At 44.2% G+C, this 72,089-nt stretch overlaps 1 protein-coding gene across 1 annotated transcript; it reads left to right on the forward strand.

The window, feature by feature from the left end:
- Nucleotides 1–13,630: 13,630 nt before the first annotated feature.
- LOC147663303 (lens fiber membrane intrinsic protein-like) lies at nt 13,631–59,432 on the forward strand. The gene is made up of 4 exons (XM_086950544.1): nt 13,631–13,834; nt 34,744–34,893; nt 37,523–37,645; nt 58,915–59,432. The coding sequence occupies exons 1-4, from the start codon at nt 13,672–13,674 to the stop codon at nt 59,022–59,024; spliced, it is 546 nt and encodes a 181-aa protein (XP_086806670.1). The 5' UTR covers nt 13,631–13,671; the 3' UTR covers nt 59,025–59,432.
- The last annotated feature ends 12,657 nt before the right edge of the window (nt 59,433–72,089 follow it).

The raw sequence follows: 72,089 nt of genomic DNA on the forward strand, positions 1-72,089 counted from the left end.
CGCTGGATTGAAGCACAGGGAATTTGAGGCCGGGCAGAAACCTGAGTGCAGATCGAAGGCCATCTATTTGATATGGATGGTTTCATTCAGTTCCTTGAGAGCAGACAGCAGACTCCCAGAGGAAGAAAGATTTCACTACACACAAATTAGACATTGGGTTATGAATCAAGGAATTAGAGAAGCAGCACAAAGACATCTAACCATGTTTGAGAAATGGGTTTTTAGTAGAACCTCAGATAAGCGATTAGTCGCGGATGTATGACGATACCACGCGTACTTTTACAACGCGTACCGTTACCACGCTACTTTTACCACGCAAGTCGTTACAACGACTTGCGTGTAGGGGCGCTGGATAGTAAATTATTTAATTTACTATTCCAACTCCAGTCCCCGTGGACTATAGGGAAAGGAGTTGGATAGTAAATTAAAGTATTTACTATCCTGGAGCGCCCCCCAGCGCATTTCGTTGTAACGACCTGCGTGGTAAAAGTAGCGTGGTAACGGTACCGCGTTGTAAAAAATGCGTGGTAACCGTTTGTAATGGCTGGATTTTCTGTTTAGATGGGATCAGCCCCCAGGGGCCCCTGTGACCCAGCCAAAACGTACTCACCTTCCCTTCTTAGATAGTATTCACAATGAGTAGATATGCAGGTAAATATACAGGTTGCACCTAAGAATGGGGAATGACAATATACATATATGGATTTTCTACAATATCTTATTCACATCAGTTGGCCTCGCGGTCACCCCGACCCAGACCGTTCTACCCTAGGGCAGATCTGACACACAATCCGGTGTGTCTACACACGGGCCTGCAGAACCCAATGCTCCCTTTTCCAAATTGTTCGCGATCCTGCGAAACTACACGTCAGTGTCCTTCCTAACGCTCTCACTTAGTTAAGCCACAATCTGGTGGATTTACACGTCGGTGTCCTTCCCGACGCTCTCATTAACGCCGCATATCAACGACGACCACATTCCTATGAACCATTATTGGGACGATATCTCAGCAATCTACTTGGGACAAAACTAAAATAATAACTTTGAATATGGGTCCAAATTGTATAGTGTACTTCTTGCTTGTGACATCAAAGGTCCACTCACTCCCTCTTTATTCATTTACCATTTGTCTGATCGGGATTTCTCATCCGTTCACCTAAATAGTGCTTGACTAGGAGTATCATTTACCAAGATTGAACATAAGCACCAGGTACACGATAATTCTATATGAATTAGGATATTTATTAACAATAGACATAAATCACATTACTATGCAACAGTACATTTGCAAAGGGAATAAAAGATAAAGGTTAGAGTGCACATACTATAAGAATCGGTCGGACATCACCTGGTTAATGGGAAATCGGGACTCGGCAGTCATCTAGGCTCCTGTCTCGTCTCTGGGTCCTGGCTCGCCTTGCAGTCACCCTCAGCCGTCACAAGTACACGTCTGCACCGCTAGGCTCAACCTCGTCTGCTCTCCCTCAGGACCTCGGAACCTTGCTGTTTATTAACTACCGTCTCTCTCTCTCTGTATCAGTGCGCTCCGCGCCACTTCTCGTTCAGTCTATCTCAGAGAGTTTCGGTCTTAAATCTTTCTCCGACTTCAAAGATGGCGACTTGTCCACCATGAAAATGAATAATGGCAGAGATGCTAACGGCTAGATGCCGCCTACGGACTGAGTGACTAAAAGACTAACACCTTCGCTAATATCAAAGCCCGTTCCTTCATGGAAATTCACGGCCAGTAACCTGCCGCCCACCAAATTCTTGTACCTCCCCGTACCAAGGACACTTTCCCAGCCGGCCGGCCTGAAGTTGTGTCTTCGGAGTGGAGAAAAATACATTCCTTCGATAAGGGTCAGCCTGAACCGGTTCTCTCCAAGCGAACAACAGCTTGAAACTAAAACATCACACTTGACCTAGAAAGCCTTCTCGAGCTACCAGGCAGAAAGCAAAATGGAGTCTGTCTCGTTTAAGGCCTACGGAGCCCATAATATGCATAGCTCCATGAAAAACAGATCGGCATGTTAGCAAATGAATAAATCATGACTAATACTTATATATCTAACCCCTCACTTAAATTCATAAGCCTTACTCTAAGGGAAGTAACACGCAAATGCCTTTATATATATATGACAGGGTCCCTGTCTATCGGCCTAATCCCTATGCTATGGGGGTGATAGGCTGGAGTCACTCTCCATCATTCTCCTTCTCCAGAGAGCTGGCAAAAAGACAGCCATAACATTACACCCCTTGACTCCAGTCTATTAACCACAAACTAAATGGAACTAACGTCAGTAGACAAATAATATGAAACAAAACTAACTGATCTACGAGCCTTAGTAATTCTAAAAAATTGTAGCAGGGAAGGGATACACTGAATAAAGCAACAAATTGCTATAAGGATGCAGACAGCAACAATAACCCCTCCCAAAATTTGTCGTAAAAAATGCATGTCAGGGAGCCAGTTAAAAAGCCAGTCAAAGAAACCCTGATCTATATGTTCTCTAATTTCTGCAGTCAAGTCGTGGAGTTTATTAATATGGGATTGGATATCTTTAGAATGGTCAGACAAATTAAAACAGCACAGACCTTCAAATTCAGAGCATTCATGCCCGTGTTTTAACAACAAATAATCAATTGCAGCACGATTTGGAAAATAGCTCTACGTTCACCTTGGGAATCTAATAATAAATCTGATAAAACAGTAGATGTTTGGTTGATCGATTTGACCATCCAGCAGGCCATTTTGCCGATTGTTTTGGCATTATAAACGGCCAATGCCGGAACACCAATAATAGAAAAAGCTAAACCAAGATATTCTGATCTAGAAAAAAGATGAACAGAGGAATCACAGTCTTCATGTAATGACATAGAGTCTCGAACAATACGGGAATGTGAAGGAGGATGTGAAGAAAACATTAGCAAACTTAATCTAGTGATGGCACATGGGCCACCAGAAATATTCGCAGGAATATAGGGCCAAGAGGAATTCCCGCAAGAAAAGAGCCATCCAGCTGGTAACAACATTGAACGATAATGGCTAGTGGCTACAACCAAACTTTTACAAGTCATATTGTTCTTCACTGAAAGGCATGAATTAGGAAGTCTCTTTGAGCACAGCAAACGTTGATGAAATGAAAAAGTAGTAGCGGCTTGGAGTTTCAACCGCAGACATTCAGAGATGGCCTTAGGATTACAGGTCATCATGAAACAAAGATCACCAGGGGTAATATTAAAAGTAGTAATTCTGGAATTAATAGGGACATCCAGGTCTGGAAGAAGAGTACATGAGGGACAAAATTCATGGGCCAAGAAGTCGCCCAGAATAACATTAGGTCGGGCATTGGATACATTGAATACATGATGCAAAGTTTCAGTAGATGCAGGGACAGCAACCAAACAGGTCGATAAAATGTCAGTGACAGACTTCATGGGGGTAAGGCAAAAATGCGGAGAGTTCGTCACTCGCTTCGCGAGTGTAATCCAAAAATTGGAAGATCTCTGCCACGCAGATCGCGCGGCTCTTATTATCCCATCACTCGGCATCGGTGGATCCTCTCCTCTCCCGGCGTAGCAAGCCAAAAGGAGTCCAACGCCGACACATCCTGCAGCAGCAGTCCAAAGAATGATCTGAAAGAATACAAACACAGGCCTTAATCATTCTCGTAAATAACATTTATCAGCTGGGACAGCTTCCCAGCCATCTTTCCCTGGCTTCATCACCAAAACGGTGTTGTCATGACCGGTCGCAATAATATCAGCCTGTTCAGGAGGATTTTTAGGCGATTGCACCCATATTTTAGCTCCAGGAAGATCAGACGATCCGAAGCCTTTTTGTCCTCGCACAGTTAGCAACGTTGGGGCAGAGCCTTTCTTGATCTCACCACTGAAGACAGGCATAATCAGTAACTGAGCAACACGGTCAGACTTTTTGATCAGTAAATCAGTCTCACTGCTATTAAGCAAGAGAACCTTAATCTCTCCCTGATAATCACTGTCAATCACTCCTCCGAGTACTTGTACACCTTTCAGGGCCAGGCCAGATCTAGGGGCAATTAATCCAAAACTACCGGCAGGTATAGAGACACCCATGCCAGTTTCAACAATGATTCGATCTTTTCCTGGGAAGTGTGCATCATTTAATGCATGCAGGTCGAGACCTGCGGAACCTGGGGTCGCTCTACATGGAGCCAAAGCACCGGGGGTAATCTCCCAATATGTGACAGTAGTCGCAACAGAATTGGGTTTCGCATCAACATGTGGAGGAAACAAACGCATCAAAGGAGATTCAGCATGTAACAAAGGACGATTGTTTAATATTAGTAAAGCTTGAAGTAGGACATCTCTCCACTGGCTGTAACGATCATCAGTCAACTTGCGCAACTGTTCTTTCAACAAGCCATTCATTCTCTCAATCAGTCCTGAAGCTTGTGGATAATATGGAATATGAAACACCCAATCTATATTATTCTCTATACAGAATTCCTGCACCAATCTTCCACGAAAGTGGGATGCATTGTCTGATTGAATTTGGAATGGGACACCATAGTACAGAATAATTAACTCCAGGGTTTTAATTGTATTCACTTGGGTAGCATTCTTGCAAGGGAAAGCGACCAAAAGGCCACTATAAGTATCAACCACTGTACAAATGTATTGACAATTTCTGCTCATGGGGAGCGGACCAATATAATCAATCTGCCAAATTTGGGCGGGCAATTTACCTCGATGTAAGTGGCCTCGAACAATTTGAGGCACCTCTTTCTTTCTAGAATGCTGGCAAATGGGACAATGTAGAATGGCATCTTTAATTAAAGAAAAGGGAATATGAATTCCTCTATCAGCAGCCCACCTGTTAGTGGCTTTCTCTCCAAAATGTCCTGCTTTTTGATGGGCCCATTTCGCCAATCCCGCCAAATCAGAATCTTGCATGTCAACCACTGCCTCAGAAATTTTAGACTGTTCATCTGCAATATTATGGAAAAATTTGTCAAGGGAGTCGATTGGAGTATGAGCATCCACGTGAAAGATTGTTACAGTACTCTGCGGAAGCAGTTCCCAAATATCTTGCCACAATTCTTTACCCCACAGCTCTTTAGAATGCAATTCCCAATTATGCGAGTGCCATGTAGGCAGCCACACCGCTAGTCCATTTGCAGTGGACCAAGAATCAGTGAAAATATGACATGTACCTGGTAACTCCTGTTTCAAAACTTGGTAAACTGCATAGAGTTCAGCATATTGACTACTCTTACCGTCTCCAGTTGTGCTTAATAATTTCTGTGTAATTGGGTTATAGGAGACAACCTTCCAATGTCTCTTGTCACCAATGAACTTCGCAGAACCATCCGTAAACCACACATGTTTTCTATCCTCCGCGGACAGATCATCAAATGATTTACCCCACTTCACGGGAGACTCCTGCACTACGGGAACCGAACACTCACTTTCAGCCTCATTGGAGGGCGCCTGCGCCACTCGCTCATGTAAAACCGCCACACCTTTCGGACCCACACGTGCCCTGTCCTGAATGTACCATTTCCATTTAATCACACTAGCCTCCTGAGCATGTCCAATTCGATGGGACTTCGGTGAACTCAAAACCCACTGCATGATGGGAATTTCAGGCCTCAAAATCACAGCATGGCCTAAAGTCAATTGCTCGGTATCCACCAGAGCCCAATAACAAGCAAGCAACTGTTTTTCAAAAGGTGAGTAACGCTCACCAGCCTCTGGCAACTTTTTGGTCCAAAAACCTAATGGCACTTTTTGTCTGCCCTGCTTTTGCCATAAACTCCAATTGGCATACAGACCTTCCACGGACACATTCAAATCAACATCACTGTCACTCACAGGCCACAAATCCAAAGCATACTGAATAGCTTCTTTAGCCAAATTAAAAGCAGTCTGTTGAGGTTCACCCCATTCAAACGCATTCTTTTTACGAGTGACTCGATACAGTGGAGCCAATATCTGACTCAAATGGGGAATATGCTGACGCCAAAATCCAAACAATCCGATAAAGGATTGCGCCTCTTTCCTATTTCTGGGAACGGCAAAATCAAGTATTTTTCGTTTAACCTGTGGAATCACCTCTCTGTGACCCTCATGCCAATTAATTCCTAGGAATTTTACAGCTTGGGATGGAGTTTGTAATTTGTCAGGATTAATTTCCCAACCGTTTGCTCGCAAACAGTCAATAATCTGATCTAAATGAGACTGTACCTGGTCTTGCGTTTCACCTTGAATCAAAATGTCGTCAATATAATGACAAATCTGAACTTGTGGAATCGAGGGCACTTCAGACAAATGTTCCGCCACCAGCCGGTGACAGATCGTAGGGCTATGTACATAGCCTTGAGGAAGACTCCGGAACGTCATTTGACGTCCATTCCATGTAAAACTGAATTGTTCCTGGCATTCGGGGGCAATAGGAATCGAAAAGAATGCATTAGCAATATCAATAGAAGCATACCACGTACCTGGATGCTTTTGAATTCTCTCAATCAATGTAACAATGTCAGGCACTGCAACAGTCAATTTAGGTGTATGTTTGTTCAATTCTCGATAATCAACAGTCATGCGCCAAGAGTTGTCACTTTTGCGCACGGGCCAAACAGGATTATTCCAAGCAGATGTGACCGGAGTAATGACTCCCGCGTCAACCAAATCCTGAATCGTAGCTGTAATTTCTTCATGACCACCTGGGATGCGATATTGTTTCTGAGAAATCACTTTCGTAGCCAAAGGGATTTTAATAGGTGGCATGCGTAAACGGCCAACCCGTACGGGTCTGGTCGAAATGTACTGTCTAGTACCAAATTGATAGTAACCATCATCCAAATGCAAAGTCATACCTTTCAAAATGTCAATTCCAATAATGTATTCCAAAAGTGGCACAACCAACACAGAGTATTCTCTACGAGGAATCCTACCAATTTTAATTTCAAGTGCAGTTTGAACTGCGGGTGTTTCTTTACCACCCAGACCGGTAATTGTGAAAGACTGTCCATGAAATTTTCTTGACTTACCATGAATTAAAGTGGCCTCCGCCCCAGTATCAACCAACGCTCGGGCCCTTTGGATATTACGATGTTTCCAAAAAATCTCAATATCTACATAAGGTCTGTAATCTCTGTGGGCCCACCTGCGTACCGGAGCTTGACCTATTTCCTAGTCATTTTTCCTGCGTTCCGTCAACCAAGACAGATCAGGGTAAATGTTTTCAGTTTTCTTTGGTATCAAAATTTCTTGTTCATATCCGTCTCCAGTACGAAACGGGTTAGTATCAGGTTCAAAAAGTTGTGAGTTACGGTCAGAAAGTCTGTTACGATCCTCCCTCCTTCGTACATCAGGGGAATAACTCCTTGCATCTCTACGTCTGCTAGAACCACGATCATCTCTTCCCCTCTCACGATCATCCTCTCTCCCCCTCCCATCACTACGACGGGGGGAACCACCACGTTCCTGGCGCCGATCATCACGGCGATCAGAATTCACACGACGTCTCTCATCACCACTGTCATCCGAACCACGATCATACTCATTCTTTCGCACACGACGGGCACCTTCCTTTCGATCCAAACCACGCTTACGAAACATATCCCAAAGGATATTATTAGGTTCACCATCGATCTCTTCCCTTTTGACACCATCAGCAATGAGAGCAAGAAACATGTCACGTCTAGAGAACTTATAGTCCCCACCAGTACGACCCTCAGGTCGGGATTGTCTTTCAGGTTTAAACCATTCACCCAGCTCACCAAGCTGACGAACAGACTCAAGCACAGCAGACAAAGGATTGCCAGTTTGGTTAATCAATAATGTCATCATGACCTGCTTGTAGGCAACAGGAGAAGTACGTATAATGCGGTTACGCACAGAAGATGTTAAAAGACCATCCAATAACCTGTCAGCAGTACTAAGGAAGATACACGTTTTCATGACTTCTTCTTTTAAACGTTGCGACGCATCGCGCAGAGTGTACCACGGCTTTTCATCAGAGGGCCAATCAGACTCTGTTGGATATTTATGATTACAGCCATCAGACGCAAGCTGGAGCAAAGAAGTTTGGGCATTACCATTATAATTCCGAAAATGGTCCTGAATAGTAGAATCAGAACTCAAAGAGCAAAATCGTAAGCAATCAACAGCATCGAGCATAATACCGGAAGCGCCAAGCTCATAAAGGCGCACCATCCAGGTAAGCAAGGTCTCACCAGGCCGTTGTTTAAATCGTTGCAGGATGTCACTGATCTCCTGCTGAGTAAAATCTTCAATACAGTCAAGAGCGATACCACCCGGATTACCAGGGGCTTGTTGTAATTTCCGTCGAAAGATCGGGTGAGCAGAAACTGCGGGAAGAGCTTCCGAGGAAGCCCGCATCTTAGATTTAACAGAACAATCAGGGCAAGCTACGTCATCCGCACGGGAAGAACGAGCACGGTCAGAATCAGGAGTCAAATCAATACATGAAGCAGATTTACAATCACGTCCGGAGCGAGAAGACTCGCGCTTGTCACCCTCCTCTGCCGAGGAGTCAGAAGTATGGGAATCCCAGATATTACCGTCCCACTCATCGGGGTTCCAATCCATTCCAGCTTTCGCTACAACCATACGCACTTTGCGTGAAGATACACGTCCACGACGATGTTTATATTTATATCGTGCAATACGGACCGCAGCTCTTTCGGCAATGGTCTGATATGTTTCAAGTTTATCGGCAAGCAATTTATTTTGACAACGCAACAAAGTGTGCGCATTCTGCAACTCAACACACTGTCCTTCCGAATCTTTAAACTGTTTCTGTAGTTGAACAAACCTCTCATGCAATATTCTGTATGCATTAAGAACAATCCACCCTCTGCGTCCTAAAATAGGAAGCTCATCACCCTTCACTACTGGCGCTTTCTGTAGGCATGACACCACATCGGCAGGCTCCGCCTGCTCCAAGCATGAAGACCAATTTTCACTCAAACCAGTAGAATCAGCCCACTCACGGGCCAAGGCCTCGTAAGGCGTAGACTCCCAGCCGGGAATCTGGATCGGTAATTTAAAAACCGACGATGATTTTTTCGCAAACATAATGACACGCAAAAAATTATATACACAATAATAAACAAAATTTTATACGTACAAGCCGAGCGCAAACCAACGATATTAAAACAACACAATGCACACAGGCTTCGTAAACAGTTCGTGACGCCAGATGTAATGGCTGGATTTTCTGTTTAGATGGGATCAGCCCCCAGGGGCCCCTGTGACCCAGCCAAAACGTACTCACCTTCCCTTCTTAGATCGTATTCACAATGAGTAGATATGCAGGTAAATATACAGGTTGCACCTAAGAATGGGGAATGACAATATACATATATGGATTTTCTACAATATCTTATTCACATCAGTTGGCCTCGCGGTCACCCCGACCCAGACCGTTCTACCCTAGGGCAGATCTGACACACAATCCGGTGTGTCTACACACGGGCCTGCAGAACCCAATGCTCCCTTTTCCAAATTGTTCGCGATCCTGCGAAACTACACGTCAGTGTCCTTCCTAACGCTCTCACTTAGTTAAGCCACAATCTGGTGGATTTACACGTCGGTGTCCTTCCCGACGCTCTCATTAACGCCGCATATCAACGACGACCACATTCCTATGAACCATTATTGGGACGATATCTCAGCAATCTACTTGGGACAAAACTAAAATAATAACTTTGAATATGGGTCCAAATTGTATAGTGTACTTCTTGCTTGTGACATCAAAGGTCCACTCACTCCCTCTTTATTCATTTACCATTTGTCTGATCGGGATTTCTCATCCGTTCACCTAAATAGTGCTTGACTAGGAGTATCATTTACCAAGATTGAACATAAGCACCAGGTACACGATAATTCTATATGAATTAGGATATTTATTAACAATAGACATAAATCACATTACTATGCAACAGTACATTTGCAAAGGGAATAAAAGATAAAGGTTAGAGTGCACATACTATAAGAATCGGTCGGACATCACCTGGTTAATGGGAAATCGGGACTCGGCAGTCATCTAGGCTCCTGTCTCGTCTCTGGGTCCTGGCTCGCCTTGCAGTCACCCTCAGCCGTCACAAGTACACGTCTGCACCGCTAGGCTCAACCTCGTCTGCTCTCCCTCAGGACCTCGGAACCTTGCTGTTTATTAACTACCGTCTCTCTCTCTCTGTATCAGTGCGCTCCGCGCCACTTCTCGTTCAGTCTATCTCAGAGAGTTTCGGTCTTAAATCTTTCTCCGACTTCAAAGATGGCGACTTGTCCACCATGAAAATGAATAATGGCAGAGATGCTAACGGCTAGATGCCGCCTACGGACTGACTGACTAAAAGACTAACACCTTCGCTAATATCAAAGCCCGTTCCTTCATGGAAATTCACGGCCAGTAACCTGCCGCCCACCAAATTCTTGTACCTCCCCGTACCAAGGACACTTTCCCAGCCGGCCGGCCTGAAGTTGTGTCTTCGGAGTGGAGAAAAATACATTCCTTCGATAAGGGTCAGCCTGAACCGGTTCTCTCCAAGCAAACAACAGCTTGAAACTAAAACATCACACTTGACCTAGAAAGCCTTCTCGAGCTACCAGGCAGAAAGCAAAATGGAGTCTGTCTCGTTTAAGGCCTACGGAGCCCATAATATGCATAGCTCCATGAAAAACAGATCGGCATGTTAGCAAATGAATAAATCATGACTAATACTTATATATCTAACCCCTCACTTAAATTCATAAGCCTTACTCTAAGGGAAGTAACACGCAAATGCCTTTATATATATATGACAGGGTCCCTGTCTATCGGCCTAATCCCTATGCTATGGGGGTGATAGGCTGGAGTCACTCTCCATCATTCTCCTTCTCCAGAGAGCTGGCAAAAAGACAGCCATAACACCGTTGTATACCTTAGTCACGGATTTGTACAAAATTTTAATGGGCCCAGAGGTGGAGACAAAATCAGAAGCTGAACAATGCTGGGAGCGGGAGCTGGGTTGAGAATTGACCCAGAAGGAGTTGAGAGGAATGAATTACAGAGCTCGACGATCAGCCTTCAACACTTCAAGCATCGAAACAGCAGTGAAAATAGTTTCTTGTTTGTATCTAACCCCAACTCATTTACATAAAATAGACCCCGCACAGGATAGAAAGTGTTGGAGATGTTTCATAGAGGAGGGCACACATACTTTGGGACTGCCCAAAATTGGCACACTTCTGGGAGGGAATTCTGACAGAAATAGACACACACTTCTCTACCCCGCTTCTGAGATTCCCTTATATTATCCTAGGCCTCCCCAATCCACTCACCTACCCACTCAAGTCACAAAGACGCAGGCAGATAACCCTAGCACTTCGAGCAGCACACGAAGCTATACTAGCGTTCTGGGGCTCTGATAAAATTCTGACTAGACTTAACTGGCTACACCGGATCTGGGGTCTATTGGGTATGGAACGCCTTTCATCAGCTGCTAGGTCGGAGGGAGACACTTTCCGGGAAATTTGGCCTCCATTCCTTACATTTCCCTAGCAAGAATTCACTGAACTCACCTGCCCTTGATACCTCAGATTATCACGATTAACAGAAGCCCCCCCACCCAACCGTCAACCAATCATTTAAGGGCTTATAAAGCGCGCTACTCACCCGTGAGGGTCCCAAGGCGCTGGAGAGGGGATGGGCACCTCCGGTTCAGTTGAAGAGCCAGGTCGTGAGGTTCTTCCTGAAGGTGTGCAGGTTCGGGGAGCGTCTGATGTTTGCTGGGAGACCGCTCCAGGTCTTGGCTGTGATGTAGGAGAAGGCTTGCCCGTCGGCTCGGTTTCTGCAGATGCGCGGGGTCTCTGCCAGCACAGGGTCTCTGCCAGGGCGAGGTCGGCGGAATTTAGGTTTCTTTTGGGTACGTGGAAGGAGACTCTCTCATGGAGGTATTTGGGTCCGATGTTGTGAAGGGCTTTGTAAGCATGGGTGAGAAGTTTGAACGTCACTCTCTTCTTGACGGGGACCCAGTGGAGGTCTTGTTGGTGTTGGGCCATGTGTTCCTGTCAAGGTGTCTGTAGGATGAGTCTTGCAGTGGCGTTCTGGATGGTTTGAGGCTTTTGCAGCAGGGTTCTATTAATTCCAGCGCAGAGGCCGTTGCTGTAGTCCAGTCTGCTGGTTATGAGTGCGTGGGTGAAGGTCTTTCTGCATTTGGGGGTTATCCATTTGAAGGTCTTCCAGAGTATGCAAATGTGAAGGCAGTTGAAGCTGGTGGAGGCACGGAGTTGATCTGGCAGGTCATGGTGAGGGAGGAGTCTAGGATGATGTTGAGGTTCTTTGCGTAGTCTGTAGGGATGGGTGGGCTCCCGAGGGTGGGGGACCACCAGGTGTTGGCCCAGGCTGAGTTGGAGGGTCCTAGGATGAGGACTTCGGTCTTCTCCGAGTTGAGCTTCAAGCAGCTATCTTTCATCGATCACGTGACGTCCTTCATTCCTTCCTGGCAGACACATCCGAAGACCCAGGAAGCAAGAAAGGTTCGTAAATAGATCAGGCAATAGGACAGGCAGCAGCCGAGAGGGGGAGGGAGAGGGAGGCGGTAGTTGGGGATTCCTTTTGCGTTAATTTCTCCTTTCTGTTATATGATAAAAAGTTGCATCAAAACTGACGAGGCCGAATGTTGACGCTGAGTTGGATAAGAGAAATTTGCTATATCTTCACTGCAACAAAATAGTTTAAACATAAATTGTTGTTGAACCTAAAAAACTGTTGCACAAGAGCTGCACAACTGCAAATGTACTAAATAATCTGCAAAAACCCCAATAAAAATGTGTTTAAAGAAAAAAAAAATGGTCTGGTTTATGACTATAGTTCCAAGCTATTTCACTCTTAAGGGCCCTTGTTCTCTCCCTCTCTTGTTCCCTCCTTTCCGAGCTCTTGTAATAGTCAGTCATTTGAGAAGACATTAGATCAGCATGTTACACACAACACCCGGAATAACGTAGCATAATATATGTCTTGTGGTATGTGTGCATGGGTGAGTGCATGGCAGGTAGTTTGTATGGGCTCTTGTAGGTCTGTATAGAGGGTTTGTCTATGCCACTGCTGGTCTGTGTGTACATGAATAAAAGTAGGTATGTAGGTCACTTATTCTCATGTGTCATCTACGTCAATCTGAACATGTTGTGTGGCCGTATAAATGTGCGCATGTGCTGCACAAAAGTCAAACCAGATGCTTTGTCAATGCTTGTTACTATACGCTTCTCACTATACCATTGTGAGAGCACCAAAGAGATATGAGTTGTCATGGAAAGATACTATTTATTCACTATGATTACTGATTTCAAATCAGATCAACACCATTAATACATTATTTTGGTAAAAGGTAGACTTTCTCATAATAATAAGTTAAGTTGGGCACCATGAACTCTTCATAGTATTTTACAGTCTACTAAATTGTGGAATATAACTACTTAAACCGAAACAAATTCGGGTCTAACTCTAAGTTAGGCGACCTGGGCTCTGGAAGTAGTTCCTCACAGATAATCCTGCCAAAGAACATTCCCAGTTTAATCCTTTGCAGCACCAGGAGCGCTCCCTACATGTCTTTAATAATCCATATGTTTTTTACAGGTGGCCAGTGAAGGGAACACGGTGAACGTCATTCCTTGACGATGATTGCTCTGAAAGTGTGCGGGTTACTCCTCAGCCTCTTCAGCACCATTGTTCTCATCGTCTCCATAGCGACGAATCAATGGACCGTCACTCCAGATGTTTATTTTGGTCTTTGGGTCGTTTGTAGTGGTTCATTTTGTACATCCATTCCTAGTGTTTCAGGTGAGTCACAACTTGTACCGAGTATAATCAGAGATCTCAACCCTGTCTCAAGGGTGGGCAGAGATACTGAGGGATTATTCACCAGAAGAGATTAGAATTGAAATCTAACCAAATCATTACTTTTTCAGAGCAAGTGTGTTCTTGTAATTATATTCACATCAAATATTAGGCTTAATCAGTTTTCCAGTTTGTATGCAATGTTTTTATTTCAAGAATTTTTCATTGAGAATTACTTTTAGACAGCAGTGTGAAAACATAGGGCCCGATTCACAGAACTAACTTAAGACAAAATCCTAAACTTACTATCATTTTGGTATTCACAAAAGGCACTTACTCATTTTGGTATTCACAGAAGACACTTACTCATTTCGGTATTCACAGAAGTTAGGAGTCCTAACTTTAGGACTCCTAAATGCCTTCTATGAATACCAAAAGTCTTAAAATTAGGATTTTTCTCACCTGCACAGGGCCACTAAACCTCAGGGGCCGCCACGCCAATATATATCCTTAATATAATAATCCTCTGAGGATGGATACATATTTGCATGGCGATCCCTTGCAGGGATTTGGCGGGCTCCGGCTCTGTTTATTTAATTTCTTTTATAGCGCCAGAATCGACCCCGGTCAGGGTATCTCCGCGCTTTGACCGCAAAAGGTGGTGAAAAACAGGATCATTGCAGATGAACTGAGATTACAGACGAGGGACAGCAGTTAGTTATACCTCCATGAACAGATTAGTTTTTAGCATTTTTCTAAATGATAAGTGATTGGAGATCTGTCTGAGGCTAAGGGGCACATTGTTCCACAAAGTCGGCCCCCCTGAAGAGAGGGCTCGGCCACCTTGTCTGGTCTTTTTAATAAAAGGTGGTTTAAGCAGGAATTGGTTGCTTGACAGCAGATCTCGGTCCGGTTTGTAAGGCTGTAGTTTTTGGGTTAAGTAGTTGGGGCCGTTTCCGAACAGGCATTTGTGGACAGTACAGCAGATCTTAAATTTAACACGTTGGCGTATTGGGAGCCAGTGTAGTTCTCTCAACAGGGGTCTAGAAGATGTTCTTGAGGGAGCATTCAGAATCAGTCTGGCCGCCGTATTCGGAACTACCTGTAGTCGATTGATGGCGTCCTCATTAGCTTGTATCAGAAGCCCATTGCAATAGTCTAATCGACTTATTACAAGGGCCTGTACAAGGGTCTTTCTGTAGGTGTCCGGTAAAAGAGGGAAAACTCGCCTAAGTAGGCCAATGGTGTGAAAACAGGCTCCTGCAATCACATTTGCGTTTTCTTTTAGGGTTAAGTTTTGGTCCAGTTTCACACCCAGATTTTTGACGGTTGGTTTTGGGGAGGGTACAGGTCCCAAGTCCTGGGGCCACCAGTCGGGAGACCAGAGTATGCTAGCTTTCCCAAAGAGCATCACTTCTGTCTTCCCGACATTACACTGGAGGTAATTGGAGGCCATCCAGTTTGAGACAGCCCTCATACCTTGAGCAAAATTTTCCCTAACATTAGAGTTGAGGGCATGGAAAGGGTAGAGGAGTTGAGTGTCGTCGGCGTAAGACACTGGTGTGAATCCGTACTTCCTCACAATCTCAGCAAGGGGGGCCACATACACATTAAATAATGTGGGGCTTAGGCATGAGCCCTGTGGCACCCCCTTTGTGAGCGCCCTAGAGATGGAATGGTAGGGGCCCAGGCTGACAGATTATGAGCGGCCAGAGAGGAAGCTTTCCAACCATGCAAGCGCCTGACCTCTAATGCCCACTCCTTGCAGTCGGCTCAGCAGGATTTTATGCGACACAGTATCAAAAGCGGCTGACAGGTCTAACAGCACCAGAATCATCGAGCCTCCTCTATCCTGTGACATCTTGATGTTATCGGTCACGGAGAGGAGTGCTGATTCGGTGCTGTAGTTGGGCCTGAACCCGGATTGAGATTGGTCCAGGCCCCCTGTCGCTTCTATGAAACTGGAAATCTGGGTGTTAACAAATTTCTCAGCCAACTTGCTCAGGAGGGGCAAAAGAGAGATTGGGCGGAGGTTGGAGAGTTCCGTCCAGGGAGAGGTGGTATTTTTACGTATCGGATTCACAACTGCCTCTTTCCACTGTTGCGGGAGTTTACCTTCTTTAAAGGAGAGATTGAGGATTTTTGTGATGATTGGGCATAATGATCTGCTCAGGTTGTTAGTTAGTCTAGCAGGGAGAAGATCATGAGGGGAGCCAGATTTTATGTTGCTCAATATTGATAGAATATCACTCTCTGCGACTTCTGGAATGACTTTGAAGATCTCTGTGGGAATTTCTTTACATAAGGTACTAAGGTCTTCCGAGTTATTGGGGTGTTTGGCCAGGATTTTATTGTAGATGGTGTCGATTTTATCCTCAAAAAATTGAGAGATATTATTACACAACTCTTGAGAGAAAGTGTCAGGACTTTCGCAAGCCAAAGGGTTGGTAAAAGTCTTGAGGATTTTATATAATTCTCTAGTAGAGTTGCCGGCTTCATCAAGCTGAGACAGCAAGCAGGTTTTTCTTGCCTTTTTAATGTTTTTGTAGTAGGTAGATATTGCCTGCTGATAAAGTTCCTTGCTGGCGAGAGAATGATTCTTTCTCCATTGTTTTTCCAGCTTTCTGCATTTTTGTTTCTCTATTTTTAGTGATTCGGAGTACCATGTTTCTTTTTTGGTGGTCGAGGGTTTTTTGACAATCTTTTGTGGAGCTAAAGAGTTTATGGTATCCAGAAGGGTGTTGTTTAGTTTGGATAGAGCCGATTCAGTGTTATCAGAGTCAGAAATAATTGGCTCTCTCCAGACTTGCTCAAAAGAGTCCGGGGTGATTGTATGCCATGATCTCCTTTTAATGCTCAAAGTAGTAGGGGGATCAGAAGGTTTAGCAAGTTGTAAAAAGGAAAATTCCAGCATGCTATGATCGGACCAGTTGATAGATTTGGGGGGGTGGCAGTGTATTGAGGGATGGTTGGTAAATATTAAATCCAGAGTATGGCCTTTTCTATGAGTGGGGCCACAGTTTCTTAAATGAAGACCTAAAAGAGCAAGGTCGGCTAGGAGGAGTTTGGTGTCAGGGTCTTCAGCTACGTCCGCATGAAAATTAAAATCTCCGAGTACGATAAAGTTTTCTTTTGCTCTCAAGTGTGGGGCTAGTATTTCGGTTAAGGCTAGTGAAAAGCCAGCATTTGGGCCCGGAGGTCGGTATACTAGGGCACCTCTCCAGTGGTCCTTAGTTCTGGTATTAATTTTGAAAATCATTATTTCCATAGTAGGCAAAATGGTTTGTTCCAGCACTGTAATATGGAGTTTTTCTTTGTAAATAATGGCGGTTCCTCCGCCAGTTTTTACTGGGCGGTCCTGTCTTAAACTTTTATATCCTTGAGGGATACCCAGAGTTATGGATGGGACAGTATGGGGCTTCAACCAAGTTTCCGTAAGGAAACATACTTCTGGTTTGAGACTCTGGATAGTATCCCAGATCTCGACATGGTGTCGGGGAAGTGATCGAACATTTAAAAGAAAGCTTTTCCAGCCTTTCGTTTTAGTGCTAGTATCAGTGGCCCTTGTGAAACCAGTAATAATGGAGTCAGAAGTAGCTTGGAATCTGCATTGAGGACAAGAAAACGGGCCTTCGGGAAATGGCCAGTTATCGCAAGCACACCTCGGTTGTCCCTGAGGTCGGAGAGCTAGTAGGGATTGTGGGGTGTACTTGAGGCGTGTGTCCTTTGTAGAGGCCATAGTTGGTAATGGAAAATAGGGTAGAGTGAATAGCCCCTGGCCCCCTCCTGTCGCGGACGGGCGCAGACGGGCTTCTCTCTGGCGCGTCTCAGGCGCTTCGCTGCGCGCGACCGCTGCGCGTTCACTGTGACGAGGGGGCTAAATACCCCTCAGCATGCAGCAACTAGAGCGCTAACCGCTCGCTGTAGGCGGAAGTGACCTGGCTCTGCCTGACCCGCCCTCCGCTCAACGGCCCTGGTTGCCGAGTCGGACCGGGGCGGGCAGGACGATTGATCGAGCACAGGCTGGCTTAGATGGTAAGTTTAGTTATTTTGGCCTGCAAATGTTGCCCTGGGGCGTGTAGCGCTATTATAATACAAAATAGACTACAAGGGCTGCAACTAAATCGGCGCTATTAAATCAGCAATTCACTTTTAAAATCAGTTTAAAATCGTTCCTTTGCAAGCACAGTCAGTTGTTGATCACCAGAGGCGTCAGCGGGTCGGGGAGACACTGCCACCGTCCACCCTACTGTGATACGCCGCCTGCTCCTCGCTGCCTAAATACCCCTCAGCATGCAGCAACTAGAGCGCTAACCGCTCGCTGTAGGCGGAAGTGACCTGGCTCTGCCTGACCCGCCCTCCGCTCAACGGCACTGGTTGCCGAGTCGGACCGGGGCGGGCAGGACGATTGATCGAGCACAGGCTGGCTTAGATGGTAAGTTTAGTTATTTTGGCCTGCAAATGTTGCCCTGGGGCGTGTAGCGCTATTATAATACAAAATAGACTACAAGGGCTCCAACTAAATCGGCGCTATTAAATCAGCAATTCACTTTTAAAATCAGTTTAAAATCGTTCCTTTGCAAGCACAGTCAGTTGTTCATCACCTGAGGCGTCAGCGGGTCGGGGAGACACTGCCACCGTCCTCCCTACCGAACTTCCAAACACCCTAACCCCCCCCCCCCACTTCACTGGCCTCTGCGCTCTGCCCCGCCTGGACCACCTCTTCCGGGGCCTCCTACCTACGTTCCCTGACCCGGGCCGCCATGAGCCTAGAGCCGCCCCTGCTATTATATTCTGTAAAAAAAGAAGACCAAAACGAAAAAAATCCAATAATTAAAAGTCAAGATATGAATTTTAAAAGAATAAGTGAACAATAGCACTTAGAAGCAAATAGCGTTTTTGGGGTTACTTGAGGTCGTGCTGGACTGGAGCAAAGTCAAAACCCGGGCGACTGCAATGGTGCACCAGCTGACTACAGGACCCACTGAAGCCCCATTGAACAAGGTACCTTTCCTGGTTGCAACATTGCATCAGCCAGGGGACTTGTGAGATTCATCAGTTTCAACCCCACAGGTCGAAGATGTATTGATTCTTCTCTACACAGTGATGGCAATGCATCAATCCTGCTGGCGAGATACCAGGCTGAGATGTGTCGGTTCCGTAGAGTGATGTCCTGTGTTTCTTCACAGAGTTGAGGGATGCCGCAATCTCTCTGAGCTGCTGCAGTGGTGATGCATCGTTCAGATGCACTGGCCTCTCAAGGCACTGCGTTGGTTGCAAAAGCAAAGCATCAATTTTACTCCTGCAATCGGGGTGATGCGCCGGTTCTGCTACACACAGACAGGAGATGTGTCAATGTCCGTTTCAAGTATCTCCCAGTGAACCAGGCACATGAGCAGGGATAGAGACTTTGATATCACTGAATCTCTAGAAACAGGAGGCAAGCCAACAAGCACTTGGAGCACACTTGCAGAAAAAGGCATAGTCCAACTCTCCTTCAGCAGAATCAGAGAGCAGCAGAGCAACACAGGTCAGCTGTCCAGCAATGAGTCCTTTATGCAGCACGGCAGTCCTTCTGACAAAATGCAAAGGTGTCTTATCTTGGTAGGGATAGAGACCCAGTACTTATACCCAAATTCGACTTTGAAGTGGGGGTGACTTTTAAGCTGGTTTTGAAGTGCACAGGTTTCCCTTTCACCCCAGCCGTGGCTCCATACTATCAGTAAGGGGTAATCAGCCCTTTATGTGGGAAACAGGACTGTACATATTCAGGTGTAAGTGTCAGCTCCCCCTCTCTCTTCCTGCCCAGGAAGCGCTATCAGAATGCAGATAAATTCTGTCACACTGACCCTTCCTGTGTATGTGTGTGGCTGTCTAGAGGGAATGCACAAAGTGTACCTGTCACCCTCCCAAGACACGTAGAGACATGCTGCCATGCACACAGAACAGTAACAGCAGAGAAATCCCACTTTCTAAAAGTTCCATGTTTAAAATAGTAATGGTAAAGCCAACATTACCATTAAAGAGGATTTATTATTACAATTCCAAATATATAAAACATAAATCAGCTACTCCTTTATAATCAGGAATTACAGCTTTAAAGTGGTTTAAGGAATTCCCAATGCTAGACATATAGAGTAGTAGGCCTCACAGTAGTGAAAATAAAGTATTGAAAGTAAAGTTACCTGATTGTCACTACTAGGATATGTAAATCCTAAAGTACATGTCCTACCTTTTAGTTACACAGCACCTGCACTTGGGGCTACTTAGGGCTTGCCGTAGTGGTGCTGTAGGTGTAATAAACAGGGAGTTTAAGACTTGGCAAGTGTTCTTAAATGGCAAGTCAAAGTAGCAGTAAACTGCACACACAGGCCCTTCAATGGCAGACCTGAAACAGGTTTGAAAGGCTACTTGTATGGGTGGCACAACCAGTGCTGCAGGCCCACTATTAACATTTAGATAACAGGCCTTGGGTATATTGTATACCACTTTACAAGGGACTGACAAGTAAACTAAATATGTCTATTGAGTATACAAGTCAAGTCAAGTCAGAGAATTTATATAGCGCACTACATACCCAGAGGGTCTCAAGGCGCTAAGGAGGGGGAGGAGGATTACTTGTCAAATATCCACGTTTTAAGTTGCTTTCTGAAAGCTAGGTGGTTCTGGGTAAGGCGAAGGTGAGTGGGGAGTGAGTTCCATGTTTTAGCAGCCAGGTAAGAGAAGGATCTGCCTCCCATGGTGGTCTTGTTGATGCGGGGTACAGTGGCGAGGGCTTGGCTGGAGGAACGTAGTTGGCGGGAGGGGGTGTAGAAGGACAGTCTTGAGTTGAGGCATTCTGGTCCGATGTCGTAGAGTGATTTGTGTGTGTGGGTTAGCAGTCGGAAAGTGATTCTCTTATTGACGGGTAGCCAGTGGAGGTCTTTCAGGTGACCAGAGATGTGTTTGTTGCGTGGGATGTCTAATATGATTCTGGCTGAGGCGTTTTGGATTCGTTGGAGTTTCTTTTGGAGTTTAGCGGTAGTGCCTGCGTAGAGGGTGTTTCCGTAGTCCAGTTGGCTCGTGACCAGAGCATGGGTGACTGTTTTCCTGGTTTCGGTGGGGATCCATCAAAATGTTTTTTTGAGCATGCGAAGAATGTTGAAGCAAGATGAGGATACGGCGCTGACTTGTCTGTTCATTGAAAGTGAAGAATCCAGGATAACGCCTAGGTTCCGTGCGTGGTCTGTCGGGATGGGTGCTTTTCCAAGGGCTTCCGGCCACCAAGAGTCGTCCCATGCAGAGGGGGATGTACCTAGGATGAGGACTTCTGTTTTATCTGAGTTCAGTTTCAGACGGCTGTGTTTCATCCATTCAGCAACTTCTTTCATTCCTTCGTGTAGGTTAGTTTTGGCGGTGCTGGGGTCCTTGGTGAGAGAAAGGATCAGTTGAGTGTCATCCGCGTAAGAGATGATGTTGAGGTTGTGTTGGCGGGCGATGGTCGCGAGGGGGCTCATGTATACGTTGAAGAGGGTGGGGCTGAGAGAGGATCCTTGTGGTACGCCACAGATGACTTCGGTGGCCTCGGACTTGAATGGTGGAAGGCGGACTCTCTGGGTTCTTCCGGTGAGGAACGAGGTGATCCATTCAAGTGCTTTTCCATGTATTCCGATGTTGGTGAGGCGTTGTAAAAGGGTGCTGTGGCAGACTGTGTCGAATGCTGCAGAGAGGTCGAGGAGGATGAGGGCGACTGTGTCTCCATTGTCCAGTAGAGTTCGAATGTCGTCTGTTGCTGCGATGAGGGCGGTCTCAGTGCTGTGTTTTGCTCGGAAGCCAGATTGCTCGGAGTCGAGGGATTTGTTGGCTTCGAGGAAAGTGGCGAGCTGGTTGTTGACAGCTTTCTCGATTACTTTGGCCGGGAATGGAAGGAGCGAGATGGGGCGGTAATTTTTGAGTTCGGTGGGGTCCGCTGTGGGTTTTTTCAGAAGGGCGGTGAGTTCAGCGTGTTTCCAGTTTTCCGGAAAGGTGGCGGAGTTGAAGGAGCAGTTGATGACGTCTCGGAGGTGCGGTGCTATGACGGAGTCTGCTTTGTTGAAGATGTGGTGAGGGCATGGGTCTGTGGGGGATCCTGAGTGGATGGAGTTCATTAGGCGGATGGTGTCCTCAGTGGAGATTGGGTTCCAGTCGTTAAGGGTGTTCGCGGGGGGAGAGTGTTCAGCATGTGGTTGGGTGGGTTGGGCACCGGGTTGGTTGTCGAAGCTGTTGTGGATGTCTGCAATCTTGTTGTGGAAGAATGAGGCTAGGGAGTCGCAGAGGGCTTGAGAGGGGGTGATGTCGTTGGAGTTGGCCGAGGGATTGGAAAACTCCTTGACGATGTTGAAAAGTTCCTTGCTGTTGTGGGCGTTGTTGTCAAGTCGATCCTTGAATGCTGTTTTCTTGGCCTTTCGGATTAGTTGGTGGTGAGTGCGGGTGGCGTTTTTGAAGGCGTCCTTGGTGCTGGTGGTTGGGTCTTTTTTCCACGCTTTTTCAAGGGTGCGGCAGAGTTTCTTGGACTTCTTAAGATCATCGTTGAACCATGAGGCCTTCTTGTTGCCAGGTTTGCTTTGACGTTTTTTCAGTGGTGCTAAGGTGTCGGCGGTGTTGGATAACCATAGGGTGAAGTTGGCGGCGGCTAGGTTTGGGTCCGAGGAGTGGGCTGGGGTGTTTAGAAGGAGCGATGAGGAGATATGGTCGGTGGTGATTTTGTTCCAGTTTCTTTGCAGAGTTGGTTGGAGGTGGTTGGTGGGTTTGGGCTTGTTGTAGGTGAAGTGAACGCAGCTGTGGTCAGTCCAGAGGAGATCCGTAGTGTGGCTGAAGGAGACATGATTGCTGGAGGTGAAGATGGGGTCGAGTGTGTGACCTGCGATGTGGGTGGGGGAAGTGACCAGTTGTTTAAGTCCGAGGTTGGCGAGGTTGTCCAGGAGGGTGGTGGTGTTGCGGTCGTTGATCTTTTCAAGGTGAAAGTTGAGGTCTCCCAGAAGGATGTATTCTTTGGAGGGGAGTGCGTGTGGAGTGATGAAGTCCGTGATGTCTTCACTGAATTTTGCGCGGGGTCCTGGTGGTCTGTAGAGGAGGGTGCCTCTGAGTGTGGTTTTGGGGTCGATGTGGATCTGGAAGTGAAGGTGTTCGGAGTTGGCGAGGTTTGCGTCAGAGCTGGTTGAGATGCGGATTGATTTCTTATGGACGATAGCGATTCCTCCTCCTATGTGGCTGGTACGGTCTTTGCGAGTGATCTTATAGTCTTCAGGGATGGCAATGGTGATGTCTGGTGCGGAGGAAGCATTCATCCATGTTTCCGTTAGGAAGGCGATGTCTGGAGAAATGGTGTCTAGTAGATTCCATAGGTCAATGGCGTGCCTGTGGACTGAACGGGTGTTGAGAAGGATGCATTGTAGGTGGTTGGGGTCGGGAGTCAGTGGTGTGGTCGTAGCGGAGATGTTGTCGGTGCCGCTGAATTTGCAGGAGTAGCAGGAGAAAGGTCCATGGGTTTGTCCAGGGGCGGCTTGGACGCAGTTGGGGGCGCGACCGGGGTTAAGGGCTAGGAGGGTGGCGGCATCGTAGGTAATGCGGGAGGGCTGGGCAGCGCGAGGGGCAGGGGGTCTGGCACTGGGCGCGGTCCAGGCGCGGACGGGCGTAGACACCAATGTCACCATGGTTAGGAGAAAAGCACATACACTTCAGCACTGGTCAGCCGAGGTGATGGCCTAGAATCCTAAGGCCAACGAAAAGAAGTCCAGAAAAATAGTAGGAAAATTCAGAGAGGGCCATTTTTCAACAAGTCCTCTGCTGCACAGACTGTTCTTGGGCATCCTGCTGATTTTGAGAGTTTTCTTTCATTTTGGAACTGTATAGGCATCAGGTGACGATCATCCTTGCCACATCCTTCTGTTGTTTTGTCTCTGAGGCCTGCCATCTATCACTCATACTCTTTGACTGTTCTTCAGAATGATTGTTTATTATTGAAACATGTTTCTTTACATATTGAGCTTTTGGGCGGGATCCTGGGTACAGAGATTTGTTTCACTTTTAGTTTTTGTAGGAAAGGTAGCAATATCTTGTACATTTTGAGAGGTTCGAGAAACAAAACACTGGAGTTGCCTGAGTTAAACATGTCAATTTATTTTAACATAAAACGTGTCACAAATCTTGTACCAGCAGATAGAATGCTGCCTTTGTTCTGATTTGAAAGAAGATTTTGTAATAATGAGACATTTGGAAATTGGGCAATTTTTGGGAGACTTTCCACCTTTTTAATAAGTTTTAAATACAATTTCTCAACTTTCTCATATTATAGACATTTGTCAGAATTGTGGAAAAGTCATAGAGATACACAATAAAATAAGGGCAACTACTGGTTTTAAAACTTTGCCTTCAAACTATTACTGCATAGTGCTCCTTAAAGCCAATGTTTGTAATTTTATTTTTTACTTTCTCCTAATTTACATCTCATGTAATTTCCCAAGAAAAAAGAATTCCTAGTATTTAACCCAAAACTATGTAATGCTCACTTTAAAAGACTTGATTGCACATACTTCCACACCCACCTAAATATATAGAGCTGAAATTAGACATTTAATGGCACTTGTAGTTAACAGAGACTGTTAGTTCCTAAATATAGGTGGGTAGTATCACTTACTTTGTCAACAAATAAAGAAGTTTATTGAAATCTGTAATTTTGACTCATTATTTTAAACACTCTTTGGCAAATTAAATTATCCTAGGGAAAAGAAGTGCAAATCATTTGAATTAAAAAGGTGTGTAGGTATATACAGTGGCATAGCACGATCAGGTGGTACCAAGTGCGGAACATTTCTTGTCACCACCCCCGCCCCCGCACATTGAATTTTGCATATTTTAATTTTATTATATAGTGTTGTGAGCCCCAAAAATTTATTTTTATTTTAAAAACACATATTTGTGCTATTTTGTCACCGCTCAGTGATGAAACCCAGTGCAGCCCTCACCCACCGCACCCCCCTTCCTATTCCCCTGTGTTTGTGTTAAAGTCACAGCCCCTCAGTTTGGTGAAGGTCATTGTAACAGTTGCCTCAGACTAGTGAGGAACCTCTAGTAATGACTTGTGGAACTGCAGGTTTCTGAAACAATTCTAATGCTTTTGCATCTTACTTGAAAGGGACCTCTAGTAATACCTAGAGTGCAGCGTGACTTGACAGATTGCAGAGTTCTCGCTCTCTTTCTTTCTTTATTTTGGATAAAAACAACACATAATTACAGGAATTAAAATTTCATGATAAAAGACGTAGAATATAAAAGAGGGAAGTTATTCTATTAAGGTTGGAAATTATGAAATACACTCCATAAATAAATATAACCTTCTACATCTAAATTATGTCCCAGGGGAGGTTCTTTTCCCATCATAATGATAAGATAATTCCATTCTTTTAAGGTCAGTTCTTGGTTACCCCCCCTCTTTTTTATGCTTTGATGTGTAATAATGTAGCTCTTCAATGTCACCATTGTGTTTGTCCAAAAAATGTATTGCTATGGGGTAGGTATAGTCACAATTTTGTATGGCCTGTAAATGTTGTAGGACCCTAAGTTTCACTTTATTATTGGCACTCCAAACATAGTTCATGTGCATTTCAAAATATAAACTACATATTGTTTCACACGTGATGTGTTCCCTTATTTTCTTTTTTTTACCCATCATATGAGTTTAAATGCTTGCATGCCTTGAATTTAGTACATTTTGAGGAGCCATTTATACTAGAGCTAAGATATTTTACTGGGCATTCAGCCTGACCACCCACTCGGATGACCCAACAACAACCATGGAACATTTCCACTTGGTCTAGATCAACCCCAACACCACCCTCCGCAGCACCCTCATCTGCAGACCTCCTGGCCCCAGCCCGCCTTTCAGTGACAGCTTCATCGACTTCTTCGCACTCCAGTCTCTTGCATCTACTAATTACATTTTACTCCGCAACACTCAACTTCCACCTGGACAACCCCAATAACCAGAACGCTGCAGCCCTTCTGGAGAACCTCACCAATATCAGACTCAAGCAGCTAGTCACTTCTCTGATCCACACAGCAGGATATATGCTTGGCCCCATCTTCCCTGTCAGCGAAAACATCACCTACAGGCTACAGCCGTACCTCCTGACTCCTCTGGACTGACCACGACTGCGTTCACTTCTCCTTCACCAAACCTAGTGGACACAACCAACCACACCGCTGACATCCAAAGGCACCAATACATCAGCATACCACCTCCACCAATGGATCCCCAATTGTTCTGATGCCTCTCAAGAAAGTGACTGGCAAGCAACACTCCAAGAAAGCCAGTTGGTTCACTGCCACCCTTACCGCATCCAGACGCAACTGTAGATGGCTCAAGAAGAGTTGGAGGAACAACAAAACCCCAGAAGCCCACGGAGCCTTCAAAACCACCATCACCGCACACCAGATCCTCATCAATACCACAAAGAAAATGACCATGCAAGAAAGAATCAATGCCAATGCACACAACAGCAAAGAACTCTTCGCCATCATAAAGGAGTTCGCCAAACCCAGCTGCGAGACCACAGATGTCACACCCTCCCAAGACCTTGGCAACAAACTCAGCACTATCTTTCATCACAAGATCTAGCAGATCTGCAACAGCTTTGACACCCAAAACCCACCCATCACTCCTGCCAGCACCACGCGTGACGACGATGGCCCCAACAGATCCTGCTCAACTGGCCCCGCTCACCACAGACGACTCCCTCAAAACCATCATGAGCATTCACTCTGGAGCACCCTTAGACTCCCGCCTGCACTACATCTTCCACAGAGCCACCATCACCCCTGAACTACGCTGCATCATCAACTGCTCCATCGAGACCACCACCTTCCCTGACAATTGGAAACACGGCAATATCAGCCCCATGCTGAGAATCCATCCACTGAACGGACAGACCTCAAGATTGCAAAACTCTCCGAGTTCATAGAAGCCGACCACGTCCTGGACTCCTCTCAATCCAGCTTCCGAAGCAACCACATTGCTAAGATAGCCCTCCTCGCCACCACCGATGACATCTGAGCCCTCCTCGACCAGGGAGAAACAGCAGCCCTCATCCTCCTGGATCTCATGTCGGCCTTTGACACATCTCCCACCACACCGTACGCACGAGACTCCACGATGCCGGCATCCATAACAAAACCCAGGACTGGATCTGTTTCTTCCTCTCTGGTAGAACACAGAGAGTCAGACTACCACCGGAGATCGAATGGTCAGTCCTCCATGGCTCTTCCCTGAGCCACACCCTCATCAACGTCTACATGGCCCCACTCGCGGCCATAGTTAGGCACCATGGACTCAACATTGTCTCCTATGATGACATCACCCAGCTGATCCTCTCCCTCACAAAGGAGCCCACAATGGCTAGAAACCACTTCCACAATGGGATGAAGGTCGTCGCCACCTGGATAAGAGACAGCTGCCTCAAGCTGTACTCCGACAAGACCGAAGTCCTTGTCCTCATTGCTTGGTGGCCCACCACGTTAGGAACCCTTCATACATCCACAGACCACAGTACAAACTCTGCATCATACTGGACTCCTCCCTTACTATGAACCCCCAGATCAACGCCATCTCTATGGCAATGCACATTATGCAGGCCTCATCCAGAAACTCCTCAGGAAACTACTGAATGTTCAAAACGCCTCACCAAACTGGTCCTCAACAACCCCTGCCACAGCCACATCGCTGAATACCTACGAGAACTCAACTGGCTCCCAGTCAACCAAGAGTGACCTTCAAGCTCCTCACACACAACTGCAAAGCCCTCCACAATGCCAGACCAGCGTACCTGAACCACCTATTCTCATTCCAAGTTCCTACCAGACACGTCCGTTCTGCCCAACTGGCCCTTGCCACCGTCCCTCGGATCCGTGAGACCAGGACCAGAAGAAGATCCTTTTTCTACATCACCGCCAAAACCTGGAACACCCTGCCTCTCCACCTGAGGCTGTCACCGTCGCTGACCCAATTCAGGAAGGATCTCAAGACCCGGCTATTCGACTGAACGTCAGCATTCAGTGGGACCTGCAGCCCCCACCTCAACCTCCACCCCCTGCCAGCCCCTTCAGACCCTCACAGGTGAATAGTCACAATTAACAAATGCTGATTGATTGATTGATTGATAGATGACTTTTTGTTAAGAGATTTCCAAAGATTCACCTTCCTATGTGGTACACTAGGGTGGTCTCTGAGCATATCCCTCAGGGTTTTATCAAGTTGCACAATTTTCCATTTTATTTCTAGTATTTGATTTAATTCTCATTGTTTACAGTTGTAATCTATGATTATGAAGATGTTATTGTCCACCAATGTTTCCTTTCTGTGAGCAATTTGAAGTTCTTCTCTTTTCTGACTATTGCTCTATGTTCTGCATTCATAAGCACTTCAGGTGGGTCTCCTCAAGTCAGAAACATCATTTGCATTTCTTGTATCTGTTCCTCAAAATTACCGTTCTCTCCGAGCAGTCACTTCTGGATCTTAACATTTCTCCAAAAGGGATACTCCATTAAAACATCTTTAGGTGTGCACTGTGAAGGATACTATTGCATTATGTCGCTTTTCGATGGGCTTTGTTTCACGTCTTTGATAAAATATCTCAACATTAAAAAAGGTTACCTGTTGTGAACTGACAGCATGAATGGAGTTCAGATTATAAGCATTCTGATTCAAAGATAAAAATTAATTGCTCCAAATTATTCCTGTGTCCTTCCAAGATTAGGAAGAGGTCCTCGATAAACCTTGTCCATAATCCTACACGATCTAACATGTTCTGATTTTTATCAGTCCATATTGTTCCTGCTTTCCAGTAGCCCAGAAGCAGATTTGGATAAGTATGGGCAAAAGATGTCTCCATAGCTGTTCCTCACTTTCGTAGTTAGTGGGTTCCATCAAAGATAAATCCATTATGGGTAAAGCAGAAACTAAGCATTTCAATCAACATTTTTGAGTGCTCAATATAAGTCATTGTTCACGCTCTGAGAAAATATTAGCATGCTGTTAAACCATCCTCATGTCTGATTGAGGTGTAAAGTGAAAAGACATCTCTCAATGCCATAATATAGATATCTTACTATTTAATATCCCGTATTTTTGCAAGGCAGTCTATAGAATCCCATAGGGCACCCAGAGAATGGGGGGGTTGGGGTTCCCTAGGCCAAAACGGCCCCGGAAAGCCACATGGCCCCCTCCTGTATTAATAAACAAAAAAATAAAAGATCAGGTCCTGGGGAATGGGGTTCACAGGGTTGAAATTGGCCCAGGTAGTCCTCTTCCTCCATTTGGTAATGGCCAGGCCCGGGGAATGGATTCCTGAGATGTCGTAGGGGGACTGCACCCTTTTGTTAACCACTCTGCTAAAGGGCCTCCTGCCATACTACTAGTTGGGGGATGAAGTCCCCTTGGCTGCTGAGGGTCAATGGGACCAAGAACTCCTAGTGTTGCGATATGTAAGTACTCCACAGCCATATTGCTGAGATTGTTACAGGCCCCTCCCTCTTTCTTAACCACTCTGCACAGGGGCCTCTTGGTGTACTACTGGTTGAGGGATACATTCTCCTTGTCTGATGAGGGTTTCAGGGGGCCAAGAACCCCTATGTTTGCGACATGTAAGTCTCCTATTGCTGGGCTGCTGAGACGTCGTCGGAGGCCCCTTTCTCAACCATTCTGCACATGGGCCTCCTGACATACTTCTGGTTGGGGGATGAACTCCTCCTGGCTGCTGAGGATCATTGGGAACCTAGAACCCCTTTCGTTAAGACAAGTAAGTACGCCCCCACAGCCGGGTTTCTGAGATGTAGTCAGAGGCCCGACCCTTTCTCAACCACTCTGCACAAGGGCCTCCTGGCACACTACAGTTTGGGGGATAAAGTCCTCTTGACTGCTGAGGGTCGTTAGGGGCCAAGAATCCCTATTGGTGGGATATGTAAGTCCCCCACAGCGGGATTGCTGAGACGGCATCAGAGGCATTACCCCCTATCTCAACCACCCTGCTCAGGGTCCTTCTGGTGTCCTACAGGTTGAGGGATGAACTCCCCTTGGCTGCTGAGGGACGTTGGGGGCCATGAACCCCATATTGTTGTGATAAGTAAGTCCCCTACAACCGGATTGCTGAGCCTTCATCAGAGGCCCCACCCCCTTTCTCAATCACTCTGCACCAAAGCCTACTGGCATACTACTGGTTGGGGGAGGAAATATCCTTCGCTGATGAGGGTCATTGGGGGCCAAGAACCCCAATTGTTGATATAAGTAAGTCCTCCACAGCAGGACTGCTGAAACGTCATCGGAGGTCCCACCCCCTTTTTCAACCACTCTACATAGGGTCCTCCTGGTGCATTACGGATTGGGGGATACATTCCCTTTGGCTGCTGAGAGTCATTAGGGGTCAAGAACCCCTATTGTTGTGACAAGTAAGTCCTCCACAACGGGATTGCTGGTAGGTCATTGGAGGTCCCGCCCCCTTTCTCAGCCACTCTGTAAAGGGGCCTGTTGGTGCATTACTGGGATGAACTCTCCGTAGCTGCTGAGGGTTGCTCAGCTGCTTGCAAGCACCCATCAAGTCTCATCGCACTGCCCGTGCACATGAAATGACATGTTCTCCATGAAACGCAGAGTTGGAGAATCCCGCAAACTTCATTAGCGGACCAGAATTTTACACCCAGGTGTTGAAAAAGCCAATGGTTACAGGGACATTATTGTTAGGCAATTGAATTTAAAAACCTTAGAAATTCACTAAAAATTCCAAGGTGTATATTTACAACAAAATGGTGCAGCGCTGCAAGCAATGTAGCTGTGTAGCACTGCGTCATTTAAAAAACAAAAGAAAACGGCACACCTCTGTGTTTTTACTTTCATCTGTGCTGAAAAAGTTGCCTTGCGCCAACGCAGACATCCTTGCGCCATGGTGCAAGGGTGCCTGCATTGCAGTATCACCCCCCCATCAGCAGGACCAGCTTCAATCCAGTGGCACAGCAAGCAAGGGGCCCACGTCTGGGCATACCCATGGCTACTTAGGGCAGACATCGTAAACACAACAAGATGGTGGACAGAGTACTGAAACTTTTCAACCACTCACTCCTAATCAAGAGATCTGGGTTTAATCCATCATTCTTTTGCTCACTAGGCTACCGCAGTTTGGAACCGGCCATATGCAAATCAGTCTTGACCCTGTTCCTTATGTGAACAGTCCAGCCCGAACTGCCTGACCTGGCAGTTCGGGTTGAACTATTCCTATGGGGAGCAGGCTCGAGACTGACTTGCATATGGCTGGGTTTAAACTGGAATATCATGGGGAGCAAATAAAATGAGAAAATATGGATTTAGGCCCAGATCTCTGTACTGGGGTGAATGTTTGACATTGTTCAGGATTCTGTCCATCAATTGTTCTTTTTGTATTTGTCACCCTGAGTGGGACGGTTATGCCCAGATGTGGGTCCCATGATCTTCATGCGACTGGAGTCAAGCTAGCCTGTTGAGGAGAAGGTAGATTTCAGTAGATCAAAGCAGCAGGCTGGACTCACATGGCGAGGTCTTGGTAAAGCTGTTGACAATAGCAGGAAAAAGAGCAGAGAAGGAGGAGCCGGATTTCCACGCCAAAATGGTTGTTGTGGTCGATTGGGAACTGGTCGCTGTCAAGCCGGGTGAAGGTTTTTACTTTTGGACGTAAACAGGCTTTCGACAGTTGAAAACCTCTAGTGGGATGAAGCTTCAGGCTGTAGCTGAAGAGGACTCCACGAGGACGGATAGCATTGTTGAGCGATCCCACTGACTGTGATTTCCCACTTAAAGAAGAACGTAGCAGGAGCTGCTGCAAAGACAGGTTGACTTTACAAATTATTTTCCCCCTCACCTCCCCTGACGCTGTCACCAACTTCCAGGCGGTCATGACACACATCCAACACTGGATGAACCAAAATCAATTAAAGCTCAATCCTGGCAAAACTGATCTTCTCCTCCCTGGGAGAAGTGCCCCCCATTGGGGCCCTCAGTACTGGCCAACTGAGCTTGGGTCACCTTCCTCTCCCGCTGGCTGTGTAAAGAGTCTCGGGGTCATTATTGACTCTGAGCTCACTCTCAAGGCCCAGGTGAGTGCTGTAACATCCTCCTGTATGTTCCTGCTATACAGGATACGGAAAGTTGCCCATCTTCTGACTTCCGAAGCCCTGCTACAAGTTTTAATAGCTTTGGTGATGTCCCGTTTGGACTTCTCTAACGCCCTATACCATGGCCTCCCCAAATCCCAGCTGGCTAGGCTACAGATCATCCAGAACCAGGCTGCCAGACTGGCATTTAAAATCCCTAGATGGCAGTCGGCCAAACCTCTATTACATCAACTACACTGGCTACCAGTCAGTGAAAGAATAGCCTTCAAGGTCTGTTGCCTGGTCTTCAAAGCCTTAACTGGTCCCTTCCCTGCTTTCCTGAAGTCCCTGATCACCCCTTACCGTCCTCCCCGCACCTTGAGGTCCACCCACCTTCAGCTTCTAGTTATCCCCCGGTTTAAACTCACTAAATCTGGCGGCCGCAGCTTCTCTCACCTGGCTCCCAAGCTATGGAATTCTCTTCCACTCTCACTCAAGACCTCTTGCTCCCTCCTGTCTTTTAGGAAATCTTTAAAAACTCTGCTCTTTTCACATCCCCGCTCAATAAATTTCCCTTAACATTAACATTAACTTGTGATGCACCAGGGGCAGATTAGCTGGCATGTAGGCTCCTGGCCTTCCGTCGTGTCTCAGGACAGTTTTTGGTGAAAATCTTTCTAAGTTTACGTTTTTTAGGGTTTGACAGGAGCAGCACCCTTAACATCACTTCCAAAAGTTCAGAAACTGAAGGCACCACTTGGGGGGCTAGGAGTCGCTCCATCAGAGGCCAGGTGCAGGGTTCAACATCAATGTAGTTAATTTTGTTCCTTTTGCTCACCCAGGAGGGCAGCCAAGTAGCTCTTGGAGTCACTTCTGGTGGTCCTGGGTTCAAGGAGATGATCCAGTTCTCCTTCAAGCAGCAAGGCAGGCCTTTAGCAGCAGGGATGTAGTCTGGTAGCAGCAGCACAATCCTCTGGGGGTTCAGGAATTCTTTCAAAGGACCAGTAGTTTACTTTAAAGGTGTCCTGAGGGTCCAGTATTTTTATGATGCCACCCTTTGAAGTGGGCGGAATCCCTATACCACCCCCACATCTGGCTATGTTAAGTTCTCTCCTATCCCTGCCAAGGCTCCAAGATGTTTGGGTTGACAAAAGACTAGTTTCTGGTTCTTTTGTGTGTGCTGGAGGTAAGCCCTTTGGAGGTGTAAGTGGGACAGGGAACAGCTCCACCCCCAGCCATCCTGGCAGGATGGTCCCTCCTGCAAACACCTAGTCCCATTTTAGCTCACTGTCTGGGAGTAATATACAGCTCAAGAGCAAATCATAGTCATGTGACCCAGGATACTGGTAGCAGGCACCAAACTGTTGGGACAAGAAAATGTCAACATTCTGAATTGTGATTTAGAATCTGCCTTTACAATCAACCCGATGGCTGCTGCCGTCGGCCAACGGTTGTCGCGAGCACTACCTAGGTAGTGCTGCTCACGTCCGTTGCCGACGCGGCCCTACCCGTTCTTTGAACGTTCCACACTGGAGCTGAACGTTCGAAGCAGCCAACGTGTTAAAGAGGATTTTAAATTACAATTTGAGTGTAAACATGATATCTCTACCTGCTTGCAATCCAAAGTTATCACTTATTAAATGTAAATGGGATAACCCAGTGTTATCCAATGGAAGAGATAGGTGTTACAATAGTGAGTGCTGTGCATTGTGACCCGTGTGTAGGCACCAGCGGCCATCATGTAATGGGTTCTCTTAAACCAAAAACATCCCAAAATTGCCGGACATGCGTGAGCAAGAGTCATGATGCTTGTATGTGCATGCAAATGACAAAATAAAAATTGTTAGCAAAGCTAATATGACAGCCTTTTTTTTTTTTAAAAGGGCCTCTTGGCCTTACCAGTGCTTGTTTCCACGTGGGCAAGGCAGTGCAAGGAAATGACACTACCTAATGCGTATTATTCTTTCAAGCAAAGCCACATATTGGAAAAGACACTGGCTTAGGTCACTGGTTTTGGATTTATGAGGACTAGATGTTAGTCAACAAGTGACTGTGGCTATGGTAGCCCTGAACATGTATTACTTGCATGAATCATCCAGGGTGGAGTGCCTGGAGAATGACTGCTGGATTTCAATGTCCTTCTTGGGTTAGATTTAAGATTTCAGAATGGTTCGTATTGGCTTTCCTTGATTGACTAGATTAATTCACATCAAAATGATTAGTCATTATGTATGTATATCTAAAAGATTTATTTGAAGTTACAAGACATTTCCTGAGAAGAGTTAAACAAATGGATTTCCTTGTGTGAATTACCCTCATATCTAAGCCCAGGTGTTTGTCTGCTGCTAAAACATTGCAGTAGCCCTTTGGAGGAGTGGGCGTGTGGTTGGCATGAGAGAAAGACATACCCAAGAGGCAAAATAGGAGCTCTTCCACCTGGCTTCTACCTCAGAAAGGCCGGGAGGACTGGGGTAGAGTCAGTCACATGTTTTACTTAGTCGTGCCACACCAGTCCATCTGATGTACTTACCTTTCGAGAAATCTCAAGATAAGCAACACACCAGCTAATGATACCTTCCCAGTACCACACACACTCTGGGATGGAGCAACGTTAATACGTTTTTTTTCTAACTAGAAGTTATCATGACAAAAATGTTATTTAACATTTGCTGGTACTTTTGGGCCCTTCCTTCTATTTTTTACACATGCTTTCGTTCTGAAAATCTAATGTTATGGGGCGATAGAGCATATTTTATAATTGTATTTTTTTTAATTATTCTGTGCAGTTTATCTGAATGTGACCCGAGCCTTCCTCATCATCTCCATTGTCTTCCTGGTGCTGGCCGTGAGCATGCAGGTCTCTGCAATCAAGGGTCACAACTTACTAGGGAAAATGAACATGCAGAAGCAGGCGGGCTCCTGGTTCCTCAATGCAGGTGGAGTATGAAATATACACCTTTATCTTTACCCTTCCAGGGCTGCATGTTTAATTCTGGACTAGTGTTTTTGAGCATATTTGCAGATGCAGCATTGTAGCAGACTGCTGACTACTCCACTCATCTCCTCCTAAACAACAGAGCCTTTTAGTATTTTGTTCCAGGACCTCCTTGTCCAACTCCTGGCCTTTCCTGTGCTGTTAGTCCCCCATACTGTCCTACTAATGTGTTCCTCCCCTAATCTGAGGCTCTGGTATCCGCGCATTACACCACAGTGCTATATTGCTGCATTCTCAGCAAGGCGCTATATCATTGACCTTATCCGTCGCTTTTGATTCAAATGCTGGCACCCAAACCCGGCTCCCCTGCTGCAAATATCCCTGACACGCTGCACCACTGTTGCAGGAATGTGCTTTTGCACACGGCACCACTCCCACCCACAGTCTGACAAGTGTCACTCCCTTTCAGTAATGCAGGAATCAGACACACTTGTGCAGAGCACTTTACAGTGCTTAGAAAGGACTAAAGAAGGCACGCCTCTTTCACACAAACCCTGAAACTTCTATGGTTGAATACTGAACATTTGCATATAATGGACCATGGGGTGGAACAAATGGCTGTGAGTTTATTTAAAGTCACCGCGGTGTACTGATATGAGTTTTGGTGGTTTATTTATTTTCAGTGTTATTATGGGGGTGAAGCTGTTGCACGACCTCAATAAGTGCTGTACAGAGTAACCTGAAAAGAAAAGACAAAATACAAATTAGGGTTCCCTCACCTCTTCTACGTTTATCTAATAGATAGTGTGATGAGATTATAATCCCTGGGATTGAAAAACCAAAGGCTTTCTTTTGGAGAATGAACCCAAATCACATTAACATTTGTGTAATAATAATGCTAACTTCACAGAAGGTGTTGGTCTAGGTGATGTAAGGTTTAAGACAGAGCTAATGGGAACAGGTATATCAGCTCATGATGCAACTTGAAACCTGGACCCTAATCCCAGAGCCCCACCTTTTTCTGCATTGTTATGCTAGTAACAATAATAGAGTGCACATAAAAAGGAGTCTCCAGGGGGAGTGAACCCAGGTTGATGTGAAGAAAGATGGTAGATCCTTCTGGGAGAGTGCCCCGGCAGACTGGATCCAGAAGGCTTGTCTGACAATATTTGAAGGAGGGCTGGATAAGAAGGTTCCCACATACATGTCGCAGTGTGTATTTGTGAAACCATTGTCATAGAAACAGAACAAGCATTGCAAAGGCAGTATGTCTTGCTTATAAATGAAAGCTTTTCAGTCATTGGTGGGTTTACTCACGCAGTAAGTTATCAAACACTCATTCTGTTATTCATCCTTACACCTGTGTATCTACTCATCCTCCCACATAATTATTCTCGCATTCACCCACTTACGCAATCACAGGACAAAACACACAAACTCAACAAGATAAAAAAAAATACTGCTGCCTAAACACTCAGAGACATCATAATACATTGTATGTCCCAAACAGACACAAACACTCTGAGTCACGATAATACACAACACAACTGTTTTGCTGTGAGATGTCCACGACATCTCACAGCAAAAGCAGCAGTGGGCCAACCAAGCCCAGGTGTGAGCTCTACGTTTGTGTGTTGATTTATGGTGATTGTCAGGTGTGTGTTATTTTCCTCAGATGTAATTGGAAGAGATCTCTGCCCATGTGACTTAGAACTATATTTGGCCAATTTACACCTAGAAATGCCAGTAGTCCTGCTAGCCGTAACTCCACAGACTTATTTATTCTAACCACGTTTTATGGAAAGTCCGGCATGTGGGTCTACTAATATGCATTCACGTTCCCTTCTCTTTGAATTCAGTCTAGGCAGAGGTTTAAGCCAAGGCATGTGCATACATCTACATGTGCAAAAGTCACCTTAGCTAGAGTTACCTGTTTCAGTTCCTTCCACAGACTTCTTCCCGTTAAATAACCTGTGCATGTAGTACCTGGAAGTGGCCCCAAGAAGCACATCAGTTACAGAGAGAACCCAGAATGTTCTGACCCCTCAGTAGCATGGACGAGGAACATAGCCAAACCATCTCACTATGAGGAGGAAAACATGGTGGCCATCTTGTGGCTTCTATGCTCATCTCCAAGGCTCTATGTGTAAATCTATGTTTATCTTCAACATATTTAAACCTATTATATTGCTGTAAAAATACATTGTGTTATAGGAGAGCCCAGCACTGGTGGATGTCTCTACTTCTATTGGCTCAAATGGAAACCTCTTTCCCTTGAATGGTTTTTAACCTGGCTGTGTTTTTTAGATGTTTATCTGTGTAGTTGCTGTGAATTCAAGAACCTGTACAGGTTAGCATACTGTTCTTTGGTCTATGAAGTGTGTCCTAGACTAAGGACCGCTGTAAAGTCATTTGCATTCACCAATCGGTCAATCAGTCAGGTTACTTGTATAGCACGACTACTCACCCGTATGGGTCTCAAGGTGCTCTGGATGGGGGGACAGCTGGTCCGCCAGAGGCGCAGTGGGTCAGTCGAAGAACCAGGAGTATAATGTGCTCGTGGGCTCTTCTGATACCACCCACATGGGCAGAAAAGATTGACTTTTGATCAGATCCCTTTTCTCCACCAGGTGTGTTTACTGTGATCGGCATGTCTGTGTTCACCGCGACGTCTGGCATCGATCCTCGAACGGGTTACTACTCATGGTCCTATGCATTGGGGTGGGTCTCAGCAGCCGTAAGCCTCGTGGCAGGTGAGTCTTCAACCTTAATTCTGCTATGCCCAGGGGTGGATATAAAGGGGGCTGATATTCAGTGAAGGCCTTTGCTTAATTCAGACTTTAACAAAAGAGAGCGCCTGAGAAAAACAAATATTGTGTTCTGTGTAAAGCACCCCCATTTGACTACTACCAAGAACCTGTTCTCCCCATCCCTTTTCACTTAAAGAGTTTTTCACCACGTTAGGTTATGGTCACTCCACTGGGGCTCACCAAATCACATATGAATTGTTTATATTGTAAATACTTCACACTTTAGGAAATACTGTTTGTGGTGATTACTGGGACTACTAAATTAAACCTTACTCACTTCGGCTGAAGTGAGCACTACTCTGATAGTTTGTCGTGTGGTATTTTTTGTAAATAAAACTTGATAAATATATTTTTAAAAAATGTGGAAAACTGCCTTGACCCCAGTTAAATAAGGTCTCATTTTGACTGCTTATGTCTTTTGATTAATTCAAGCAAGTTATACTTTCTTGCTGAAGTTGTATCTTTTTGATACATGAGTTGCTTGTGAGCAGTGGTCCTTGCTCCTTTGCTTAATTCAGGGCAGCTCTTCTGATTCCCAGTAGAGAAACAGAATGAGTACTGTGACCTTTATGAGTTGGGATTGTTTGAGAGAATATAACTCACTGTCACTATCTATGTGCAGGTGGGTGAGTGAATACATGCAACTGAATTTGTTGGTGTATTTCAGTGAATCAGTGGATTACTTTGCACACTTCATGCCTATGTTGCGTATAAAGTCTAACTAAATACAATGGATAGGTGCTTGGACACATGTACAGTTTAAAAAAAAAAGAAATACTCCCGTTATAAACAATATTAGATCTTGTCTCTACAACACAAAATAAATAGATAATAATGTAATTGAATCCAATCCAATCCAAAAATTCTTTATTTCGGCCTTTCAGACCATAAAAGATACAATAAAAACGTTCAGCATTTAAAAGAGATCCACTTACAATTAAAACAGGCCAATGTACATTTCATAAAAATACATTTCCTTGGAGAATCTGGTCATGAGTGGGAGTAAACATTATAGTTCATATCAGTGTTCAGTCTTTTACTAGTTTACTTCTTATTTGTCACATAGCCATTATAAACTTGGCAACGGCAAAGACTATGTGAGGCAGGGTACTTGTTTTAAGTATTCTGTACGAGTGTGAAAGACTCCTTATGCCCAAGTTCCTACACAATGGCGCTAGCCAATATTTCCTTGGTCTATTGTAAGCTGGGAAGAAAAACAGAACATGAATTTCCTCCTCATCATGTTTACTGCACCCCGGACAGATCTTATCATTCCTCATTGTCCATTTCCAGGTAAAGGTTTTGATCGGCAGGGTGCCTAACCTCCATTGGATTAACAATTTTCTAGCTAAAATGGAGAAAATAATGTCCATAAAACCTTCGAATTGATAAGAATTTTGGGAATCCAAAAATTGATCAGTTAAAATACCATTATTGGGTGCACACATCAGAGAAGCTAGACTTTTCTCCTTGTATACTTCGACCAGTCTTTTGCGAGGGACCCTTTGGCAACCTTGTTCAGGAAGCTCCCATAGCTCAGGGAATCTCAGGCGGTACAGTTCTCTCTTTATGAAGGCCAACCACGGGATTCTGTCACGCTGGTTCAGATTCATTACATGGATAAGGTCTTGCCTGTAGTGTGCAAGCTCACCGGTGGTCCAGAGCCTGTGCCAAAATCTTAGCGGTTTTAGTTCCAGATCCTCGCCTATCGAGGGGAGGCCCACATCTAGTCTTAAAGGGAGCAAAGGTGTGCCACGGGGGAGGGCCAGGAGACGTCTGAGGAAGTTGTTTTCTACTCTGACAAGTTCTGTCCCAGCTCTATACCCCCATAACTCACTACCATAGGATGCGGCCGCTTTGGCTTGGGTTTTATACATCTCTACTGCCGGGCTAATAGGTTTGTAGGTAGAAGTGTTTGCAACCTTCAAAATAGCCCCCGACAATTGGGACAACTTTAGCCGGGATCTGGCTATCTGGGGGTCCCAAGATAAGTTCTCATGTAGGGTAACCCCCAGGTACTGGAACGTTTTTACCCTTTCCAGTCTTGCTGAAACCAGTGTCGGATTTGGTCTGGTTTTATGGGAGGGGTTGAATATCATGAATTTGGTCTTTTCTGTGTTGATCTCTAGACCGTGTTGGCTACAGAAAAGACCAAACCTGTCCAATATCCGTTGGATCCCCATCGGGGATTTGGAAAGCAGGAGGGTATCGTCGGCAAACATAATGGCCGGTACCCTCCTGCCTGCCAACAGCGAAGCGTCATTGTCCCTAACATTGTCGAGATGGGATATGACACTGTTAACTAAAAGGCAAAACAGGGTTGGCACCAATACGCAACCCTGTCTTACCCCTCTGAGAACTGGGATACTAGATGGCAACGTTCCATCCCTCCCACACCTAACCTGTGCAAAGTTGCTGTCATGGAGCCTAATTATGGCATGTAGTAGATAGGTAGGAACACCCAGCTCCTTTAGGACCTCCCATACTTTCTTGCAGGGACCAAGTTGAAGGCGGACCTCAGGTCCACGAACTCCATGTACAGCCTCCCCACCTCGATCCTCACAGTTTTCCAATAGAGGAGAACGAGGTGGAAAATCTGATCCATGGTGGACGTTTTTTTCCTGAAGCCCGCCTGGAGGGGACTCAGAATTTAATTTTCCTCCATCCAGTCTAGAAGGTGGTCCAGGAGAAGGCGGGAAAATAATTTTTGGGGGACATCAATAAGGATGATCGGCCTGTAGTTGGCTGGGAGAAGAGGAGAGCCCTTTTTGAAGATAGGTACTATCTCTGCCCCCAGCCAAGTACAGGGGATCTCCATACCTCCCGCGATGGAATTAAAGAGGATGAGGAGGTACGGGCCCCAGATCTCTGGATGGTGTCTAAAAAGATCGCCAGACAATCTGTTCTAGTCCAGGGCTTTCCCCAATGCCCGTCTCTCTATTGCACTGACCACCTCACCCAGGGTAAATTCCAGTCCAACTACAGGATTGGGTAAGAAATCAGAGGCCACATCATTAGCAAATTCAGGGGTATCTTGGCACAATTTGCTAAAATGGGCTTCCCAAACAGATGCTGCTATGTTTGGCTCCACTGCAGTTTTAGGTTCTCCAGAGCCAGTATTTACCAAGGACCAAAATGTTCTGGAATCCCTCGCTTCTAGTGCTAGGGAAAGGTCCTGCCATCGGTTCCAGTCCCATTCAGACTTTGCTTGGGCCATGGCTTCCCTGTATTTCCGCCTAAGCTCTACTACCTTACCCTTATCAGTACCTGCTTTTATTGTCGCTATTAGCTCTGTCTCGATCTTTTTACAGGAAGAATTGTACCAAGTTGAGGTTCGGGTCTTTTTCTTCCTTGGCACTACCACCGGGTAGAAAACCTCGCCTAGGGTTCCCACTAAGTCTACATGAATTTGAGCTAGTTTCTCGTTAAAATCTGGGTGTCTAGGCTGGTTGATTAGTGCATCCATTTCATTTAGCTTGGGGAGTGCTAGTTCATAGATTTTACTTATACTCTCTTTTGAGTTTACCAATTTCCCCCACTTTACCCTGCGTCTGTTGGAACTAAGAACCAGATTCCCTGGGTCTTCACTGGAATCGACGGATAGTGACCCAACAACAGGTGTGGGGTGAACCATGTCCAGTAAAAGTGCGTTGTGATCAATGTCTGTTCTTTCAATTACCCTAAAATCCTGAACCTTGGACCACAGGCCTGTGTCTACAAAAATGTAGTCCAGCCGCGATTCATGGTCCTTCCTATTGAAGGTACATGATGAAGGGGTGTCAGAAGGGGTACGCCCATTGCAAGCCCTCAGCGCAAAGTTTAATGTCAGGGACATAATTTGCACTGCAAGAGGGGACCAAGATTTGGGATGGGGGGATTGGCATGGCGGGACACCCCAGTAATCGTCTTCAGCAGTTAGGGCGCCCTCCTTCAGACCTTCCAAGGGTTCGAAGTGACAGTTAAAATCTCCGCCCAACACTATCTTACAGTCGATGGGGAGTTGACCCAGGAATGACGAAAGATCATCGAGTATAGGTGATTCCATGGATGCACTAACTGGGCGAGAGTACACATTAATGATTGCCAAATTGAAGGCATTGGGTCATTTAAGTAGAACGCATTGTATGTCCTGCGGAAAAGTAGATACATTCTCCGCATTACACCCAATATGACTAGCTACTCAGACCGCCAAACCACCTGAGGGCCTCCCTCTACCACTCCACTCCACTTGGCTTTAATTTCGAAGACTGCATATCCTGCTCTACACAGGGGTTCCCTGGCCCAGGTCTCTTGGAAAAGACAGATGTCACTGCTGTCTACTAAGGAACCCCAGTCATTTGTATCTAATTTATTGGCAATACCCACCACATTCCAGGAGAGAACCTTCAAGGTTCCAGCTGGAAGTTTTGGTCCCAACCCCCCGGTTATCTCGGGTACGGTGTCCAACGGTGCAACATCGGTCCCTTGCAGTGTTGTTTCCAAGGTAGGTGGAACTGCGAGTGTTAAATTGGGGTCAGATGGAACTGCGGGTGTTAAATTAGGACCAGGTGGGCTCGGAAGTAAGTTATTTACCTGACCCCGGGAGCTAGTAGAAATTAAGCTCTCCCGGGGAGATGCGTCAGATTCTCGAGTGATGGTATCAATTGTACCTTTCCCTGCCCCCTGTCCCGCAGTTTCCTCAGAGATACTTTGGAAGTGCCCAGAAGATGCACCCCGCTGGAGTCAGTCAACCTGATCAAGGCAACTGAATCTGTTGAATCTGAACGGGGATGTCATTGCGGGTTGGCCTGTATCTTGACCCATCAACAGCAAAACCCACCCTTGTCCAGCCATCGTCCCTCCTCATAGTCAAGTCACGTACATTAGGATAGAAATACGACAGAGGGACCAATTCTATGGATGTGTTACCTGAGCTCCCAAGCCAATTACAAATGTAGGTAGCAACCTGTGGACTCTTGAAGCTTACAATTATACAATCCCCCGCACTTTTCTTGGCAGTGTACTCCACCCATGGAACCCTTCTAACCATAAGTACTTCTCCTCTTATATTAGGGGGTAAGGGCCTTTGGGCATTTAACCAGCTAATAACTTTATTGCGTAGGGAATGATAGGATTCCACCACGTTGCTGGAAAGCTCTGGTACCCCCATCAGAATCACAGTGTAGGCCACCGCATCAGGGGGCAGGTTAACTGCTTTTCGCCGGTTGAAAGAACTAGCTGACCGGTTTGGGCAGTTAGCTGTTTCATTAGATGGTCTCTCCTGTCCAGATGAACTGGCCAAAGTGGGCGGCTTCGATCTCCTGGCAGTTGGTATCAGAGGCAATAGCCTAGGAAGGGGTACAGGGGCAGGTTGTGGCGTTATTATTTCAGACTGGTAATGGAAAAATATTGCTTTTTCTACCATGTTCCATGCATTTTTGTCATTTTAATAACTGTTGTTTGTCTTAAACAGCCAATAATGCTACTTTGTGAAATAACCTGAGCTCCATCACAGACCCCAAACAGGTAAAGAAATGGGATAACTTTGACACTTTAAGGGAAGCACATAGGTGGCAATCACAGCACAAGGAGATGAGCTGGAAGTCAGTTCAGGCAGGAACAAAAAATAAGGTAGAACAGTAAAACATTTATGACTGCTACCTTCGAGGAGGCACCAACTCTATTTCCTGTGGAGTCGCAGATGGTACCAAGTGTGTGGCGTCTGGCACCTAACAATGGTTGCAAATCATACTATCTGAAAGAGATAGTTACAGGTCATTGAGGAGTGATCTTGTATGTAAGTGTCTGGAACAAATACTAATTCCCTCTGCCTTTTGAAAGGAAATAGTGTTTACAATTGATCTATTCATGATACCTCCCGTACAAGCCTTGAGTTCTTTATTTTGCTTTGCTGGATCAGCATGACTTATGATCACCCAAAAACAACATGCACAGCGCTAGAGGAGACTACACTTCATCTACAGCTCATCTAGAGACTGACAGCCATTGGGTTGGACTTGGTCCGAGAATCTATATAGTTTTTCTCAATAGGTTACACAACTTTGATAACTGTTTGTACAGAAGCACAGCTCCAACATAAAATATTAACTAAGGTTACCTGAGAAGTAGGAAAGGGAAACAAGTGTACCTTTCAGAAGACAAAGTGTAAGCCAGAGGGGATACAAAAACAGAGCTTACCAAGAAAACAGCCAAGCATTTTCTGGCTGCTAACAATAGAATTGATGACCTACAAACCACAGTGACAGACAATGCACATGATAAAGCAAAACTAGGACTTAATGTCCAGACCTTAAATACAGTACAACCTGTACTAACAGCGAAATAGAAACATGATGAAAAGTAATCAATTTAAAGGTGTATTAGATTCAGAGGAATTCCCGAACCAATTTCAAATGAAGTTCTGATTATTCAGATCTAAATCCAATTTTCTAATAATCTTCAAGATCCTGAAAGGCCTGAAATAGAACTAGATTATACTCAATACTCAATTGTTCAACCATGAAAGAAGATCTGCATACTGCCTAAAAATCATCAGAGGGGATACATTGATCAGAAAAGAGACATGCTCTGAATGTCTTTATGAAGTACAAAAAACCGCCACGAATGGCAGAGCACACTGCGCACTGTGCAAATTTAGTCCAGAGGGACTCTCTCTTTAAATCATCAAAATTATTAAAAAACCATTAATTATTCAACACAATTATTCAAACACATTGTAATTCCGCTATTCATGCAAATATTTAATATATGTACTGAGTGTATGTTAAGGTTTCCTTGTTCAAACAATAACAAAACACATATCACTGGTTCATTCAAATCATGAAAACCAATACATTCTGCTAAACATTGCAGTGCAATCGTCCATACAAGTGGTTAATTAAGAAACATTGTGAAACATTTTATGGTGTGCCCGATGCATTTCGGGACTGAGGTGTTCCTTCCTCAGGGGAAATCTGTAAATGCAAAAAACTTCGTTTCAGGATAAACAGAAAAATACTAACACTATACAACAAATTACTAATGCTGTAAGTGATGACCAATCCTATGGCGGGTCATGATCAACTATCATGTCATACATCACCAATTTTAAATGTGCTAGTCCAGCTTGAACTATTTTGTGATGGATATAGTAGTGAATTAGTAGTGAATGTCGTTGCAAACTCATGATAGGTGATTGAAAGTTATGGCTTAAAAAATACAAGTATGCACAGTGTTAACCTCACCCAAGTGAAAAACGTATTCAATAATTATAAAAGGGGAATGAGAAGTGGAAAATAAAAGAAAGGGTACCTGGCTGAATGTTTCTACTCGCCGACTGAAACAAACAAGGTACTGGTAAATACCAAGAGGTATATACAGCATGCGTGTGCAAACGAACAAAAAAGACTGAAAAGCCAACAAAGAGGCCTACCTTGTATTGTTAAACTACAGAAATATTGTTCAGTGCTCTTTCAAAACACCTGAGTATCGAAATTCGAGAGAAACCAGGAGACTCGTAGAATGCTAAATGAAAATAACAAGTATCGAGTGCTTACTAAAGATGCTCCAAAACAACCAATAGACTGAACATACACGTCAACGTGTCAAACGATATCTACTTACCAGCGCCAAAAACGCCGGGCGTGTATTTACGATATCCTCAATATGGTGTCTACACGATGTACTGGCTAGTCTGTAGGTCCAATCTGTGGGGAAAAAAGTACTTTTGTACAACCTTCACAATCCAATAAGATACAAACTTTTTCACTTTGCTATTTCCGAGAACTCACCAATTTCGGAGTCGAAAGAATAGAATATACTCCCTTCCTCTGCTATTCTGTTAATGCGGAAATACAAATGCAATCATTCGTTGCGTCAGCCGATAATGAAGCTCCTGTCATAAACATAGAAATGAAAGAGGGACAATGAATGCTCGTTAAAACTCCGAAGGATCCGTCATCTTAGTACAGGTTGTTGACAAACCTATCCGTCCTAATGCCCGATTAGTGAGGTAAGCAGTCGGCTCAGTGCCTCTATAAACAAACACGATGGAGGTAAACAACAATAGACCTGTGTGCAATGGAAAGAGAAAACCTATCAAGGAAAAATGCTAATAAATGTTCTCTAACGGCATGTGATGTGTAGGGGATCAAACTCCAAGAATGTAAATAAAAGGTGTAAGTGAGGGTTAACAAAAGAATAAGTGATATGAAAATAATTTTTAGTAGGGGTTCTGTGAGGAAAACATTCAAAACGCAAAGGAAGTTAAAGAATTGAAAGAAAAAATAAATATTGAAAGGTGTTAGTTGGAGGATTCCAAGTGCACACTAAAGAAACACTATGCAATGCAATCAGTGTCAAAACAAAATGCCACAGTTCTGATACATAGAATGAAACAGGGTCACAGGTTCACGAATCCATATCCACCACCATGGTATTGGTTCAACAACAACAGTCAAGTTGATGAATACATTGGATGTCCAATGAAAAATATTGCAATTACCAGGCTATGAAAAATATTGGTAAAATGAAACAGTATGAAGATGTGAACATTTGATATGCATGATCAACATTACAAAAATAATGAATCTCATATCCTTTATAGAAAGCAGCTCATATCATAACGGTCATTAAGACCGAATGGGTGCATGATACCTAAAGTCTGAATTCAATGTAGTTCTCGTTGTAACAGAATTCGATCAACATTCATACCTGGTTTACACTGAATCTGCTCTACGACTTGGACCCGTGATTGGGAAATAGATTGTTTTGCTTCTTCCCTGTGAACCGCTAAACTAGATGTGGAATTCCTAGTGCGTATTCTACTCTTATGTTCTGTGATTCTCACTCTGAGCTTCCTAGTGGCTTTACCAACATACGCTTTTCCGCACGGACATTTTATGCAGTAAATAATGTTAACTGAGTTGCAATCACTTGTGTGTCTCAATTTGATCTTTTGACCTGTTAATGGATGTGTCAAAACATCACCAACTGTCATGTTGTTGCAGTGAGTACAACTACTGCATCGTTTCGTACCTAGGTACTCCTGCTGTGTATGACTCTGTATTTTTCTTGATAGAATTGTCCGCAAATTTTTACCCTTGGTGTAAGAGAAAAGGGGTCTCTCAGAATATATGCCTTTAAAGTCTAGCTCATGTTGTAGTAGATCCCAGCGTTTAGTGATAATGTCTTTGACAGCATGTGAAACCGTTGAGTATCTGGACACAAAAACTAGGCGTGTTTTAGTGGCCACTTCTTTTTTCTGTAGCAACTGTTCTCTAGTTTTGTCTAATGCCTTCACACGACATTGCTCAATGATCTGGGTTGGGTAACCCCTCTCATAAAATCTCTGTGCATGCTGCTCTAGGTTAAAAGAATGGGTAAGGTAGCCTCCAAAGGAGTTCGTTGATTTGATTGAGTCTATTATTTAAATGTGGTATACAGGTAACTTAATCGTCCTGAGTGAAGTTAATTCCAAGTGATTGAGTGAACACATAAATACCTAAAACTAACTGTACATGACAATACTTAACGTTAAAACAATACAATTGAAACAATAACCAATGGACATGTGTATAGGCAGAAAATAGATTTTATCAAACTTCAATCATAAAGGGAAAATACAATACAAAAAGAATATGTAAAACAGGGATACAGGATAAATATCAGACAATAAATCAAAATCACTGTAAAGCCTGTATAGCGCCTATCCAAAAAATAAAGATGTAAACAATTCTCCTTTGGATAAAGCTGGGAGTCGACGTTTCGGTCTTTATGGGCAACTCTTTAAGACCATCATCAGGACGGAGGTAAGTTAATATTGTAACTCCCTTAGAACGAAAAACACTCTTTTCATTTGTTGAGAAGAAATGATATAAAAAGCCGGGGTAGAAATTTAATCTCCGTAGTAGCGGGGAAATAGGCAGTTGAAATTTTGCTTAGTCTGACCTCGCGGATATTTAAATGGATCTTAGAAAGTTTACAACGTCGTCGCGAATGAACGATCTGTTAAAATGTTCTAGAAGAGAACGAGGAAATCTCCTCTTGGTTTTTGGAACTTGCAAATTTGTCAAGAAGTCAATCAGGAAGGAACAATCTTTATCAATCTCGATAGTTCACAGATAGCGGGAGGTGTCAGCCGTCACTCTGCACGCAAGGGTCAGCCGTCACTCTGCACGCAAGCTCTAGGTTAAAGCTACTCTCACAAGGGTCAGAGCAAATCCTACATACTCTAATGAACTGCGAGTAAGGTAAGTTGTGTATTAGACCTTTTGGGTGGAAACTCGAAAACTGCAATGTGCTATTCCGATCAGTCGGTTTTGTGTAGACTGAAGTTTGAAATAGGTTATTTGGGAGCTTCTCAATCTGCACTTCCAAGTAGTGTATGGTGTCCTTGTGAATGTTAAATGTCACTCATATGTGAGGATTTGCATTATTCAATTGACCAATCATAGTCACTAGCGACTGTTCAAATGCCTTCCAAATCAAGAAAATGTCATCGATAAAATGACAGTACATGAGTATATTGTTCCACCACTCAGTGTTCGACATAATATGGTCTGACTCATACTGCGCCATATAGATTTTAGCATACGCGGGAGCCCCCGAAAAACCCATGGAGGTTCCAGTGAGTTGTGTGTAAAAATTTTGCTGCCATTCGATATAACTGTTATGCAAGCAAATTTCAATAGCTGTAACAAAAAAACCTTTTCCAAGGTGATGTCTGGTAATTGTAATAATGCCCACTCTACTGCTTCCAAACCTGCAGCATGGGGGATTGACTTGTAAAGAGCTGTTACGTCTATTGTACATAGAAGTACTTGAGTGTCAGCTTCAGGTGCGATGGTAGATAATTTTTGCAAAAAATGCATCGTGTCTTTAAGATACATACTCCATTGTTGGACAAACTGCTGCAAGTAAAAGTCCAGAAATTTGCCTAGTGGGTCAAATATAGAGTCACAGCCCGAAGCTATTGGTCTGAATGGTGGATTGTTGGCATCCTTGTGCATCTTTGGTATCATGTACAAGCTGGGTTGTCGGGGATTCTATGTTGGAGTTGTGTGGTAGGATCATAGGTCAGCAACATATATGTGTTGGTATCATTGATGTGTTCATTGACTTTCAAGTTGTAATATACTGTGTCCATAACAACAAGGGCGCCCCCTTTGTCAGCCGGTTACATTGTCAATGAAGAGTCATTAGCTAATGCTTTCAGTGTCCTGCGCTCAAATTTAGTCAGATTATCATGTTTCTTGGTTAGAAAAGGTAAATGTTCAATATCCTTGTATACCAGAGCTTCAAATGTGTCCAGCATTTTAATGAGATACTGGGTGTACAAATGTACTCTTGGGCTTGAAGATTTGCTCAGATCGTGTTGGTTGAAATGGCATTTCTGGGACCACGTTAGTAAATAAATGTTGTAGTTTTAGCAGTCTCATGAACCTGTAGAACTCGGCCGGCACTTGTAGTAAAGTTGTGGTGCTTGTATGGACAAAAGACATGCCTCTAGATAAAACAGCTATTTGTTGAGAATTAAGATTTTTAAAGGAAATATTCATTACTAGATTACAGTTCTGCTGCTGCGTAGACTTCTGCCTGCCTTGTCCTTGTCCTCGCCTGGTTTTTCTATGGCTACTGCTGAAATTGTTTGATGTTCCGTCGGTGGGTTGTCTAGATCTGGGACCTGAGCTAAAAAAGATACCGATGAGGTATTTTGATTTGTCTCGATGGTTCTAGTGGATGGACCTGCAAGTTGTTTCTCAATAATGACCTGAGCTGGTATGCGGTTAATAGTTGTATCTTTATCGGATACGACACTCTCTTCAGATGAACCAGGTGCTACTTTGGTCTTAGGGTTGTCAAATCATCTTTTGGAGTAAATCTCTGCCCACGTATAAACTTCATTCAGTTTATAATCAATAGTACCACGTTTGTACTTTCTCAGTTTGCCTTCTTGAAGTTCCTTTTCATATGTCTCAAGTTTTTGATTGAGAACCTCTAGTTGAAGCTTCCATGCATTAGATTCTAATGCATTTCCAACTCACTTTTCAAGGTAAAGATCTCCTCTTCCAGTTCACTTATGGTTTTGGAAAATTCCTCTATAATTAGTAAAATGAGATCAAGGGAACATTTATTAAGTACCACTTGTCCATGAATACAGAGTTTAAATGAAACCTAAATAGCAAAGGTTTAATGGCTAAGCGGAGACCACGAGGCATTCGTTTGGATTTGTGGTACTGTACAAGAGTAGAAGCATGTAGCTTCTGATTGAGTTGTCGACGCGTAATGAATTCTAATTGCCTGAGTTGTCGGGTGATTGACCCGCCATGGGTGTCAGCTGTTTTCACTTCCTGAATCAAAGCGTAAATGTCACTAGCCTCATCGGCAGTGTATGCTTTTGTGTTGGCTCCGTTATCAGTGATGTTAGTTATAGTATCAAAAGACATTTTTATGTGTGGGTGCTGCTCCCAGTTGACAGTCAGCCAACTGTAAGTAAGAGGGGTTGGAAGTGCACTCCCTATTCTTATAAGTCTTGATCTGGTAGAACAAATTTAAAACAATTTTCAAACACTGGTGCTGCAGTGTAACACCTGCTGTCTGTCAAGTGTTGAATTATATGTAGTACAAAAAACCGCCACGAATGGCAAAGCACACTGCGCACTGTGCATATTTAGTCCAGAGGGACTCTCTCTTTAAATCATCAAAATTATTCAAAAGCCATAAATTATTCAACACAATTATTCAAACACATTGTAATTCTGCTATTCATACAAATATTTAATACATGTACTAAGTGTATGTTAAGGTTTCCTTGTTCAAACAATAACAAAACACATATCACTGGTTCATTGAAATCATGTAAACTAATACCTACTGCTAAACATTGCAGTGCAATCGTCCATACAAGTGGTTCATTAAGAAACATTTTGAAACATTTTATGGTGTGCCAAATGCATTTCGGGACTGAGGTGTCCCTTCCTCAGGGGCAATCTGTAAATGCAAAAAACTTTGTTTCAGGATAAACAGAAAAATACTAACACTGTACAACAAATTACTAATGCTGTAAGTGATGACCAATCCTATGGCGGGTCATGATCAACTATCATGTCATACATCACCAATTTTAAATGTGCTAGTCCAGCTTGAACTATTTTGCGATGGATATAGTGCGCTTCCAACCCCTCTTACTTACAGTTAGCTGAATGTCTTTATAACAGGTTTAAAGAGCTGTGCACATCTCTGAAGTGGTCAGAGCACTATGGATGTTGTTATTTTTTAGTGAAAAGCTCTCTCTGCCTATCGTTTTTTAACATGGTTTTGTGTTAAAACCTATGCGAGGTTGCTTGGGAACACTTATGTGCCACCCATGGAATGCCCCATTGTTTGAAAGCACTACTTTGTATTACTTTGGGGCTGCTTTTCAGTGCAAATAATGTTTAGTGCTGGAACAAATTCCAAATCAACAGTTTGAAGTTGTTTGCGTCCCTTTTGTGATGCAAACCCAGTGCACATTTCTAGTAAATCCGCTCATTGTATTCTACCACCTGTGGCCCTTGTGTTTGCATTGTTTAATATTATGTCTGGTGACAAGTTGTGAATATAAAACAAAATACCCCTGAAACCATAAATCAGACTATTACTTTAGCTTTATGAGTCCTTTTTATTAACTAAGGGCTTTAAACAATTTCTCATATATTTTTTATCTGTTTTGGGGATCATTAAACCAAATATATTTTGAACATACCCTTAGAATTGTGTTGCAAATGTAGCTATCATTACAATACTTACATAAATACAGTACAAACAGTGCAATAAACAACAACATACAATTTTGTTAGCATTTGAAACATATACATATTTACATATTCTCTTTTTCAGGAACCATTTTTGTCCTACACATTCTTTATCACTGTTGGAACATTTCCTTATTGGGTCCTCAACTAAGACAATTTTATACTCAATTTGAAAGACTCAAAGAATAGAGTTTGAGTTCTCAGAAAAGTTCTCTATGGAGTATGTTTTATGTCCATATTTACTCTGAACCTCTCAATTATAGAATGCCAACGCGTTTCGACCTTTGTTGGGGCCGACCACAACAGATTGCTTATGTGAAGGGCTTCATCAGGGTGAGATTTTCACGTAGGACATTATGCCAGTTCCTTATTCTTTTTGGTGCTGGAAATGTTTGGTGGCAGTGTGTCACAGCCTGTTCTGATTGGGTTCACACTGGTCTTAGTCTCAGTTCTGCTTTTTTGTGTTTCTTTTACTGGTCAAAAACTGTTTTGTGATTCCTTAAGGGTATTACGTTCTCCTTCGAGGGTCCTGAGCGCGAGGGTCCTATCTACTCTTTCCCGCATACCGCAAGATGCTGTTATTCCGTTTGTTTTAGACTCAAGTTGTGGCATTGATGAGCACAGATTTGTTTTGGGCAGATGGTTGAGGAGTTGTGTTAAGAGCTCAGTGTGAAATATGATGCAGTAGACTACATTAGATATCAATTCAGCTCTTGTTTGCTCTACTTATGGGCAATGTCAGTGGGTGAGGGTTCACTGGAGAAAGGCCATTACAAGATTCCCAGGACCGCAATGTTGTTTGGAGAGTTAAGTGGAGCTTAGAGTAGACGATAGCAACAAACATCCTTACATTAAGCACACTGGATGGTTGTCTTTCAGGATGTGATGTCAATTGAAGTGTAGCAAATTGAAATGTATGCCTTCCAGAAACAGGAACCAGGATATCAGCCTTGCTGCTCCATTCATACAGAGCTGACTTTCATCCAATGTGTATTCCAGGATGTGGTGGTATTGACTTAGATTTAAATTGGAAGTGGATTTATCAATGTTGGAACATTTCCTTATTGGGTCCTCAACTAAGACAATTTTATACTCAGTTTGAAAGACTCAAAGAATAGAGTTTGAGTTCTCAGAAAAGTTCTCTATGGAGTATGTTTTATGTCCATATTTACTCTGAATCTCTCAATTATAGAATGCCAACACGTTTCGACCTTTGTTGGGGCAGACCACAAAAGATTGCTTATGTGAAGGGCTTCATCAGGGCGAGATTTTCACGTAGGACATTATGCCAGTTCCTTATTCTTTTTGGTGCTGGAAATGTTTGGTGGCAGTGTGTCACAGCCTGTTCTGATTGGGTTCACACTGGTCTTAGACTCAGTCCTGCTTTTATGTGTTTCTTTTACTGGTCAAAAACTGTTTTGTGATTCCTCAAGGGTATTACGTTCTCCTTCGAGGGTCCTCAGGGCTAGGGTCCTATCTACTCTTTCCCGCATACCGCAAGATGCTGTTATTCCGTTTGTTTTAGACTCAAGTTGTGGCATTGATGAGCACAGATTTGTTTTGGGCAGATGGTTGAGGAGTTGTGTTAAGAGCTCAGTGTGAAATATGATGCAGTAGACTACATTAGATATCAATTCAGCTCTTTTTTGCTCTACTTATGGGCAATGTCAGTGGGTGAGGGTTCACTGGAGAAAGGCCATTACAAGATTCCCAGGACCGCAATGTTGTTTGGAGAGTTAAGTGGAGCTTAGAGTAGACGATAGCAACAAACATCCTTACATTCAGCACACTGGATGGTTGTCTTTCAGGGTGTGATGTCAATTGAAGTGTAGCAAATTGAAATGTATGCCTTCCAGAAACAGGAACCAGGATATCAGCCTTGCTGCTCCATTCATACAGAGCTGTCTTTCATCCAATGTGTATTCCAGGATGTGGTGGTATTGACTTAGATTTAAATTGGAAGTGGATTTGATTGGAGTGCATACTTTATTATCCACATTATGTTGCTCAAGGAGTTATCCCAATGGGTGCATGTAAATATTAAAAAAGCTGGTCAAAGAAGTCCTTATGTGACACTTTATATAACAACTTGTGTGCTAAAAGAAAGAGAAAATAATGTGCATGCATAAATGGGAACAAGTAACCCAAGCTTCAGAACCTGAGACACTGACCGATGAGGGCATGATTGAGAGGCGGAGTCAGGTTAAGCATCATTCATCTACTCAGGAAGTGACACCACTATATTTCCCATCATCCATCTGCACAGGACATGGTATCCCTGGATTCTCAACAAAACATTCTTTAAAAAGCCAATAAAACTAAAATACAACAACCACATAGTGGGTCAAAAACAAATGGTATGGAGTCTAAAGGAAATCAATGGCTGTACTTTGAGCAAGTAAAAATGGGAAGGGGAGGGAAAAAAACGAAGAAGCGCTCGCACTTAAATAGAGAACTTCTTAATTCTTTCGCCCATTGCCCTAACTTGAAAGGAATCTGCACAAAAGATCTCAGACAGGTGGGCTTTCAAACAAACTTTGATGGAAAAGAGCTTACTAAGGTACAAGTTTATTCTGAGCTCGTAAAAATAGCCAATGAACGAGCTGGTATTGAGATATTAAAAGCAGGGATTCGGTTAGTACCTAATGAAGAAGTAGGGGCTGAAGAAAGTGTCCAGCAAGGAAAAGAGTTCTTAAAGTACCATGCAGGACTTGGTAAAAGGCAAGTAAGATTTACAGAAAGAGGCTTAGGGCAAGGCCCTGGAAACTTTAATATTATAATAAATATTTCTGTTTCGGAAGACTCTTGGAAGAATTGGAGTCTTAATACTAGCCTCCCAGGTCCTTCACACCGGTACTTAGAGGAATCCAATAGGTTTGGGCCCCTTAGTGATGTGGAATAGGTAAAGGGGCAGCCACATGGCTTAAAAATGGTCTCCTGGAATATAAATGGGATAGGAAACCAAATAAAACTTGAACGGCTAAAAGATCTAGCAAAAAATAATGCAATCATCTGTATCCAGGAGACCTGGCTATGTGGCGAGCCCCCTGTAGTGGATGGGTTCTGTCAAGCCTATTGACCGGCAAAAAAAATCTAGATCAGGACGCCCGGCAGGGGGTTTATTGACTTTACTATCTACAAATTTGGTGAAAAACTTCTCCCGGCTCACTGTAACATGTAAATGGCAGCTCTGCTGTAGAATAACTTTAATTGCAGTCAGTAATAAGAAAGAAAATGTGCTGATTGTAAATGTATATATGCAATGGGGGGCAAGGAGGAGTATGGAGTTGAAATGGGTCACTTTAAAAATGATTTAGATTTATTGGGTGAAAAGTACGTTTCAGATTTGATTTTGTTGGTAGGAGATTTTAACCATAAACTTAATCCTAAGCGGCACGATCTCATGTATCAGGATTTTTTAGAATCTTATGATATAATTCAAGCAAAGTCTGTGTACAATGAATGATGTTAGCTTGGGGAATTACCTAGCAAATAAATGTCTCTTCTGTTTGAACGGTAGGTTTCTACAAGATCGCCCGGCAAAAAAAACCTTTAAACAAGGTTCACAAATTGCCCCATAGATTATGTCTTTATCCCAGCATGGAACTTTGATATAATAAAGGGCTTTATGGTTAACCATATAGAAGAAAGTGACCACAATATTCTAGAAATTGGAACTGGCATTTTCCCATCAATTCGTTGCCGAAAAAGTAATTATACCACAGATGGACTGGCGCATCACAACACGGTTAACCGAAGAAAATATAGAGAAATTAACCAGGCTCCAACATAAAATCGTTCTAGGATGCATAGTTGGTCTAGATCTGGCCTGGTACATTGAAAAATTAAACCAAGTGGTACAAAGTATCAAGGTCGAACTTAGAACAGACGTAAAGATTACCAAGAGTACACAAACCACTCAAGTTAGGAAGGGAAACTGGTATAATATAGCCTGTTTAAAGAAGAAAAGAGAACTAAGGCGAGAACAGCGCAGTCTGCGTAATAAATTTGATAAATCTAGAGCTGAACATCTTGTAAAATTAAAGAAAGAGCATACTATGCTTCTTGATAGCACAAGAAGAGCCCATAAGGATAATTGCTGGAGGAAATTGCTGGAGGCAATAGAATCCAAGAATATACGTTTATTCTGGAATCTAGTCCGCTTAGCAACAGAAGCCTCACCTGGGTCAATGATCTGCGCGGTAGAAGAGGGTGCCTGGGTGGATTATTTGAAAGAGCTATACCCGCGGAGGGGTGAATCTGAAGAGGAAGTACAAAGGGACTGGAGAGGCCTGGTAGATGACCTAAAACCAGACTTCTAAGAAGGAAATGTACTTAATACAATCAAAACTTTATATTTAACAAGAGCCTTCGGCCCAGATAACCTGCCTGCCCTGATAATCAGGTCACGGACATCTTGGTGGGCCAAATTCTTCTTCCAAATGTTCTTAGTAATCCTAGAATCAGGGATAGTTCCAAGTAGTGGGAAGGGTGCGATAATTCGACCGATCCATAAAAAAGGGGTCGTCAACGCACTAAGGAACTATAGATTAATCAACCTACTCGATATAGGAGAAAAAATATTTTCTAAAATAATATTAGGTAGGCTAAAGACTTGGGCAGAAGAGAGAGCAATTATTCCAGTGGAACAGGGTGGCTTCAAAGAAGGCCATTCTACAATAGACCACTGCTTTGCCCTATGGGCGTTGGCCCAGAAGTCAATAGAACAAAATGGGAAGTTGCATTGTTGTTTTGTTGACTTTCGGGCCGCGTTTGACTCTGTGGACCGGAACAAACTCTGGGAGGATTTGATAGGATATGGAATTCCGGATGGCTTATTGATGATCTTGAAAGATCTCAATAGAGGTAACTGGGCCCAGGTTATTAGAGATTCGCATGGGTCACTAACCCAGAAGATATTAATAGGGAATGGCCTTAGACAGGGGTGCGTTCTGGCACACCTGCTATTTTCAATCTTTCTGGCAGATCTCCCTGCGACACTTGAAGTAGAAAGAAGTGCAAGCCCTAGAATGAGCGGGAACAAAGTGCCTTGCCTATTATACGCAGATGACTTAGTGATCCTAGATCAAACAGAAATAGGACTTCAAAGGAAACTAAATGCTTTTAAAGGTTATTGTGATAGGAAAATTGTGACTGTAAATATGGAAAAAACCAAGGTCTTATGTTTTGGAAAGAGCAAGAAGAACTTTAATTGGTTTTTGGGTAATAACAAATTAGAGACAGTTAAGGAATATAGATATCTAGGCCTCTGGTTTGATAGTGCGCTACATTGGCGCACCCATTTGGAGGCGCAAAGAGCCAAAGCTTTTTCATCCACATGTGGGTTGAAAAGGTTTAATAAAGAATATGGCGACATGACTCATAAACCAATGATAAAGGCATTTGGTGCAATGATCCCCTCCCAAGTATTGTATGGCGCAGAGGTGTTATACCTGAGCGGTAAACATGAGTGGGACCAGGAAGAGGGAAAAATCTTTAAAATATTATTGGCCTTACCAAACTGTACTATGGTTCAAGCAATAAGAATGGAGCTTGGGCTAACTTCATGGACCGTACAATCTCAAATGGCCCTGGTAAGATTCTGGAAGCGCCAAGACCCAGGAGTGACACTAAAGGTCTCACAGTGGTGTAGGGATGAGATCCAAATAAGTAACCTTGCCTGGGCAAAGGATGCGAGCAAAACCCTCCAGAAAGTAACTGGACGCCGTAATGTGAAATTCTCCCAGGACGCCTTGATAGCCGAGTTTACTAAGAAAACCCTTAGGGAACAAGGCCAGTCGCTCTCCAGGGCGCAGGACCAAGATTATATGTCAGAGAAAAAATCGGTCCAGTGGTTAAAAAAGTCATGGTTAATGATGGCTGGTTCCCGTATTTGGACATTCTGCCTAATCGAGTGCTGAGATATGAAATTCTTAGGACTCGGGTTAGGGTTAACCCATGGAAGATAGATGGAAAATTAAAATCTGCACTGATCGGCCCAGAAGGTAATTGTAACTGTGGGCGTGGACTAAGACATGATATGCCACATATTTTACTTGATTGCTTATTTGTACATGATATAAGGAAATGGTTTTTACGTCCGATATTTCTATCACATAAGATAACTTCACATGCCCAGGCGATCTGTTTACTTACTGATATGCCCACGTTAGAAATTGCAATTGGATTGGGTAAATTTTTTGAAGGGTTTAAAAGAATATGGAATTGTATTTTTCTTTTTCCACATGAAAACCATCAGCCAATGCGTTTCATTCCCTTATTTAAGCGACTTCTTCAGGGCTAACTCACTAAAAGTTAAACATGGTTGGAAGAACTGTTTTATTTGCTCTGGTGTCTTTAATAATATGCAAATAGTCATGCCGAATGTTACCAATCCTCTACCGGTATTGACTGCACACTTCTTTCTGTTTTTTGCATTTACTGTCTCCATAGAATCTTTCTAAATTGCAATTTAATACACATTGTGATTGACTACCAGAGGAACATTCCAATCTCACTCAATTTGGTGTTCTCTGGATAACCTTACCTTGGGGTACATTTTATGGGTACCTTCATTGGCAAGCAATGAACAAATAGGACAGATTCAACAAGAATGATTGGATTGATATTGCATGTATCATAGAGAAAAATGTGCCTTGCTTGAAGGGTGTATGTTTGCTGAGTGCTGTATGTAGGATGCTTTGGGTATTGTATTTGGCGGTATGAGGGGTGTTTCAGTCTTGTCACTGCAACCTTGATCTCTTCATAAGTGTGCTAATATCACTGAGGAGTGTAAGATTGAAGAGTTACAAAATAGCTCCGTCAGCTAAATTCTTTGGGATTACAAATTGTACATATCTTTTAAATCCATTGTGTGTGCCTTCTATGCTGTAATTGGTAGGTATTACCGGGTACAAATAAACTAGATCGAGAATGTGTGTAATGCAAACAAATAACTTTATTCAATTCTCCATTCTAAATTGGCAAGTAAAATTCGATTTGGTTGGGCGCCATTCGTTGATGACAAGCAAGTTTACATCACTACTCCCAAGCTCGAACCCAGGAGTATGGTTTGTTTCTTGGAATTACTCACGGATGGCTGATTCTGAGCTTGAGGGATAGTCTAGTTTGTATTTGCATTGCATGTCATGTACCCCCTTCCTTTGTTTAGCATGTCCACAATATCACAAACCTTTACTGTGAACATCTACTGTTAATGCATTCTTTGTATTATTGTGCAACTCCTATTTATTCCTATTTACCTGTTCATAAGCATACATTAAATGGTTTTAAAAAGTGGCTTTTGGGGGCTGTAAAGATGCAATGATGTTACCAGTCTTGTTTTCTCTTCTATGCTTTTATTTTTATATTTGACGTGTAGCTGTTTATGTCTCTTTCTCAGTTTTTTTTTTCTAACTCAATTCTTGTGTCTGCCTACAGGAATAATTGGCTATTACGTTTTTAAGAAGGAAATTCCAGCAACGCTCGCACAGCCAGAGCCAGTCCCTGGCCAAACTACACAGTTCATGGCAAATCCATACACAGTCTAACCAGGAGCCGTCCAGCAATACCCAGTTCAACCAGGAGTTATCCAACTTTACCCAGTACCACCTGTGCCCAATCAGCCCTATCCAGGATCAACAGAGGGGCTTGTGCCATATCACGAACCACCACCTGCCTATGCGCCGCAACCAGACTTGGCCTTACCCTACCCACAATACCCAGTACAGGCAGCCTTTCCACCTCAACCAGAAAAGCGTTTCTAATTATTTATCATAACTTTGTACACGGTACTTTGGATCATTCAACTTGACTTTAAGGAAGGCGGATTTCCATTGGATGCATCAAGCCACAAGCCAGAAAGCATATTCTGAAAAACAGTCCATTATTATGGTGGCACATGTTCAATTATATGTTTCATCATCTAGGCTCAAACTACTATAAAGCAACTCAACACATGCCCAAAGAATAAGTCATGTTTTTTAATAGGATGCCCTTTTTGGGTTGCAACAAGAATCAGTCTTCCCTAAGGCCTTCCACCTCCTCATTGAGTAAGATCTCCAACCTAATAAAAAACATACCAGAGATACTGCAGGTCAGGCACAAGAGATCAGACCCAATGTGAAGCAACACGTTTAGGAAAGGATACTAACACAAAAAAGTAGTTGAATCCAGATGTTTTTGGAGAGGCAGCAGTTTGGGTTTAAAGCGTATGTGTCATATACAGAGAACCGCAATCATGATAGCGAATGATGCCATTTGCGTGCGATGAAGGCAATGAGGTTCCTGCCTACTGATTTATAGTCAGTACAAGAACACACTCTGCAGCTATTGTACATTGTACACAATGGGGCATCCCTTTGCAAGTTGCCCAAAGTGCATGGGAATTTCCATTTGAAGAAGCATCTTCAATGTTGTGACTGGTAGCTCTGGTAGATCACAGATTATTCAGAGAGACCTCTCGCGATCCACTTGCCTCCCTTTACCATGTGTGGTGTCTCACTGCTCCAGTGCTCAGAGAATGGGATGCTTTCATTCTCTCTGCTACTAAATCCATCGAAGACAAAAATATTTGTGTACAGTCTGTTCTCATTTGAATTTACCTATATGATTTAACAATGAAAGAACAGTTCAATGTCTTACTCTGACAATGTCATTGGATGTCTTTGTAGACTCCACCCTCTCACAGAAGGTTTCCCTCAGTAGAAAGGGTAAAAATGGCAAATATCAAATTCATTTGCTGTACAAGACAAAGTATTTTATTATCTCTCAAAAATTAAGAATAATGGCATCATGTTTCTTTTCAATCACAGCCAGTTGGTGTGTTGTTGGCTGCTTGCTGCTTGACTGTGCCTATTTCTGATGTCTTAACAGTCAAAATAAATGGCTGACCATGTATGCACGCGTGTGGATGCATAGGTGTCCTTTGACATTTTTGGGAAATAAAATTCTGCAAAAACATTAAAAATGACCTCCCTTGCCTGTGCTTGTATGCACTCACATTGGCCTATGTCTTTCAGTGGTTTTGTAATTAAGTTTTGAAAACATTTAAAAAATGGCCGCTCATGTGGGCACATGTACATACATGCCCGCTCTTAAGGCAGCCCTTTTAGAATGGGTTGAAAATCCATTCCAAGATAACAACCCATTTGTGCATTTGCATGCATACAAGGGCGGACATTTTGAAATAGGTTACAAGTCGACTTCTAAACAACGCAGCTTAAGACGTGTGTGTGGGACATGACATAGTGCGTGCACCAACAAGGGCCGAGTAGGTGTTTTTGGGCAGCATAAAGTCAAACCCTCACAGGCCAAGGCCATTAACACCTGGCTGGCTGGAGCCTGTGACTCAGAGGCCCCCTTGCGACGCATCTCCATCCGCCGGCTTAAGGACTCTAACCGATGGTTTAACGACCATCTAAAAGAACTTAAACTGAGCGTCCGGAGGGCGGAGAGGCAGTGGAGGAAGGACTACAGCCCGTTACTAAAAACCCACTTTCTGACACTGTTGGCTGATTACAAATCAGCAATTCTAGCTGCAAAGACCGACTACTTCTCCACGAGAATAATGTCGGCCGCCAACAAACCCAGGGCTATCTTTGACATCGTAAACGACCTGGCGTTCTCAGATCGAGCCTCGCCCCAAATCCCTCCCTCCCAGCTTCTCTGCGACCAATTAAACAACTACTTCGTGGATAAGATCACTAATATCAAGGCCAATATCCCTTTACCCTCGCCTACCTTCGTCGATCCCTCCCCCCCCCCAGTTCAAAATCATCTCACTGTTATCCCTCCCCTCACTCAGGAATCCTTTCTGTCGATTCTCCCCAAAGTTAAATCAGGGTCCCCGGCGGATGTCTGCCCCGCTCGCATCCTACAGCAAATCTATTCTAGCTGCCCTGATCCCCCGATTGCCTTCCTCAACAGCGCCTTGGCACAGGGTGTGGTGACCCCGGTACTAAAAGCAGCCACCATAGTACCCCTGCTGAAGAAACCCGGCTCGGACCCTTCTATCTCGTCCAACTTTCGCCCCATCTCCCTGCTGCCCTTTCTGGGCAAGGTGATGGAACGCCATGTTACCGCGGCTCTGAGCACTCACATTGAGGCGAATGGGGGGCTGGCTTCTCGTCAGGCAGGATTCCGCCCCAGGCACTCAACAGAATCGGTCGTAGTCGCCGTCCTAGACAACCTCAGAAAGGGCATGGATGACAACAACCACCAGGCACTGGTCCTCCTCGATCTTTCCGCCGCCTTTGACACGGTGGACCATACCATCCTACTCACCCGTGTCAAGGCGGCTGGCATCGGGGGATCAGCCCTTGTCTGGCTCTCCTCCTTTCTGAGGGACCGCACCCAGGCGGTCCGTCTAGGCGACTTCACCTCCACTCCCCTCCCTGTCACCTGCGGTGTTCCCCAGGGCTCCTCTCTCTCCCCCCTTCTCTTCAACCTCTATATCTTTCCTCTCATCTTTGCTCTCCAGCAGCTGGAGGTCACCGTCTTCAACTACGCGGATGACCTCCAGCTCATCTTTGATCTGTCCCCCTCTTCTCTCTCGGTCTCCAATTTCCAGTCTACTATGACATTCATCAGGGACTGGATGAATCACAACCATCTTAAACTGAACCCTGATAAAACTGAGCTGGTTCTCACTGGTGGTTCGTCCAGCCCCTGGAACTCTCTTTTCTGGCCCCCCTCCCTAGGCCCTGCACCCTCCCCCTCCACCACTGTCAAAACACTGGGTGTCAAAATGAACAATCAGCTCACTCTTCACTCACACATCAGCTCCGTGGTCTCCTCCTGTTTCCTCACTCTTCGAACTATCCGCTCTGTCTCTCGCTTCTTCACCCCTCAGGCCCTCAAGACCATCATGGCCGCCCTGGTAATCTCGCGTTTGGACTACGCCAACGCTCTTTTCCATGGCATCCCTGCCTATAGTTTGCGTAGACTCCAAGCCATCCAGAACCAGGCGGCCAGACTGATATTTGGCCTCCCACGTTATCACCACTCCACCCCCCTCCTAAAGAAACTCCACTGGCTCCCCGTGAAACAACGTTCCCTCTTTAAAATCGGGTGCATGGTTTTCCAGGCCCGTCAGGGCACTGCCCCTGCTTTCATCACTTCACTTATCAAACCCTACGTCCCCGCAAGAAATCTCCGGTCCTCCTCCAAGTCCCTTCTCCTGATCCCCCGTTTCTCGCGCAAAAAGTGGGGTGGATCCAATTTCTCTACTCTGGCCCCTTCCTTCTGGAACTCTCTCCCTGATAACCTCCGCTCCGCAACTCAGTACCTTTCCTTCCGTGGAGACTTGAAAACCTTCCTATTTAGCCAGGCTTTCCCCGCCTAAATTTTCTCCCTGGTCTTCCTTCCCCTCAGCCACTGAACCTTCAGCGCCAAGAAACCGCAAGGTGTATGCTGCGCTTTATAAGCATTTTAAATTAGAAATTAGAATTAGAAACCCAAAATTAAGTAAACAAAATGAAGGCAAAGACGGCTACAGGATCTTAGGCCTGAAAGGTACTACGTTCTCTCTGTTGTACAACCGGGTTGTTGCTCAGAATGCTAACTCCCAAAGAGAAAGGAACAAATGGCCTTAGTGGTTTGACCCATGAACCTTGTCTTATGCTGTGGTTGGAGGAAACACTATGTAATGTCAGATGCACAGATCAATGAATAAAGATGACCTGCTGGTAACCCAACGTATTAAGTATTAGCAATTTGAGATGTCATCAGCGTTGTCACCAATGATACAATTTAACATGTCATGAGTGATGTAATATGTGATGTCAAAAACAGTGCACAACTGCATTTTAACTGTGGCTTTTTCTGTCAATTTCAGAGTGTTTTTCCCTAAACATACCTTATTGAGTTTTCAGCAAACCTTACCATAAATATTTGCTTTTTGTTAATGAGTTTATGTAGCTTTTTAATCAAATTCAACCTAAGTTGAAGCCTGACCATTGTTGTGGAGGGGACACATTTTGGCTATATCTAATGGGGAATACCTGACATCAATTTAGAAAACAGTTGTAGACAAATTATCTATTACATGACATGACTTGTAGAGATGTGATTCAAAGCCTCACTGCATATTAAGTTTTTATGGTAGGCCTTGTATCTTGTTTACACCAGGGATATGGTGTGCAGAAGCTGTTCTCAAACCTATGCCAAAGAGCTTCACTGTGTACTTCGACTGCATGAAGTAGGAGTAGAGAGCAGTGCCTTGCAGGCCACGACTGAGCACCAATGTCATTGAATGACCTCTGACTCTGTGCAGCGAAAGGTGTTGCAAAATGTGTGGCTTCTGGCCAGTCCCATCAACCCATCCTTTGTTTGCATTTAACAATCTCAATGCACAGCCTTTTATTGTCTGCTGTGAGGGTGAGACGGATGGTCTCACAGGTTTATACTGCATATTCGGGCATCAGGGTTCGGAAACTGTCAAGGCCTGTGGCCAGTCCCTGAACCCCACCCTCTTTGGCTATTCAGCTCAAATTACAGGCAGACTTTGGCCATGTATAGCAGGGGGGTTCTGCAGACCTGGCAGTCCCTCTTCTGTCTCTGAGGCTTGCCCCGGTGTAGATATGCTGGGTTGACTAGAGCCTGGTGGTACCGCCTTTGGGTGTGCCAGGCGGCGGGAACTAGCACCACTTCAGCCAACTGGCCCCACTAGACTATGAAGCTTGCACACAGTGATGATGTATAGGTTGGTGGGACTAGTACCTTCGCATCCAGGCCCCATCAGTCTCTGAAACTTGCAACCGGTGGTGATGTACTTGGCAGGGAGTATTAGTACTTCTGCATCTGGGCCCCCTGAGTTCGTCAAGCTTGCATTCAGCGGTGGTATACGGAGTGAGAATCCTACCACTCCAGCAGTCAGGCCCCTTGAGCAAGTGATGCTTTAAACCCGTGCTGGTGTACTAGGTGGGCATCTCCTCACCCGGGTCCCTAATGTCCATAAAGCTTGCACCTCATAGTGGTGTACTGGGTGGCCAGTACTGGCCCCATTGCAGTTAGCCCACTTATATCTGTCAACCTTCCACCTGTTGGTGGTATACTTGGCATACGGAACTGGATACTGAGCAGCTGGGCCCCTCTTGCCCATAAAGCTTGTATTATTGCCTTCAGAGCCTGGCACCTTAAGGACACCCAATTGTAGTGCAGAGGGCATGCAGTACTAGTACCTCTACAGCTGGTTCCTTTAACCCCTCCCACGCTGGTGACGGAACCGCTCAGTCACGAGCCTCGGGTGGACTGTGCTGGTGACGGAGTGGTTCCGTCACGGCCTGCTCGGAACGCCTGCGCGGTAGCGATTTTGTGCCTGCGGGGCGCGTTCTATTGAGCGGGCGGGGCCGTGACGGAACTGCTCCGTCACAAGCGAAGCCCACCCGAGGCTCGTGACGGAGCGGTTCTGTCACCAGCGTGGGAGCGCCGCACGGCCCCGCCCCCTAGCGCTGCCGCGGAATTGCCGCCGCAGCGAAAGGGTTAAGCCAGTGAAACTAGCATCTGATGATTGTGTACAAGGCAGATGTTACTAGCTCCTTCCTAGTTGGGCCCCTTGAGTCTGTGACATGACACCTAATGGTGGTGTAACAGGTAGGAGTTAATAGCCCATCTGCAGTCAGGCCCTTGAAGTCCATGAAGTATGCAAAAAGTGATTGATAAAATGTTAGAATCAATCTCAGCCATTGGAAATTACTTGGGTTGTACCCCCATCTATCGTTATTTTGCACACCATGCCACATAAATTATAAGAAAATCATTGTTGACTCTGCTACAATCAGAACAGTCAAGCTCAAACTGTCAAGCCAGGTCTTGTCTGAAGCTGTACACCAGCAACCCAGGACCAGTTTTGCCCTTGTTATGTGATCATCAGATGGGTATAGCTTGGTTCTAGTGACACAGTGTGCACGAGACCTACGTCTGGACATACTGTCCCACTGAGGCCGACATACTAAAGTATACAAAACGTGATGGATGGAATGCTTGAATTAATCCCAGTCACTGGTACTTACTCGGGCCGCATCCGAGGTATTTTGCAATTGATGCCATTTCAGTTAGGATACAGCTTTATACAAATCAGTCTTGACCCCGCTCTACTGGGAACAGTCCAGCCCGAGCTGCCATGCAAGGTCCTCCCTGAACTAGAATACAAGCAACCAAGAACCAATTTTTTTCAGTTTCAAAAACCTTTATTCATTTAAAACGGCAGGTTTCATGTTACCCCAACATTGTTTAAGGTGGCCTGACATTTGACCAGGTGAAAACAGCACACAGTGCCAAGTCCTACATCAGGTTTACATCTAGGTGCTATTGTATTCGGAATGTAAAATAAACTTAACATTAACACTCATGGGATAACATTGAATTAGTAAACAAAGAAACAAATAAATAAAATAATGTATATCTTTAAGAAACTTAAAATCAGGAAACATCTATCACTGTAGTGATACCAACACCATTCTGAATATGTGTTCACCTTGCCCTTATTTAATATGTTTTGCACATATAATCTTGTACCAAAGAACATGGTAGTGCATAAATGACTTTGGGGGGAAGAATCAATAAATGTTTGGCTCTGAATATAGCATCTTTCAAGCAATTCACAATGGCCCAAACCTTTTAGTATGGAGAGCTGGATTTGATCTGACCAAAAACCACAACCTCCTTGAAAAAGATGACATCTGTATTTAGGGATCATAGCCATACCCCTGCCAAAGCCCATACTTTCTGTGCTGTAGGGCAGTACCAAAAAAGATGGTCACAAGATTTGTCTGAGAAACATCCCCTCCTGACACAAAAAGGGGGTCTAGAAAATCTTCTCTGATATAAGAGACAGAAAGGTAGGCACCCATGTACCATGGGTACCCATGTACTATGGACAATATAAGCTCATGATGGATATTTAACAGGTACCGCACATTTCCCCAAAATGCTTTTGATGTCTGACCTGAAAAGTCACAGAATACGTGTAAGAAATGGTGTTGTTGATTGACTGGGGTGTCAGCACTGGTCAAGCAGCAACCACAATCCTGGTCATGGTAAGGCACAAGAAAACCCCAAATTTACCTGTGCTCAACCCTCTCGCAGCTTGGCACAGAGTCAAGTTTAACTTAGACGCAAGGTGTAAAGTATTTGTATTACACTTCAACAGTAACACAGTGAAAACACACCATAAAAGAGTGTGCAACCCTAATAAAGCAATAAAGTGATTGTTAATAAATATAACCAGACTAAAACGACAAAAATCCAATTAGTAGAACTGGAGATATCAAATTTTACAGTTTTTAGACAAAGCAGCACCAAAATTCACGAAGTGCCAACTGTGGAAATCTGGTTGCACCAGAACTGGACTATCACAAGTTGAGGCTGACCACGATGGATCGTGTGCCTATCACACGGACCCAGTTATTCCCACTGAACAAAGTACCCTAATTCCTGGTTGCGGAGCGTTGTGATGGTCCATGTCAAGAATGCGGCTCATAGCAGAAACAACGTGTTGGTTCCAAGATGCAATAAGGGTGCTGTGCAAGGTTCTGTTGCATTGTTGTCTTAGTTCCTACTGACTGGGCTTGTGATACGAAGTCCGGCATTGAGGACGCAGCAGTCGGGCGATGTGTTGGTTCTGAAGAGCTGCAAAGCACAGCAGCCCTTCATCCTGGCTGAGTAACCACAGGTCCACAAGTCTGCTGAAGTAGTGGTGTCTGAGGTCCAGTATTTATACAGAGTTGTGGCTTTGAAGTGGGGGAGAAGCTTTTTTTTATTGGGTTTTATTAAACATATGCAGTGTAATGTAATGTAAATGCAGACTTGTATAGAGCAGCTATCACTCTGAGGAGTATCTTGGTGCTAAATAAGGAAACCAGAAGAGGTGGAAAAAGCCGGTATGCTGCTCATGGCGCATGGAACTGGGGAATTCAAATCAGAGTTTTGCACAATATGTCTGGAGCAGTATAAATCCAGGTTTTGAGGGCCTTCCTGAAAACCGACTCAGAAGCAATCTGGCGGAGCTGAGGAGGCAATTGATTCCAGGCCTTTGACCCCAAAACTGGCAGTGATTTTCCACCCCTAGACACCCATCTAAAGGTTGGAATAGTCAGCAGGTTTGCATTGGAAGATCTAAGGCTACTAGAGGGAGCATAGCGCTTAAAACCAGTTTGAAGGTATTGTGGTCCACGTCCCTGAAAGGCCCTAAAAGTAATAATAAGGACCTTGAACAATACATGTTTGTGAACTGGCAGCCAATGCAAGGTGTCTAGTGCAGCAGAGGCGGAAGATTTCCTAGGCCATTTTAGTACCAGCCTGGCAGCTGCATGCTGGACCATCTGAAGCCTATGCATGACTGATTTGTTGACTCCTGCATACAGGCTATTGCAGTAGTCCAATCTGAATGTAATGAGTACAACAACAACAGTGTGCCTAGCTGAAAAGGGGAGTAGGTCAAAGAATTTCTTCAGATTTTTATAATATGAAAACATGTGCCTGGAACTGCCAAGGGTTGTTGCTTACAAACTTTATTCCGCAGTTTCTAGCTGCGTTTATTGTATTAGGAGGAGGGGTGGCATTTTCTGGCCACCAAGATTTAGGCACAAAAAGGTTTTGTTTGCCAAATGGCAGAATCTCTGTTTTTTCCGAGTTACACCTCAGATGGTTGTCATTCATCCATGTGAAGGTAGCTGAGAGGCACTTTCTGAGGTTTTCTTCCGTCTCAGTAGAGTTATTGTCAAGAACCAGAATAAGCTGCGTATCTTCCACATATGAACTGGTATTAATCTTATAGGACAATATTAGCTTAATCGGGGGGGACATATAAAGATTGAAGAGGGTTGGGCTCAGGCTCGATCTCTGAGGGACCCCTGATTTCAGTGCTTTTTCTTCTGAATTATTTTGTCCCAGAGTGATCACTTGGCGCCGATCTTGTAGAAAGTTCTTGATCCATTCTAGAACATTACCCGATATGCCAAATGATGCAAGACGGTCTAAAAGAATTATATGTGAGACCGTGTCGAAAGCCTCGGACAAGTCGAATAGGACCAAGACAGCATTCTTACCCTGATCCAGGGCTGCTCGCAGTGTATCATAAGTATACAAAAGGGCGGATTCTTTTGAGAGTTGATCTCTGAAGCCTGACTGATTCGGGTGCCACACATTTGTTTCCTCTAGGAATGTGGTCAGTTGTTTATTGACAAACTTTTCAGTTAGATTACACAGGGTAGGAAGAAGCGAAATGAGTCGCAGGTTAGAGAGGGTCATAGGATCAGCCAGTTGCTTTTTCTGAAGGGGTTTTACCGCCACAAGTTTTCATTCGGATGGAACTTTGGCTGTGAGAAGTGAGGAATTTATAATATTGTTGATGGTAGGGTTTACAACATGAATAAGAACGTGTAGTAGATTGAGGGGACAAGGATCGAACGGGGAACCTGATTTGATGGATAAAATAGCCCCACGAGATTCCTCTGGCTGGAAGGTTTTCATACAGGTAGTGTCTGTGTCAGGAATATGTTTTTTATATATAATAGGAGTAGGAAAGTCCTTTATAAGTGTCAGGACATTTCCGTGTACAATCCTTTAGCAATAAACATGAATAAATTGCATATTGTGCAAACCAAAAGGTGGCTAAATCAGCAGTGTCAATCGGATACAGTATATCAGTGCTTCACATAAAGAAATGAGATATCAGTTGAAATAATGCAACAATCACAAGCTCAATTGTCCGTATTTTGTGGGGGCTCAGCTTGCTCAAGTGGGGGAGAAGCTTCTAGAGCTTTACCTTTGAAGTCCCGTAGCATCCTGCCTTCCCTGCCTTTGCCTCAGACTACCTACAGGTGTCATGCAGCCCTTTCGTTTGAAGACATGACACAGCCTATGAGATGTAAGTGAGGCTGGGCCCAGCTCCTCCCTCCCTTCCTGCGAGTGATGATGCATCCAGTCACACCTAAGCTCCCATTGTGTGTGTCTGTCTAGAAGAAATACACAATGCCCCACTGCCAACTACACCCAGTCATGTGACAATAGACCGGCTGTAGGCACCAAATGGATAAGGCAAGAAAATGTCAACATTGTAAAAGTGGCATTTTTGGAATGGCAATTTAAAATCCGACTACACCATAAGTTAGGAATTTACATTGTGATTTCAGAGACACTAAACTTGAACTGGTTATTTCTTCCCTTTCCGAAATTACACTTATAAAAGGTAATCCATCAGCTCCAATGTCATTCTATGGGAGAGATAGGCTTTGCAGTAGTGAAAAACGAATTTAGGAGACCATGTTAAAATTAAAAGTACATGTCCTACCTTTTAAATACATTGTACTCTGCCCTCTGGGCTGCTCAGAGCCTACGCAAGGGGTGACCTACATGTATTAAAAAGGTCTGGCAAAAGGTTTATTTTGCTAGCCCAAAATTGCAGTGAGAACTGCACACACAGGTTCTGCAATAGCAGGCCTGAGACCTGTTTGAAGGTCTACTTAAGTGGGTGGCACAACCAGTGCTGTAGGCCCATTAGGAACATTTTATTCACAGGCCCTAGGTACATGTAGTACCACTTTAGTAGGGACTTATAAGTAAGTTTTAATATGTCAGTTGGGGATAAGCCTATATTACCATTTTTAGAGGAGAGAGAGCACAAGCACTTTGGCACTGGTTTGCAGTGTTAAGGTGATCAGATTCCTAAGGTCAGCAAAAACAAGGCTAGGAAAAATGGAGGATATAGTCATAATCAGGGGGAACACCACCCTAAGGCTGACAGGTCTAACACACGGAATGGTAGACGTAGCTGTTCCCCAGTGACTGCTTTTTGAATAAGCTTGGACGAAATAAGGCCCAAAGGAATCCCTTTTAAATGGTGCTTCTTATTGAACTTCCTCGCGTAAAAATAAGCAAAAGGACAGGATTCTGAAAGAACCACCCTGTTAGACATTGCTATGTCCCATGCTCTGCATACCAGAAAATCCAACCAAAAACTGGCAAACAGGACCAGTTCCTTTCTTCCTTGTCTTTACAAATGCTCCCTTTTATCATGTTGGAAATAAACTTGGATTGTATTCTGAGGCCAATGTTTGGAGCATTCTTGCCACCCAAAACCACAGGTTTAAACATGGAAACCAAAGCCACTTGCCCTTGCTTCCCTCTTCAAATTAATAAAAAAAACACCTTTGCATTAGTATCAGGCAGTTTTGGGGGATTGGCAAAAACAAGAGCAACATAAAGAAGGCTTGACAGAAGTTTTGTCTTTGCATCAAGAATTTTACTAGTCATAGTGAGTGACCACAGCTCCGAGACTGCTCTCCTCACAGCTACAAACAATATCCTCACCCTCCTTGACTAAGACCAAATTGCTGTCCTCATCCTCCTAGACCTCTCGGCCACATTTGACACCACAACAAAGTCCTAGAATGGATCCACTCCATTCTCAACAGCTGAACACAGAGAGTCAGACTTCCACCATTCTGCTCTGATTCTCTTCCTCAAAGACAATCCCACTGCTGCCAAGAGCAACTTCCACAACGGGATGAAGGCAGTCGCCATCTGTATGAAGGACAGTTGCCTCAAGCTCTACTCAGACAAGACCGAAGTTCTCATCCTGGGCTGCACCCTCCACTTGTAGCGCTCAAAACCATCCCCCACACACATTCACGGACCACTCACAAAACATTTGCATCATCTTGGACTCCTCGCTCTCAATGATCTGCTAAATCGACGCCATCTCATCCTCCTACTTCCACATTCTCCACCTGCTTCAGAAGATTTTCAAGTAAATCCCCACCAAGTCCAGGAAAACGGTCACCCATGTGCTAGTGATCCAGCGCAGCTCTTTAACAACCTTTATCCCTCACTCCACTTAATCCAGATGCAACCACTATTTACTCAGCGGTGGGGCCCATAACACCCCGAGTCACACACACATACACATTACATCTGAATCAGTGACAAAGAGGCAGAGCTGCTGGCTAGCGGGGTACCTAGGATTTATACTCTATACATTATATACATTGACTTTATTCTATATATGCTAACATGTTATCTGGAAAACCCTACACCAAGGCACTCCACTATTTGGTCAATAGATCATCTAGTAGAAGTTAGTTGATGGAGATTAAGACCAGCTTAATCATAGTTATCCCTATAACATTATCATTTATTTTGTCATGACATTAAATTAAATAAAACCACAACTCGAGTTTGAAATTTAAATTTTGTTTTATTTGTTCATTTAGGAAACCGAATTTTAGATTTTTAAGACAAGTAAAAAAATGTAGCCATTTATTTAGTACATGTTAAAAGAAAATGAAATTTAAAAATCATTTTACCTAGCTCTGTTATAAAGAAATAACCGAGTTGCACGAGTCTTAATCTGCCTCTCAATTCTTCTCAACGGCTCAAAACAAAATCTCTGCATCGGTCTTCTTCATTGCTCCAAAAGTTAAAGTCCAAAAATATTTAAAAGTCTCTAGCATCATAAAATAGTTCAAACCGACAGCATGTTGTGGTGCTGACTAAAATTGAAACTTTTAGGGTCCACAGTTCCTTCTGAATGGTCTATTAGAGGGGTGACTATGATCACCTCATCCCATCTCTGTAAGAACAGTTTTTCCAAAATGCATAGTCATTCTCGCCCG

Source organism: Lissotriton vulgaris, unplaced genomic scaffold (genome assembly GCF_964263255.1).
Source record: "Lissotriton vulgaris unplaced genomic scaffold, aLisVul1.2 SCAFFOLD_1751, whole genome shotgun sequence".
Lineage (NCBI taxonomy): Eukaryota > Metazoa > Chordata > Amphibia > Caudata > Salamandridae > Lissotriton > Lissotriton vulgaris.

What these genes read in the sequence shown, in the direction of transcription:
- LOC147663303 (XM_086950544.1), top strand. Translation starts at nt 13,672, where the DNA reads ATGATTGCTCTGAAAGTGTGCGGGTTACTCCTCAGCCTCTTCAGCACC. An exon ending in ATCCATTCCTAGTGTTTCAG is followed by an intron (nt 13,835 to 34,743) that starts GTGAGTCACAAC and finishes TATTCTGTGCAG; the next exon opens with TTTATCTGAATGTGACCCGA. An exon ending in AGCCGTAAGCCTCGTGGCAG is followed by an intron (nt 37,646 to 58,914) that starts GTGAGTCTTCAA and finishes GTCTGCCTACAG; the next exon opens with GAATAATTGGCTATTACGTT.